This window comes from Telmatherina bonti (assembly GCF_933228915.1).
Source record: "Telmatherina bonti genome assembly, chromosome: 8".
In the NCBI taxonomy this organism is placed as follows: domain Eukaryota; kingdom Metazoa; phylum Chordata; class Actinopteri; order Atheriniformes; family Telmatherinidae; genus Telmatherina; species Telmatherina bonti.
The window spans coordinates 6,562,933-6,627,026 of record NC_136626.1 but is presented as its reverse complement, the minus strand read 5'-3'; the positions used below and the strand labels follow the sequence as shown (position 1 = coordinate 6,627,026).

Below are 64,094 nucleotides of genomic sequence, written 5' to 3'. Positions count from 1 at the left end.
GTGTTCCATTTGGCAAGAAGTCATGCACACACACACACACACACACCTGTTCAGGTGTTCAGGTGCACGCAGCTGCGACACAACAGCTCAACAGAAGACTCGGGTTTTAATCTGGAGGTTTAAAAAGGAACCAAACCACAGAAAAGTCGCTATGTTATCTGTCTGGAACAGCAACAACTATGTGGGCGTGGCCTGCATGATTGACAGGCCCAACAGCCATTCAGAGGAGAGTCAAATATTTGAGCTGGTAGCTGTTTTTTTGTTGTTGTTGTTGCTATGGTAATAGCGGTAACATGTTAAATCTTTCTTTGGAAGAGGGTTTGTAATTCAGTTTTGTTGTATTTTATCATTACATTTTCTTTTTTCTTGTCTTGTTTGTTTTATTTTGTTGCTTTTTTTTCACTTGTCTTGATTTGATATATACATATATACATATATATATATATATATATATATATATATATATATATATATATTTGTATGTATCAGTTCTTCAGGGGTTCTTTGAGCCTTGAAGTTTGGTTCCTCTTTAAAGTGAAAAGCCCTTTAGGGACCACTGGCATTCCCTTGACAACCCAGGGTTTTGTACGGTGGCCCAGACAGGCAAAAATGCAGCAAGAGGAGAAAACTGAGATAACTGTAACAACTAGACCAGTAGTAATTCAGCCTCAGAGCGTTTCAAAGCATTTGCTGTCTTAGTGATGAGGGTTTGTTTTTAGATGATGCGCTCCAGAGGTTTTAGTTTGGACTGAACTGGAAATCTGGTCAAACAGCCCTTTAAATTTCAGGGGATCAAAACAAAAACTTTAATCAGCTGCTACAGTTTTTAACGAAACATTCCTGTTAGCTTTAGCTTCATGTTGTCATGATTCGTTTCTGCAGATGCTCCCATCGCGCCACATCGCTGAGCGGTCTGCTGGGTTAGTCGCAGGTCGAGTTTTGTACCTCTAATGAACACGGTGGTGATTAAACAAACCAAAAGAGCTCAAGTGTGTGAAATGCAAGCTGTTGTCTGAGTAATTTCACAGTTTACATGTGAGTTAATGCTCCAGATATTTTTAAAACATTGATCTATGTGAAGTAATAGATCCAACTAGCCGTCAGTTCAGTTCCTGCTATCTGGACGTATCAACCAAGCAGATGGAAACATAGAACATCTTGGAAGTCTAGAACTTCCTGAAGGATGAAGGTTGTTGTGATAGACTCTTCATGATTAATCCTGTATTGTTTCTGCTCCAGGAAGTAAAACTTCTGTCGTTTTTATAGCATTGATGCTACATGTAGATGTTTCACTCCGTCGTGGCCGTCGTCTTCACCAGAAGGTTTGCTAGCTCATCCTGGTGGATGCAGCTGAAACATTAGCTCTAGGTAAGTTTACATGTTGTTGCTTGGCAACCAAAATGTTGAGGATTTACAAAAGAAAGCAGCTGCAGCTTTGATTTAGCCACAACATAGCTAACAAGCTAACAGAAAAGGAAGCTAACCAACTGCAGTAAAGCGACATTCACCAAGCTATCGCTGATAACTCCGCCAGCTTTGACTCAGTCCCGCCTGCTCTACGTTGGGGAATCTTTGGGAAGATTATGACTGAATTCAGTCAGTTCCAGGAGGAAAATCACGAAACGATAATTAAAGCTGCTGTGTGTCGACTTTTCTGAGAGGAAAAGTGTGAGGTGGTTTTTCATGTTTGCCGTGACGAACAGCGAGGAAGGAAGCTGGTTCCTCTGAAGGTTCCTGCAGGACTGTGACAAAGTGGGTGAGACTGTAACTGTTCACTTGTCCCTAACATTTACCTTTTCTCATATTTGTCCCTTTAACTTTATTCTGTTATTTCTGTTGCCAGGTAACCGTGCTGCACTTACTATCCCGGGCTGTTAGTGTTTGCATTGTGTTGCATTGTGTTACCATTTAACATTAATCTTTGTTTAACTCCACCTGGTAGGATAAGTTGGGGAGTGGCCAACCCAACACTTACTCATTGCAGGTGTGAGTGACTTCCTAGATGAATTGATTGGGAGAAACCAAGTGGAGGATTTCCTCTTCTGTAGTTTCTCTTCCTCTTCTGTAAGTCTGGGCTTATTAGAAATAATGTATTAGAACTGGTATTCCTGTTGTGTATTTTTGTTTGTTTAGGAATTTGTTTATTCATGTTGGTTTAGAATAGGTTGCTCGGTATGGTGATATGGGGAAATGGTTTAAGCTAAATCAGGTGTGTGCGTGATGGGGTATATAAGTAATCAGTTTCGGGCGCTCGCGAGGAGAGAGAAGGAAAAGGATGTCAAACTGGTGACGGATTGCCTCCCGATCTTTGAAACTGTGTGATTCAAACAACTTTTGGAAAATAAAATGCTCATCTTTAAGGAAATTCCAGGACTGCTGATTCTGTCTACGTCTGATCTTCTTCAACCTTGGACACACTACCTCATAAGGACAGTTTGTGTTTCACACCAAGCTCCGTCACATTCATTATTATTTTATCAGAACTTTTCCACCACAGGTGTCAAACTCCAGTCCTGGAGGTCCGCTATCCTGCAGGGTTTTGTTGTCTCCAAGCTCCGACCCGCCTGACTGAAACTTGTCTGACAAGAAGCTGCTGGATCCAGTTGATTTGAATCAGCTGTGTTGGAGCAGGGAAACAACAGAAACCTGCCAGATACCGACCCTCCAGGACGGGAGTTAGACACCCCTGTTTTACACGTTTTCTGCATCTGCAGGAGACGTTTCTCCCGGTTAAACGCGCCAATGCTTTGGTTGTTTTCAGTTTCGTCCACTTCCTGTATGTACTGACGTTTACGTTGTTTGTTTTAGACGGAGCAGAGTTCACACCTCTCCAAACGAACCGGACTGAACCTGCAGTACGTCCAGATGCCAGCTACCGGTCAGGTAAGCCGCCATGTCACGTGCACGGCACAGACGTTAGCATGCTGTGTGCCTCCAGAACCGTCCACGTTTAAACGCTCATGCATGTAAAACTTTTTCTCCCACCTCGATCAGCTGCGTGATCTGATCAGCCAAACACAACTCAAACTTTGGGACTTTTGCGTGAATCCGGAACACATTTGCTTCACACCGACACGAGCTGGACGACCGGCAGGACTGATGAGGAGGATGTGATGAAGCAGTTCCAGCAGGATTTTATCACCAGGTGTTGGAAACCAGTCTGAACCTCATTTTGCACCTGTTGTAAACCACTTCTGGCCTTTTAGATATGTTTTATCAATGTTTCTTTTTTATTTTAGTGTATTTATTTCATTAAAATGATAAGAAATGTCGGCATTTTAAACCAGGTGTCCAGCTGAAGGTTACATCTGTTTTCTCAAACTGCAGTGTCCAGGCCACCGTACATCAGAGAAAAATGTGTTACTTTAGGTCTGTTTATCCCGTCTCATCATTTTCTCTCCAGCATGATCTGCATGAATTTATGTTATTTTGGAAGCCCCTGTACAAAAAGAGGTAGAGCGTGTGGTTTCAGATCAGATGAAAGGGTTCGATTTCCAAAAAAGGTCTAAATTTTGTATTTTTTTAGGGTCTCAGATACTGAACGTGTGTGTGGTCGAGCTGAGCATAAAGATGTTGGTAGTAACGTGTCTAAAACCAAACTAGTATGTACAGTGCAAACAGAGCATCATCACTGCTGATAAAGTGTAAACAACACAACATTTTACAAAGCTCACAAACACAAGTTACTTACCTGAACGCTACAAATCGGAGCTACACGACCTATAGCTGCAGAAGCAACTCAGCAGCGTCGACAGTAGAGAGTAGAAAGGATTACAAAAGAAATCTCTGGATTCTCCTCTGAGTTTCCAGCAACGTTAAAGTCTGAAGCGTCTGAATGCACATGCTCCGACAAAAACAGGGATGCAGAAGAAGAAGAAGAAAAGCCAGAGGGATGATGATGATGATGATGATGATGCTCTCTCCTCGTCCTTAACAACCAGCGCTGCATTACAAAAGTTTAAGATTCAATCAGTCAGCTCCATCTGAGCATTTGAGGAAGAGTTCACCTTCTGCTTGGAGAATAGGAGGAAGATGCAGAGGAAAAGGAAGAAGTCTCTGTATGTCCATAAGCAGGACAGATGGGAAAAGTTTAGCATTTTGAAAAAAAAAATACACAGATTTCAGTCTCATGTTTGTTCAGTTAAAAAAATAACAAAACAGTTGTCATCGCATCGGACATGTATTGAGATATGACAAAGTCAAGCCACGCCCACCAACGATTTAACCGCTCGGACTGGTTGTGGGCAAAGATGGACATGAGTGAACTGGATTTATTTGTTAAAGGAACAATGGGAGACAATTACTGACATCTAGTGGTCAGATTAGGATTTACAGACATCTCTTTCCAGCGTTTCTATCCGTCCAGGAGGTTTACAATCCAGACACAACATGTAGTGTTTATTCAGAGACTCTAGATGGTAAATCCACCATTATTTATCACATCTTCATCACCATCACTACCATGTTGCTAAGAGACCTCTATTTTCACCTGGACATGATGATGAAGACACTTCCTGTCAGACTTTCCACCAATCAGAGAGCTTAAACTGACGGTAACGTCCAATCAGGAGCAGCCAAAGATCAACAAGTGATGAGAAAAGCAGGAAAATAATGATCCTCTATGGCTGGAATAAAGCCAAGAAGACGTTTGGGATGCAGCTGAGGTGGAGGTGCTGCAGTGAGGATAGCAGGTAGATAGTAGCAGGAAGACGTGTGGAAACATGGAAACTGTGTGTGTGTGTGTGTGTGTTTCAGATGTGAGAGAATGATGTGCAGATGAGAAAAGGCTTGGTCACTGCTGATCTGTGTGTGTTTTTTTCTACAAACTTCTGGTTGCTCTTTATGCTGCTTTATCTGTTCATACATTCATTTTACATCATTTTAGCCTCAGAATCTGACAGCTGAGGCTGAAACATCTCGTCTGCATGGAAACATCACGTCTCCATGGAAACATCACGTCTGCATGGAAACATCACGTCTGCATGGAAACACCACGTCTCCATGGAAACATCATGTCTGCGTGGAAACATCATGTCTGCATGGAAACATCATGTCTGCATGGAAACATCATGTCTACATGGAAACATCACGTCTGCATGGAAACATCATGTCTACATGGAAACATCACGTCTGCAAGGAAACATCTCGTCTGCATGGAAACATCACGTCTGCATGGAAACATCACGTCTGCATGGAAACATCTCGTCTGCATGGAAACATCACGTCTGCATGGGAACATCCCGTCTGCATGGAAACATCACGTCCGCAAACTGACTGAGATTTAAAGACTTCAGCTTCTTTGTGTAATTTTCATGTTAAATAAACAAGATGGATGAAAAATATCAACAATGGCTTGTAGCTTTAACAGTTAGGAAAACATTTAATGTACAAATGTCTTAAATTTATACGATTAAATGCCCCCAAATAGCATCTACAACCTCTGCTTCCTTCACTCTCCTCTTCTCTCCATCCACCCTCTGAACACATCTCCTCTATGTTCCTCTTATGGTGCTAAAGTGACCATTCTGCAGTGTGGACCAACAACAAATATACATTTGTTATTGGTTCACACTGTGGGAATTAACTGAATGATTGTCAGTGTTGGATTTTAACAGGATTGTTGGATGGATTTGTGTGGGTGTGTGTGTGTGTGTGTGTGTGTAATCCATGTCCACTGTGGCCCAGTTGACCAGCATGTTCGGTCAGATCCTTTGGCCAGCTGTTGAGCTCTCTACTGAACACACATGAGAATGAAAATCTCTAATAACTAGAAAACATGGAACTTTCCCTTTAGGTTGGCAGTAAACAGCAGGCGGAGGTGAAAGCGGCCTGGTTTAGAGCTGAAAAGCTGCATATTCACGCTTCATGGCCTCTTCACAGCGACCAATCACCCCCAGAGATGGATCCAATCAAAGCAGGTGTGGAAGGGTTAGCGAGGCGTAAATAACTTCCAGGCATGATCCACCGGACTTCAACAGGACGAGCCAAAAATGAAAAGTTTGGTTGAATAAATCCCGAGGTCTGCGCTCAGTTATCTCTGTTTAAGCAAAATATACTCTGAAAGCTGTCATCGCTGCATGCTGCGATAGATACAGTTTGACAGGCGCTTCCTGGTCACCCCGATATGAGGCGAAGATCCAGAACCTAAACTTCCTGTTTCCGAACCCGATCTGCTCATTTCCAGTACGTTAAATTACCTTCATGTGATTTACAGCTCAGAAAATCCTTGTTTACATTGAACCGTCCTCTGCGCTGCAGCTCCAGCGCCTGGGAGCAGCCGTTGGCATGGTGATGGCGGGGATGCTTCTGCCTCTGGCAGGAAAATTCAGGGGTTTGAAACGAGCTGATGGAAGGCTGAATGGTGTGATCAGTTTTTGGTGGTTAAGTACAAGATCTCAGCTGTGTTAGATGGTTACTGGTCTAACTGCTTGGCTCCGCCCCCGCCTTGAAGCCGTTGCTGAGATTGTTGGGACTTGGAGGGGAGCCCAATGGGGGCGTGGCCTCAACTCTGGGGGCGGGATCAATTCCAGAGCTGCTTTTCTGCGGTACCCGCGGTTGGACCAGCATTGTTTTGGGGATGACGGATGCTTGTCGGAGCCCGTCAGCACGCAGAGGTGGTCGCACGAGGGCGGGGGCTGTGGGCATGGCATCAGAAGTGGGCGGGTTGGGGCTGCGAGGAGGGGAGGGGCTGATGGCACTTTGGTCGGCGAGCTTGGGTTCAGCTTTCTGCGGTACCTGCTGGTCCTGGGGGGAGTCGTCTTTGTTGCTTGTGGTGGGGTCTGAGGACTCAGCAGGGGGGTCCTGCTGCATGCTGCTCTGCCTGGAAGTCCCTGACCCGGGAATCTCGCAGCTGTCGGTGCGACGCCGCGAGCCCTCGTGCATCCTGCTGGTGGCCACAACAGCCTTCATGGCTGCCTGTTGACACAACGATCAAGCAGTTTAGTTAACACACCAAAGTACTAACTAGTACCAACTCATTTCTATGTTCATTCATCTTAATCTATTTATTTCTATTAATTTATTATTATTTTATCCCTTTATTTTATAATTAAGTTAATTCAGGCATCAAGGGGTTTTATAAGACTACTTCCTTTTTATTTTCAATAATTTAGTTTGTTTTAAACTAAAATTTCAAACAAATAAAGTTAATGTTTTAACGGACAGTTAAAAATCAGCGTAGGATGTAGTAATACATGTATTCATTCTTATTTTGTCCAAAATAACTTAAATATTAAAACTTTGACATTATTTCATCAGGATATTTAATACAATTTAAACCATAACACACAACAACAACAATAATCACAAAAATAACAATAATAATCTATGAATAATGTTTCACAAAATACAGTTTTACCTCCGCCAACAGCGTACGTCTGTCTGTTATTAACATAACTCAACAAGTTATGGATGAAATTTTCAGGAAATATAATATAAATGGAATAATAACCAAGTGATGACATTTTGTGGGTATTCGGATCACCATATGCAAGTAGCTGGGTAGCTGGTGGACGTGGCCACCCCCTTCGCTAAATCCTGGCCACTTTAGTGGCTTCTGCTGGTTGACTCTATTCTTTATTCTGGATTCTTTATCCTGATTCCTGCAGGTGATAAAATGAGTTAGTTGTGTCGGAGTCCGTTGTTGGGACTGTGAGCTGGTCTGTTGTCGGTTCCACGTCGCTCTTTTTATATCCAAACTGCATCCAGACAGAAATTTCCCTCTTTTAGGAACAAACTCATCAGTTTGGGTTGGCTGCTCATCTTTTAGTGAATTATCCTCTGAAACACGTCTGCTACCGTCTTCCTCCATGTTTATATGTTGCAGCGTGCCGTAAAGCGCATCTTGACGTAAAATACTGCAGTAAAGCACCTTATTGTGGTGTAAACGATAGCGCCTCATATGAAACAACATACATTTTCTATCATCCAGAGGATATATATCATCATATCGCCCAGCCCTACCTGGCAGCATCCAGAAGCTGAGAAACTGCACCTCACAACTTTTCCTTTGGGATGCTGCGTGATGTTGCAGCTGGGTTTTGCTTTTAACACCACATTAACCGTGTAGGATACATGTATACCACCCCGAAAATGATCGTAAATCCATCCTGGCCACCCCGCTGGAAATTCCCTGGCTCCGCTACTGACCTTATGGATCCAGGATTTTCCTGAAGGACTTGTCATTATGGGGAGCTGGGAATAATTTTGTCATTACGGTTTCTAACTCCGCAGAGAAAGCCTGTGATTTTCAGGTGGTTGTAAACTTTATGGCGGTGCATCGTCGCCACCAACTGGTGTCAAAACGCTGAAATGAAGTTTGAATTCAGCACTGCCTCCTATGATGCATGACGACGTTGGAAACAGATATCTCCATTTATCTATGTAAATGGAACATGAACGGACATAAAGGATGAGTTTTCAAGGACTCTAAATAGGATGTGGAATCTATCCTGATGATGGAAATGTTGTCAGCTAATGTAGCTAATAATTCTAATGTCTTGTTATCGTTTAGCTGATATTATCTCAGGGTATAAAGTGTTTGCATTGGGTTGGTACCTGGATGGACTGGGACTCGGGGAGTGACTCTGGCTTGGCTGAAGTCTGCACTGATTGCTTCTACTTGTCAATAGGCCTCATTGATTGTTTCATGTCTTTGAAATATTTTTATATATGATTTGCTTAAATCAAACTATTGTTTGACAAGTTTTTATGTCCTCTGGTTTATCATTGGTTCACACAGCTTTTTTTTTTCTTCTGATTTTTTCCTTTCTATTTGGAAAAAACTTTGGATTTTGTTTGACAATTGATCATTTTAAACTAAATGATTTGAGTAATTTTAAAGTTGTTCAAATCTTTAACAATTCATCCATCCATTCATCCATCCATGTATATGTTCATCCATCCATGTATCTGTTCATCCATCCATCCATCCATCCATCCATCCATGTATCTCTTTGTTCATCCATCCATCCATCCATCCATGTATCTCTTTGTTCATCCATCCATCCATCCATCCATGTATCTCTTTGTTCATCCATCCATCCATCCATCCATCCATGTATCTCTTTGTTCATCCATCCATCCATCCATGTATATGTTCATCCATCCATCCATCCATCCATCCATGTATATGTTCATCCATCCATCCATCCATCCATGTATATGTTCATCCATCCATCCATCCATCCATGTTTCTCTTTGTTCATCCATCCATCCATCCATGTATATGTTCATCCATCCATCCATCCATGTATATGTTCATCCATCCATCCATCCATGTATCTCTTTGTTCATCCATCCATCCATCCATGTATATGTTCATCCATCCATCCATGCATCTCTTTGTTCATCCATCCATCCATGTATATGTTCATCCATCCATCCATCATCCATGTATCTCTTTGTTCATCCATCCATCCATCCATGTATATGTTCATCCATCCATCCATCATCCATGTATCTCTTTGTTCATCCATCCATCCATCCATCCATGCATCTCTTTGTTCATCCATCCATCCATCCTTGTATCTGTTCATCCATCCATCCATGTATCTCTTCATCCATCCATCCATCCATCCATGTAGCTCTTCATTCATTCATCCATCCATCCATGTAGCTCTTCATTCATTCATCCATCCATCCATGTAGCTCTTTGTTCATCCATCCATGCGTCTGTTCATCCATCCATCCATCCATCCCTCCATCTCTGTAACTGTGTAGTCCAGTTGAGGGTCATAGAGTCTATACCAGTAATCACTGGGCGACAGGCGCGGTATTTCTACAACTAAAACTGTTTTTAACACCATAAATTTCTCTGAACTACAAACCTTAAGTTTGCGTCGAGCGTTGAATTCTTGCAGTTTTCTCTGCGTTGTGTCCATGTGGGAGAAGCGGGCCGCTTTACCCAACACCCAGGGATGCTGCAGCGCTTCTCGGACACTGAGGCGCTTGTGAGGGTCCAGAACGATCAGCTTACTGACCTGCAGGTGGACCAAAAGGAACCAAAGTCCGAATCCTGATCAGGATTATTGGCAACGTCCAAGAACAGTTGATATGATCAGCAGTAAAGTCAAGTACATGTTGTTTACAATCCAGCTCTGTGTTCCAGTACCAGTCCAGATCAGACATTTACAACTGAGGGGAACATCAGGATGGTCCTGATCTCCGGGTTCAGAAAGTCTCGATTCAGTATTTATGTCATTTCACAGAAAATATCAGGGATGAATCAACGTTAATGTTTCTGTTTATCTGAAACAAGTCATCACTGAAGCCATGAAGTCTGGCTCCACCAGCTGGGTCCACGTGGACTTAAAGATCACATAGTTTCATCAAATATAAAGAATCTGCAAATAATTCACATCAAATCTTTTTCTAAACTGGTCTTTAAGTGGTTTCCAGTAAAATAGTGGGCTGGACCAGTAAAATAACAGCAAAATAAACCTATAAATAATAAACGCTCTAAATGTTTCAATTATTTTTAGTACAAAGGGAAACAAAAACATTATCATGATGTTTCTGTTTAATGAACCGTCCTATAAAAAAAAAACAAATTATGTATTATGTTTCATTGATATATTTTATTTAATCTATGTTTACTTGTGTTATTTATTTAAATGATTATATTAATATTATATTTAATTATATTATTATAACATATAATATATATTAGCCTAATTTATTATATTTATATTATATCTAAACAAAAAAGATATTGATATAAAAGTATAGATTAATTAATCATATTATTCATAAATGTTGCTTTTTTAGAATCTGTCCTTTTTATTATTTATCAAAAAAATATTTTGATTTATAAATTCATCAATTATTTTTATTATTGCTTTTATATGCATTATATTATTTCTATAATATTGCATTGTATTGTTAACAACTGATATTGTATGTAGATCTTAATTTCATATTTATGTATATGCTTTAAAAACCATTTAAAAATCACACTGGATTAAAAAACATTATTTAATCACAGGTATCTGAAACTGAAAAATACATATTTCATGTTAAAAAAAAAGAAAAAAAAGAAGTTGTATTTTAAAACTACTGTTAATATCTTGCATGTCATTTTCATGTTTGCCAGATTGGGGTCAGTGGGATCCCAATCTAGGTCGCAATGACCCCTAATTTACAACTTTATTGTGATTTTGCTATTTGTATTTTCTTTTATGCTTTTTTACTGTAATGCTTTTAATGTTTCATGTAAAGCACTTTAAACTGTCTTGTACATGAAAGGTGCTGTATGAATAAACTCGCCTTGCCTCAGGTGGGCGGTTTCAGCCAAATGTTCGACATCAACATATCAGACCCCACTCCCCTCCTGACGCCAGTAAAAACCAGGATGTGACCAGGAACGTGATCACATTGGCACAGGTTAAAGAGAAAAACGTCATCATGTTTATGATGTAGTCCAGGTCAAAGTCCAGGTCTCGGAGGGGTCAGCAGAGACCAGAAACTTCCAGACTCTCTCAGATGGATCAGCTGCTGCGTCCCACTAGAGTCCTCTTACCAGATCCTTGGCATTGAGGGAGACCTCGTCCCACCACGGAGACACAAACTCATAGTCGCAGTTGAGGATGCGGCTGTACATGTACTGATCCCCCCTCGGGTCAAAGAAGGGCTCGAACCCGCAGAGCCTGCAGAACCGGAAGCAGAACCCATCAGTGACACAAATGATCCCAACCTCGCTGACGATCAATAATCATTCTGAGTCTTGAGACGAGATTAAGGAAAACAAAGGAAATGTCGAGGAGTGAGACCAGCATCGTGTCGTTATCGAAGGGAGCCATTAAGACCCGTTAACGTCTGCGAGCAGACGGCGACAGGATGCAGCGGTTCGCTCTGTCACCGCCTCTAATGGCCGTTACCGGGCAGATGGAAGAGCAGAAAACTTAGATGTGAAATCTGCGCTGACGGGAATGAGTCAATTATGAATCACTGTGTGTGTGTGTGTGTGTGTGTGTGTGTGTGTGTGTGTGTGTGTGTGTGTGTGTGTGTGTGTGTGTGTGTGTGTGTGGACTCACAGGATGTAGAGGATGACGCCCACCGACCACATGTCCACCTCGGGGCCGTAGGCATTTCCCCGCAGGATCTCTGGAGCTGCAGGCAGACGAGTCGGTTAGCAGCCAGATGGCCGACAGAAGCTCTGACTGAGAGCTCTGAGAAATCCCACAGAGCAGCGGTGGCAGCGAACGCATCGCTGCACGCCTCCACATCACACAGGTGAATAAATACACATGATGTTCACCGCTTCTGACCTGCAGATACTTCACTAGTTCACACTGACATTACACCTTTTACTACTGGTTCTACTCATACTACGTCCTCACACCGTGTACTACCACTGCACCGCATGCTGCTGGTACTACGCAGAGTACTACTGGTGTTGCTTCTGGTACTACATCTACTACTAACACTGCTAGCATTACTGATGTTCATCAGCATGGTCTTCTGACTGTATCAGAACTTTATTCGTCTTGTTGGTGACAGACATACAGATCTGATCTCAGTCCAGGAAACTGAAACGATAACAGAACAACTGAACAGCTGTTTGTTGACATTCGGTTGTCATAGATACCTGGCTGTCTCCTGATCTCATGGACAACCAGGGACGACTTCTGACTACTGACGGGCGATACCTGAATATTTCCTGCTAACACGATACTGTGAGTTTATAGTATTTTCTTTGATATCAATACAGATATCAATACTTTAGAAGGACCATAAAGATAAAACTCATCATCGGTACGTGAAAGAAATGCTTTTAAAACTGATTAAACTACAGATTAATATAAGATTGTTGCCAAATATATGTAAAAGTAAAATTATAAATGTAATAAAATCTGCATTAAACCAGTAAAATATCAAAGCTTTATCATCACAAAGAGCATCATCATCTTGACATCTGATAGGCTACCGTGATCATGTGACACAGAAGGAACACACCTGGGCTTTTTTTTTTATCTCAAACTCTCAGAAGTGAAAACAAATGACATGTTTTGTTTCAGCAGAGTATTAAATCTGATATTTTTACTGGCAGATATTGAATTAAAGTCTACGTAGCTTTATTTGTACACCGCCACTTTAACAACGACGTCATCTCAGGTCGATTCAAGACAATTCCAAACAAGCAGCCTAACTAGGAGGAACCAACAGATTGCATCAAATCGAAGAATCGACTGCAGAGTATCAATACACCCACCCTTCTTCTGAGGAAGTATAATGGTAAAGAAGGGGAAGATTTCACTCCGTACAGACTCACATGGTCAGGTGAACATCTACACATGAACTGCTAGCTTCACTCCACTTACCGCAGTAGCCTGGAGTACCGCAGACCGTCTTCATGGTCACCTGGTCGTCAATGATTTTGGAGAGACCAAAGTCGGCTGTGAGAGAAGAAGAGACTTTAAACGTGATGAATTTCTGCCGTTTCTGTTTGAAGAGGAGCGAGTGGGTGAGGCTGTGGAGGGGGAGGACAATGTGTTTCTCTGCAGGAGGCTCTGAACTCCAGGAAGGTGTTGGCGGAGAGGACTCGCACTCCTCCATCTGTAGCGGTTAGCCGGGGGCTCTCCGACCATCTGGACGCAGAGAGGCTTCTCCAGAAATAATGAGGCAGCAAGGGGTCGATGCCCCGGAACTAGAAATGTGACCACAGGCGAGTTTCTGCTTGTCGTATGGATTAAAGTGAAACACATCAGATGATGTTTTTACAAGAAATTTGCTTAAAATTTCACGTAAAGTTTGAAGCTGAAGACAGTTTAATCTTTGAAGTTTGTTAGGAGCCCTTAAAGCACCTGCTTTGCCATGATTGGTCACCTCCACAGGCCTGATTATCTGCCTATCAGCAGCTGTTATTCTGCCTCTAAACGCAGGATGAGTCAACATTTTAGGAGGAAACACAAGCAAAAAAACTGAAATATTTTCCTCCCTAAAATCCCTCTCAGCTTCAGGTTTAATTGCAGGAAAAGTTGTTTATGTTCGTCACGTTGAGTCATTTCTGCTTTCAGCTAAATTTAGACCAGAAAGCAGAAATTCTGATGGTGTCATTAAAGAAAAGCTATAAAATATGCATAGTGGTCAGTATGCAGCTGAACTGCCTTGTTACGACTGAAGCTGCATGCCAAGCAGTGGGGGGGTTGTTACCTATCTTCAGCGGAGCGTCCAGCGACAGTTCGGCGTAAAGCAGGTTCTCTGGTTTGAGGTCGCGATGGACAACGCCGTTCTCGTGTAAATACTGAAACACATAAAAACATGAGAAAAAGTGTAAGAGCTGCCGATATTCAGGACTTTAAAAGTTAAGAGTTTCACGTTGGAAAATTTTAAAGAACAAACAGGTCGCATTTCTACGGCAGGAACTCCTGAAAGCTGCATGAATGCACCTTTAATCTCTGCTTTTGCTATTAGAAAATGTAGAACTGTAACAGTCAGCATGCAGACATGATGTTTCCATGGCGACGTGACGTTTCCATGGAGACGTGATGTTTCCATGCAGACGTGGTGTCTCCATGGAAACATGATGTTTTCAGCCTCAGCTGTCAGATTCTGAGGATAAAATGATGTAAAGCTCTCTGATTGGTGGAAAGTCTGACAGGAAGTGTCTTCATCATCATGTCCAGGTGAAAACAGAGGTCTCTTAGCAACATGGTAGTGATGGTGATGAAGATGTGATAAATAATGGTGGATTTACCATCTAGAGTCTCTGAATAAACACTACATGTTGTGTCTGGATTGTAAACCTCCTGGACGGAGAGAAACGCTGGAAAACCTCCGTAGACCAGCTGGAGGGTCACATGACCATCCCAGTTACACACTGCTGGTCCTGAGATGACGATGATGATGAAGCGATGGCGCTTTGGAAGATCTGATGGAGTGTTTAGGATTAATAACCTCATGCCAGTGGTTCTTTGTTCTGTGTTGGTAATTATGTACGATTAACTCTGAATATAAAAGCTTCATGTTGGTATGTAATTATCCTGGTTTGGATCTTGACCGCTGTTTGTGTCATTTGCATGTTATGTCAATGTCTACATGATTTATCTAATTACTCTGCTGTCATCAGCAGAAAACATCAATATCCGCCTTACTATTGTACTTTACAACATAAAGTTACTCTTTCTGTCTCTGAAGGAGCAGAATTGTTCTTTTTAGGACATGAGAGGAAGGTCGAAGTCAGCAAAGACACATGGTTGCATCCAGGCTATCTAATTACATTGCTTTCCTTGTATTTAATCAAGGGAAGGGGATTGATTTATTGATCATGTTAGTCAGATATTTGAGACATGTCCTGATAGAGCTTGTTGGTAACTGGCTTTTTCTGCATAACCAGTCTAATCACAAAATCAAACAACAAATAAACCATGTGGAGAAAAGCGTTAACATCTTCACACCTCCTCGTAGTTCTCATGTTTCTCCTTACAGATGAGATGCATTTTAAGCCTTCTGCACATCCGCTGTTGCTGGTTTCATCTCCTCTTACTTCCAGTCCCGGTTCTGACACCGCAGAACCTGCTCAGACTGCGTCTAACCCGCAGGAGAAACATGACTCCCTCGTGTTGTTTTACTGTCACAATAAGAGCGAACAAAGTGCAGAAGGTGGGGTGCAGACAAAAAGCTTCAGGTGATATGAAGGCGGGGGTTGGAGGGTCTGTGGAGGATTTGGCAGGATGAAGTCAGACGCAGAGAGAAGCTCGGAACTGACAGATGGCCGATTCCCCATGCAGGGTGGAGTGGTGAGAGGAGGAAACCAAGGCCAGTTCACGAGCACCAGACTCAGACTGCCTGAAATTAAAAGTTTTATCAGATTTGTTTATTTTTTTGCATTTTATTTACAAACTAAAACTAAAACAAATTCCGACAGTCCCGTTGCCATGGTTACGTCCTTCGCTACAAGCTCAACGTCACAAAACGTTATTGAAACAGAACAATGAACATTTAACCCCTGTGTTGGACTGAATAACAGTGAAACGTGATGCTTTAGGGAGCTGAGCAGAAGTTCAACAGTCCAGACGATGTGGTTTTTCCTGCAGAGGAACTCGGCAGCTTCCAGGTCTGCACGTATTGTTCTGCATTAATGGAGCCTTCACAGATGCAGAGATTACTCATGCCATGTGCACTAATGGACTCCCATGCCATCACAGATGCTGTTGAGCTGTGAGCTGGTAAAAAGCTGGACACTTTCTCTGCTCGTCATCTCTTGGTTTATTTTAAAATGATTTATTTGTACACTCCTCTGTATGTTTTGGTTCATGTCCTCTTTTCCTCTGCACCTGTGTTCGGTAACGTAGCCTTGTTTTCTCTTCTCCTTGTCTAGAAAATCATCTTTGTGCTTTTTAGATGAGTTTTCCTTTAAATTTGTGGTGGTTGTTGTTAAACATCAGGTCACGTTTCCCGGTGTTGCTGTTTCTGTGATACGGCTGTTTGGCTGATGCTGACGGCCTGCCCGTGTTTGACCTCTGGTTTGGACTTTACGGACCGAACTCTGTTGATGTCCTGACTCTGGGTCTGGGATCATGAGCTGACTGGGATGATCCATTTAACTCAGCCAAGGCGATGCAGCATTCATGAGTTCAAGAAGAAATCAAAGCAGGGGCGGCGCTAGAGGGGTGTTCAGGGTGGCACCGACCCCCTGTGAAATCTGACTGGACTGCCGACATGCCACCTCAGGTGGTTGACAGGTAATTAGAGGAGGACCAAAACCAGTGGTTTGCGATGCCACTGATTTTCTTCCAATATCATACTTCAAAAATTCAAACTCATACCAGCAATACGAATCTGATATTGATACCTGGAATAAAATAATAATGTGTTTGGAAAACCCTTTTAAAGCTGGATAAAAATAACAAATAGATAAAATAAATGAATAAAAATATTATTAATATTAATAATAATAAAAGAATAACAAATAGAAATAAATTGGATCAAATTTAGACAAGATCATGTGATAAAATGCATATTTACACAAAATTACTAAAATATTGATTCTGGAAGAGCTAGTGTCAGATGTGTTGATATTTTAGTATCAGTCCACATTTCACTAACAGAAACGTCTTTCCAAACCGTGAAGGCACCACTACAACAATTTCCTAACTAGGAACATTCACGTGTTTGCACATTTCTAGAACAAATTTAGTCCCTGTTTGAGTACAGCTACTAATATGAGATAAAGCTGTTAAGCTTACGTTAGCATGACGCTACGTTAGCATGACTCTACGTTAGCATGATGCTACATTAGCATGACGCTACGCATGAAGCTAGCACTAGATTGGTATTAAGCTAATTTGGGAAAACCATGGCTGTTGGGGCTGGGACAATATGCTTTCATCTCGATTCTATTTCAAATCTTTTTGCGTACCAATTCAGTTTAAGTTGCGATTCTCACGATTCTTCAATGTTGCTGATTTTTGTAGATTAAAAACAAAAAAAAAGTACTAAACTTTTTTTGCTTGTCATTTTTCTTAATTTCACTTAGGAAAAATCAACACAGTAGCCAGACTATCATTCTGCTGTTGTAATGCCCAAGAAGACAAGTAAAAAGACCAATCAAAAAAATAATTACATTTCATGACATTCAATTTTATAATGGTTTCTTTTTTAATTGATTTTTTTTCTTTTAAAAAAAAATCACTTTTTAAATTCTGATGCAATCACAATATTGGATTTTTTTCAGTTCAATTTCCCACCCCTTATGGCTGTCCGAACGTCACACCGTAACCCCATATAGTGAACTCATTCTGTTGCCCATTCTGACACGAAGCTGGCGCTGGTGTCCTCACCGCAGACCATATAACCACCAGCTGTGATCACAGCACCATGACACCCATAGAGATGTTGTTCCAAATCCTGGTCCAAACTTGTGTGAACATGTTTCATTTACTTCTAGTTTTACATGTCTATTAAATAAAAATTTATTATCTGTAGTTGTTTTACCAGCTTTGATGTTTGCATCATTTACGCCACTTCAAGCTCCTGCCTGCAATGCATTGTGGTCTATATTGATCCATCCAGTGATCATCGATGCTCACTACTTGTCAAGATGCATTGTGGGTAAATTGGAGTCTGCTACTCTTTTCTCTCTGGACATTTGGACAACCCTAGAAAATGGCGTGAAAACAGAGCTAAGTGTGGACATTCGGACACGAATTTTGTCCCAATTCGATTCGATTCCGATTTTTTTTGGGTGCCAATTTGATTTAAATTGCGATTCTCACAAGTCTTTAATATGGATGATTTTTGTAGATTAAAAACAAAATAAATGTATGAAACATTTTTTTTCACTCACCATTTTCCTTCATTTCAATGAGGAAAAAACAACATAGTAGCCAGACCATCATTCTGCTGCTACAAAGCCCAAGAAGACAATTAAAAAGATAAATAAAAACAATAAAAATGGCAACAAAAAAAAAATATATTGAATTATTTTTATTTATTTGAAAAAAAAGAGATTTTTTTAAACAAAAAATTTATGTTAAAATTGTGAAGCAAAAAAAATCCAGATTTTTGATTTTTTGATTTGATTTTCCCACCACTAGTGTTCAGTGAGTGTATGTGTTGAGTGTATAGGTTATAGTTGGAGTTAACCCAGTATAACCAAAGTTAACCAATTTTCACATTGGAGCTGAAAACAAACAATAAAGATGCTTAAAGTACCTCAGGATCTACATAAGGTAGCACTGAGTAAGGCCCCGTTCACATGACTCGACACGGCAAAGTGAATCCTGTCCGTGTGAACTGGAGCTGGAATCTTTACGTGACGTCATTTTGCTGTTTACGCCCTCGAAGATCGCGATGAAACAACGTTTCGTGTTTGCACGCTCGGACCCTGTTTACGCCCTCGAAGATCGCGATGAAACAACATTTTGTGTTTGCACGCTCGGACCCTGTTTACGCCCTCGAAGATCGCGATGAAACAACGTTTTGTGTTTGCACGCTCTGACCCTGTTTACGCCCTCGAAGATCGCGATGAAACAACGTTTTGTGTTTGCACGCTCGGACCCTGTTTACGCCCTCGAAGATCGCGATGAAACAACGTTTTGTGTTTGCACGCTCGGACCCTTTTTACGCCCTCGAAGATCGCGATGAAACAACGTTTCGTGTTTGCACGCTCTGACCCTGTTTACGCCCTCGAAGATCGCGATGAAACGTTTTGTGTTTGCACGCTCTGACCCTGTTTACGCCCTCGAAGATCGCGATGAAACAACGTTTTGTGTTTGCACGCTCTGACCCTGTTTACGCCCTCGAAGATCGCGATGAAACAACGTTTTGTGTTTGCACGCTCGGACCCTGTTTACGCCCTCGAAGATCGCGATTAAACAACGTTTTGTGTTTGCACGCTCTGACCCTGTTTACGCCCTCGAAGATCGCGATGAAACAACGTTTTGTGTTTGCACGCTCGGACCCTGTTTACGCCCTCGAAGATCGCGATGAAACAACGTTTTGTGTTTGCACGCTCGGACCCTTTTTACGCCCTCGAAGATCGCGATGAAACAACGTTTCGTGTTTGCACGCTCTGACCCTGTTTACGCCCTCGAAGATCGCGATGAAACAACGTTTCGTGTTTGCACGCTCTGACCCTGTTTACGCCCTCGAAGATCGCGATGAAACAACGTTTTGTGTTTGCACGCTCTGACCCTGTTTACGCCCTCGAAGATCGCGATGAAACAACGTTTTGTGTTTGCACGCTCGGACCCTGTTTACGCCCTCGAAGATCGCGATGAAACAACGTTTCGTGTTTGCACGCTCGGACCCTGTTTACGCCCTCGAAGATCGCGATGAAACAACGTTTCGTGTTTGCACGCTCGGACCCTGTTTACGCCCTCGAAGATCGCGATGCAACAACGTTTTGTGTTTGCACGCTCTGACCCTGTTCACGCCCTCGAAGATCGCGATGAAACAACGTTTTGTGTTTGCACGCTCGGACCCTGTTTACGCCCTCGAAGATCGCGATGAAACAACATTTCGTGTTTGCACGCTCGGACCCTGTTTACGCCCTCGAAGATCGCGATGAAACAACGTTTCGTGTTTGCACGCTCGGACCCTGTTTACGCCCTCGAAGATCGCGATGCAACAACGTTTTGTGTTTGCACGCTCGGACCCTGTTTACGCCCTCGAAGATCGCGATGAAACAACGTTTTGTGTTTGCACGCTCGGACCCTGTTTACGCCCTCGAAGATCGCGATGAAACAACGTTTTGTGTTTGCACGCTCGGACCCTGTTTACGCCCTCGAAGATCGCGATGAAACAACGTTTTGTGTTTGCACGCTCTGACCCTGTTTACGCCCTCGAAGATCGCGATGAAACAACGTTTCGTGTTTGCACGCTCGGACCCTGTTTACGCCCGCGAAGATCGCGATGAAACAACGTTTTGTGTTTGCACGCTCGGACCCTGTTCACGCCCTCGAAGATCGCGATGAAACAACGTATCGTGTTTGCACGCTCGGACCCTGTTTACGCCCTCGAAGATCGCGATGAAACAACGTTTTGTGTTTGCACGCTCGGACCCTGTTTACGCCCTCGAAGATCGCGATGAAACAACGTTTTGTGTTTGCACGCTCTGACCCTGTTTACGCCCTCGAAGATCGCGATGAAACAACGTTTTGTGTTTGCACGCTCGGACCCTGTTCACGCCCTCGAAGATCGCGATGAAACAACGTTTTGTGTTTGCACGCTCGGACCCTGTTTACGCCCTCGAAGATCGCGATGAAACAACGTTTCGTGTTTGCACGCTCGGACCCTGTTTACGCCCTCGAAGATCGCGATGAAACAACGTTTTGTGTTTGCACGCTCTGACCCTGTTTACGCCCTCGAAGATCGCGATGAAACAACGTTTCGTGTTTGCACGCTCGGACCCTGTTTACGCCCTCGAAGATCGCGATGAAACAACGTTTCGTGTTTGCACGCTCGGACCCTGTTTACGCCCTCGAAGATCGCGATGAAACAACGTTTTGTGTTTGCACGCTCTGACCCTGTTTACGCCCTCGAAGATCGCGATGAAACAACGTTTCGTGTTTGCACGCTCGGACCCTGTTTACGCCCTCGAAGATCGCGATGAAACAACGTTTTGTGTTTGCACGCTCTGACCCTGTTTACGCCCTCGAAGATCGCGATGAAACAACGTTTCGTGTTTGCACGCTCTGACCCTGTTTACGCCCTCGAAGATCGCGATGAAACAACGTTTTGTGTTTGCACGCTCTGACCCTGTTTACGCCCTCGAAGATCGCGATGAAACAACGTTTTGTGTTTGCACGCTCGGACCCTGTTTACGCCCTCGAAGATCGCGATGAAACAACGTTTTGTGTTTGCACGCTCGGACCCTTTTTACGCCCTCGAAGATCGCGATGAAACAACGTTTTGTGTTTGCACGCTCTGACCCTGTTTACGCCCTCGAAGATCGCGATGAAACGTTTTGTGTTTGCACGCTCTGACCCTGTTTACGCCCTCGAAGATCGCGATGAAACAACGTTTCGTGTTTGCACGCTCGGACCCTGTTTACGCCCTCGAAGATCGCGATGCAACAACGTTTTGTGTTTGCACGCTCGGACCCTTTTTACGCCCTCGAAGATCGCGATGAAATAACGTTTCGTGTTTGCACGCTCTGACCCTGTTTACGCCCTCGAAGATCGCGATGAAACAACGTTTCGTGTTTGCACGCTCTGACCCTGTTTACGCCCTCGAAGATCGCGATGAAACAACGTTTCGTGTTTGCACGCTCTGACCCTGTTTACGCCCTCGAAGATCGCGATGAAACAACGTTTCGTGTTTGCACGCTCGGACCCTGTTTACGCCCTCGAAGATCGCGATGAAACAACGTTTCGTGTTTGCACGCTCTGACCCTGTTTACGCCCTCGAAGATCGCGATGAAATAACGTTTCGTGTTTGCACGCTCTGACCCTGTTTACGCCCTCGAAGATCGCGATGAAATAACGTTTCGTGTTTGCACGCTCGGACCCTGTTTACGCCCTCGAAGATCGCGATGCAACAACGTTTCGTGTTTGCACGCTCGGACCCTGTTTACGCCCTCGAAGATCGCGATGAAACAACGTTTTCGTGTTCTTTAATCACAGACATATAAACTGCTTCTCTTTTGTCAGCATCCCCTTTAAACGTTGGATATCTGCAGCATGTTTCTTTGCTGCAGATTAACATCGCACACACATAGAAAACAACAAGTACAATCACTCTGTAATCCTAACACACACACACACACACACACACACACATTACCACAAATGTACATACACATAAACATGCATACATAAAGAGGCGTATGTTTTTCCTTCTTGTTAAATGTAGGTCAGCTGTGGTCAGTGTGTGTGCTGTGTGCGTGTCTGTGTTATGTGTGTGTGTCTGTGTGTGTGTGTGTGTCTGTGTGTGTGTGTGTGTGTGTGTGTGTTAATCCTCTCTGGTTTTAATCTGTTCAGAAGCAGGATGGAAGCTGCTGTTACATAAGAGACCTGCAGCCGCCGCACGCTGCTGCCATGTGGAACAACTCTGCTTCCAGCGAATACACAAACCGTCTGCATACATCCCTCTGCCGTTCATTCAGTGTTTACGTTTTAATTATTCGGGTTTTTTTGCATTTAATTATGTTCCTTATTTAGCTTTTATTCGTTTTAAGAGCTTGTCATTTTTCACACCTGGTATCTGTTGCTGATTGCCACACACCTGTTTTATGTCATCATTTCCACCAGTATTTAGACCTGCTGCTTCTCTTTGTTCCTTCTAGCCTTTGTGTCTGATGTTTCTCTGTACTGTTGGAAACCATTTTTCACCGGCTGCGAGCCACACTCCTGTTGAACTTTTCTATTTTCTCTGAGTTGACAGTTAAAGTTCATTTCAGCTGAGATTTCTGCTTTTTTGCAGATCCAACTAAAAGAAAAAAAAAAACGACTGTTGATTTTCACAGGAAGTCCAGACCAGTGCATATTATTAAAAAAAACCCCTAATTCTACATCTCAGACTCTCCAGGCCTCAGTCAGCACATTCAGTGTTCTAACAATCCAGCAAGGAAAAAGACTGAATCCGTGCGGCTTGTTTGGAAGGGCTGCGGGAGAAAGTCTCTTTGCTCAGAGAAACATGGCAGCACAAGGTTTGCAAAGCTGCATCTGAACACACCACTAGATTTCTAGAACGATGTCCGTTAGACACACCAGACCAGCGTGGAGATGTTAAAACTAAAATGCAACTTAAAAAGCAAAAATAAACATTGAGATTATAACATCCAGTCTCACATACATACAGACTCCTCACAAGCATTCACACACAGCGCTTCATGAGTTTATTTGGATAGGAGACACGTTTTGGTCAGACGTGAGAACATTTTAAAGTGTGTGCGTGATTAATTCGGCTGGAAGAGTTTTCCACAGACTTATGGTTCTATAAGAGGAGTAAAATTGGCCAAATGAGTTTTTACATCTGGGAACCGTTTCCTCCTGCCACTGACCACGTCATCCTCCAGCTTTCTCAGATGAAGAGTTATAAATTACTTTAAATACAAGAAAAATGTTGGAATATCTGATGTTCTTTTAAAGTTAAGATGCTGTAATTTTTTGAGGATGTTACTGTGATAAATATACCTTTATCTTGAACGCTGAAAATGCTCTTCTAGAACAATTCCAGGGTGTTAGAGATGTTTTACATTCATGATACCAACTTGTTATAAAAGACATGAAAGGTGCAGAACAATCATGGTGTTCAGATGTTATTAAAAAGTAAAAAAATCTGTAAAATATTTTTAAGTTTCTAAATTTTCTGAATTTTAGTACATTGACATGGTTTTAATATAACTAATGGAACAAAAGTTTGAGTCAAACAAGATGCTGAAGTTTTTCATTTCAGCAAGATTTTTAATGCTTGTTGAGTTTGTATTTATTGGAGAAGATAAGTTTTGTCCATATTTAAGTTGAAATTGGAATTTTGCAGCCATTAAACAATTTTTTACAATTAATTTGTTAATTTCATGACAACTTCTTTTAATTTTTTCTTTGAATGAAGAGCAAAGTATCATCAGCGTATATGTAAACCTCACTACCTGATGAGGGCATGACATGATAAATATAGAAGAATTTTACTCAGTCTCCCTTCAAAGTACCTGCACATGTTATACACCATTGGAAAGTTAAATTTCTTGAAATGTGAATGATCTATACCGCTCCAGGGTACAATCATAAATGTAGTTCAGTAAACAGTTACTTCAGACCAGGAACGTATCTCTGAGCCCATATTGAACTCCAGTAGCAGATGATGCTGTAACAAATAAACTCCTGTTACATCAGCAAGTGTCCAGTAAAAACAGACCAATACAATAGAAAATAAGTCATTTTTATCATATATAAAATCCTGTCGGATGATAAAATGGCAGGATTTTATTTCAGCATAAGTGCACACAGATAGGAAGTTATTCATATAGATACTTTAAAACAGGAGTCCTAAAAAAACAGCCCTGATAGACTGTCATTGTCGTCTCTGTAAATGTAGATTTAGTACGGGGGGGACCACAAAGCAAGCCACCCAGATGGCTAGAATCATGGTGTTCAGATGTTATTAAAAAGTCAAAGAATCTGTAAAATGTTTTTAAGTTTCTAAATTTTCCCTGTTTACAGAGCATATTAAAAATGGACGGCTTCTCCTTATGAAATGATGCCGTTAAATTAGAACGAGCAAACAGAGAGGACACTCAAAGCAGAGAAAATATGTGAATCTGATCAAATTCACAAGGATAAAAACACTTGTTTTGTTTGTTTATCTGAAATACAACAACTACAAAACTACAGACTGGGATTTATAACAGGGCAAATGTGAGAGCTCTCTTAATATTATGAACCTAAATCCCGTAAAAATCTGTCCGCTGAGTGTCGTCATGGTTGCATAACAGGGAGAGAAAGAGAATCAGAGGACTCAGACTGTTCACTCTGATCAACACTTCATTATTTAAGTCACTCCAGAGCTCACAACATCACAGATATCCGGCTGACCGGCCTGCCGAGCGCACACATGCGGGTGTTGGGATTGTGATAAGAAACTAGGACCAAAGTCTGAAGGGTAATTTGTTTCCAATCTGAATGTGTAAACATGGGTGTTTGTTTTCCCTCTGCTCATCTTTAATCATCCCTGAACATCAGCGTCTGATCTCCCTTCATCCTTACTGTGACTGTTATTAACCGTCTTCAGTCAGGTTTTTTTTTCTGTTTTTTAGCTGTGAGAAATTTAATCCTGCATAAAATATGAGTGAATGCCTGGTTTTTATTAGCGCTTACATGATAAGCTTGAAATATGATTTTGTGCCACTTTAACGTTTCATTAAACGTGTGGAAACTGGAGACGTGTGACTAATCAGCTGACTCCTACACGAAGAGAAGTGTGCAGGAAGAGCTGCTGAAAACGAAACGTCAGAGCCTTTTTCTCTCAGATGGATATCAGTTCATGTTTATCACAAAAATATGACCTAAAATGTGATAATCTGGCTTCATCAGAGGGAGCAAAAATCCTTCGTTGACACCTCTGAAAGTGATGACAAAGTTTTTATTCACACTCACTGACAAGTTGACAACCAGCAGGCGTTATGACACCTACCGAATCCAAATACAGCCAGTTTAAAGCTGAGGTTTGCTGTGTGAGGCTGCAGAGACCGAACGGATTTGGCAGGAGGAGGGGGGGCGGTAATCCAATAAGCAGAGATGGAGCAGCTGATTGATCCAAAGCAGAAAAACCAAGCTAAACTCTAATGATGCGGTCATGTTCCCAAACTGCTGCTTTCCTGGACCCCAGTCTGAAAAACAGCAGCTAAATAAATAAATCTGAATAAAAGCAACACATGCTACTAAATCTGATCAGAACGTCAACCATAGCAACTTCTGCAGCCAATCACGGCAACTTCTGCTCTGAAAACATACATCTGCATCTTCAGCAGCATCTGGAACTGGACTAAACAACTCCAGCAGCATAAACTAATCACAGCAGTACCTGTTCCAACTAAACTCATCCCAATGAACTGTTCCAACTAAACTCATCCCAATGAACTGTTCCAACTAAACTCATCCCAATGAACTGTTCCAACTAAACTCATCCCAACGAACTGTTCCAACTAAACTCATCCCAACGAACTGTTCCAACTAAACTCATCCCAATGAACTGTTCCAACTAAACTCATCCCAACGAACTGTTCCAACTAAACTCATCCCAATGAACTGTTCCAACTAAACTCATCCCAATGAACTGTTCCAACTAAACTCATCCCAACGAACTGTTCCAACTAAACTCATCCCAATGAACTGTTCCAACTAAACTCATCCCAATGAACTGTTCCAACTAAACTCATCCCAACGAACTGTTCCAACTAAACTCATCCCAACGAACTGTTCCAACTAAACTCATCCCAATGAACTGTTCCAACTAAACTCATCCCAACGAACTGTTCCAACTAAACTCATCCCAATGAACTGTTCCAACTAAACTCATCCCAACGAACTGTTCCAACTAAACTCATCCCAACGAACTGTTCCAACTAAACTCATCCCAATGAACTGTTCCAACTAAACTCATCCCAATGAACTGTTCCAACTAAACTCATCCCAATGAACTGTTCCAACTAAACTCATCCCAACGAACTGTTCCAACTAAACTCATCCCAATGAACTGTTCCAACTAAACTCATCCCAATGAACTGTTCCAACTAAACTCATCCCAACGAACTGTTCCAACTAAACTCATCCCAACGAACTGTTCCAACTAAACTCATCCCAATGAACTGTTCCAACTAAACTCATCCCAACGAACTGTTCCAACTAAACTCATCCCAACGAACTGTTCCAACTAAACTCATCCCAATGAACTGTTCCAACTAAACTCATCCCAACGAACTGTTCCAACTAAACTCATCCCAATGAACTGTTCCAACTAAACTCATCCCAACGAACTGTTCCAACTAAACTCATCCCAATGAACTGTTCCAACTAAACTCATCCCAATGAACTGTTCCAACTAAACTCATCCCAATGAACTGTTCCAACTAAACTCATCCCAATGAACTGTTCCAACTAAACTCATCCCAATGAACTGTTCCAACTAAACTCATCCCAACGAACTGTTCCAACTAAACTCATCCCAACGAACTGTTCCAACTAAACTCATCCCAACGAACTGTTCCAACTAAACTCATCCTAATGAACTGTTCCAACTAAACTCATCCTAATGAACTGTTCCAACTAAACTCATCCTAATGAACTGTTCCAACTAAACTCATCCCAACGAACTGTTCCAACTAAACTCATCCCAATGAACTGTTCCAACGAAACTCATCCTAATGAACTGTTTCAACTAAACTCATCCTAATGAACTGTTCCAACTAAACTCATCCCAATGAACTGTTCCAACTAAACTCATCCCAATGAACTGTTCCAACTAAACTCATCCCAATGAACTGTTCCAACTAAACTCATCCCAACGAACTTTTCCAACTAAACTCATCCCAACGAACTGTTCCAACTAAACTCATCCCAATGAACTGTTCCAACTAAACTCATCCCAACGAACTGTTCCAACTAAACTCATCCCAACGAACTGTTCCAACTAAACTCATCCCAATGAACTGTTCCAACTAAACTCATCCCAATGAACTGTTCCAACTAAACTCATCCCAACGAACTGTTCCAACTAAACTCATCCCAATGAACTGTTCCAACTACTCATCCTAATGAACTGTTCCAACTAAACTCATCCTAACGAACTGTTCCAACTAAACTCATCCCAATGAACTGTTCCAACTAAACTCATCCCAATGAACTGTTCCAACTAAACTCATCCTAATGAACTGTTTCAACTAAACTCATCCTAATGAACTGTTCCAACTAAACTCATCCTAATGAACTGTTCCAACTAAACTCATCCCAATGAACTGTTCCAACTAAACTCATCCCAACGAACTGTTCCAACTAAACTCATCCCAACGAACTGTTCCAACTAAACTCATCCTAATGAACTGTTCCAACTAAACTCATCCCAATGAACTGTTCCAACTAAACTCATCCTAATGACACCAGAACATGCTAATAATTATGGCTAGAGCTGGGCGATATGACGATATACATCGTTTGAACGATGGAAAATGTCTATATGAGGCTCCATAGACATCACATAGACGTCGCATCGTATCACGCTGCCTATATCAGCTGACGTCTCATCACGCCTACATCTGAGATGAGTCTCCTATGCGCCTCCAATGCATTTATCTGTAAGGTGTAGGCCCAACCACAACAGCAATTTCACCAGTTTTGACCTGATTTTTCTTCAATTTGGTTTGTTACAAAGTGCAGAGATTTTGTTATGATACAGATCACTGTTAAACATTAAAACGACTTGTTTTTATGCTAAAATATTTCTATAATGCCATTTAACTAAGACATATGGTAGCGACAATATAAATAAATGTATAAATGAATTTGACACATATGTTTGGATGTATCTGTTTTTGACTGGTCAAATAACAAATTATTATTCAACCTTGTGAAATGTAATTCCACACGATCTGCTTTCAATATTTCGCCAGTTATTGCAACTGTATTCTGAACAAAATACAGGAAGAGTTTCTGGCTTTTTCTTCACTACGGTTGACTCTTTCTTTTATTTACATTTATAAAACCTCCACCAAGGTCTTTAAAAGGTTCCTGGATCCAAACTGTGATCCGGATCACCACCAAGATTAAATCAGTTCTTCCTTTTCACATTTCCAACAAGTCCTGAAAATTTCATCAAAATCCATCCATAACTTTTTTAAGTTATGTTGAACACAAACAGATAAAGCCGGTAAAAACATAACCTCCTTGGCAGAGGTAATCATGCTACCATGTAAAACTTTCTTTGTGAAACATCAATATATTTTTCCATAAACACCTCATAGGAGTAAAATCTATAATTTGCATTTAGTAGATTATTCAATGTGTTAACATTATTTATAAACCAGTTATGTAGAAAAGTGTTTTGTTTGTAATATATACGTGTTGTTCCACAGAAAACAGTTATGTGTGGGAACTACGTTGATTCTGCAGCAAGACTTGAAAGCAGAGACCCATCCAATATGGCGGCAACGCTGGTTCATTCTGCAGTGAACAATGAGGCGTCTACGTATATATGATATCTATGTGAGGCTCTATCGTTTACATCACAATAAGGTGCTTTACTGCAGTATTTTACGTCAAGATGCGCTTTACGGCACGCTGCAACATATAAACAAACATGGAGGAAGACGGTAGCAGACGTGTTTCAGAGGATCATTCACTAAAAGATGAGCAGCCAACCCAAACTGATGAGTTTGTTCCAAAAAGAGGGAAATTTCTGTGGCATGGATGCACTTTGGATATAAAAGACCAACGTGGAACCGACAACAGACTAGCTCACAGTCCCAACAACAGACTCCGACACAACTAACTCATTTTATCACCTGCAGGAATCAGGATAAAAAATACAGAATAAAGAATAGAGTTAACCAGCAAAAGCAGCGTCAAGTGGAGACGAAAGCTCGTAATAAACTCCAGACGCTGCAGCAGGTATTTACCTGTGGAACGTCATACAGCCATAGTTCCCCCAGATGGAAGGAGATCACTGCTGCCGTTGCCTAGCAACATCTGATACATAACTGATGACTGACACAACATTACACAGTTTTATATGGTTATGTATATTGTTATGGGGATATAAAATGAGCTTTATCCGGATATGAGGTTTTGGTCGTATCGCCCAGCCCTAGTTATGGAAACCACAGCAACTAAAGCAGTTGCAGGTAAACAAGGCAGCTGCTGCGATCAAACAAACTGCTGCAATCACAGCCAAACCAGCAGCAGAATCTGACAAAAACCGCAACTAAATGCTTCATATCACAACGTGAGAAGCACTAAACATCACAACCACTGCCATGAAACCGACAACAACCAGAACTAAACTGAATATGGCAATCAGCAACTCATCCAGCCAGTGCAACAGCACCGGCAACTACAGCTGGCAACTGCTGCGATGCAACCAGCCACTGCAATCATTGGAAGTTCAGCAACTAAACCAAACACTGCAGCTACATGGCAGCAAACATGGTAACTAAAGCAATGCCTGCAACCAAACATGCACTTCACCAATTCAGGTGTTGATCAAACATGATCAACTCCTGAAATGGGCAACTTTATCCCTGTAGTTCCTGTTTCTGCCTGTGGGGGCAGTATATTTATCCAGGACCTAAATCAACAGTGTTTTTAAGTTTATTCACAGCTGACTTTTCCCATTATTTACTCATTTTTTCACATTCAACTCAGTTTTAAAGATTTTTTGCATCAAATCACAAACCACCAAATCTGAAGTAAGAGTTTTATTTAGTCATATGTATATTTTTACCTTATGTTGAGCTAGTCCTTTTGGGGAAAATGGTTATCTTAGATGTGTTTAATCATCTACATGCATCTTACCGCCACGGCTTCCAGGATCTGTTTGATGACATGAGCAGCATCTCTTTCGCTGTAGTAACCGCGCTCCACGATCCTGAAACCAAAAGCAGGATAAGTATGTTGAAAAGGTGCAAATGCAGAGACCAAAATAACACTTGAATATTTATACCGGTGGTTTCATCTTCGTTACGTTCAGCAGAGATTTAAGCAAATCTGAAACTTACAGCTGCAGCAGCAAAAATACACAACACGCATGCGTCTACAACAAGACGTGTTGATTTCCGTTAGCGAACTGACCACAAGGCCGAGAGAGCATCTGGAACTGAGCAGCAGAAAACATCATCAGGGTGCAGTCCGAGGGGTTTGGTTTGATTAGAGAGGAACTCTTCCTTCCATTTGTTGCTTTGGTTTGCCTTCATGTTGCACAGGATTCAAATGAACCAACCACTCGCCTTCATGCAGTTACAACGACTGCCCACTAGGGCAATATTCTGAAAATCCTTCAGAGAATTTTTCTGCTTTTTCCTCTTTTCATCCAAGCGATATTGTCCAATCCAGGCTTTTCTTTATGATTGCGATAAGGAGTCTGCTGCGGATCTGTAACTCGTTTGGCTTCATGCTGTCAGGTACTAATATGTTAAGATGTACGACACAACGTGGTCTCTATTACCCAACATAGACCGTTACCTGGTCATGACCTGGGTAACGTTAAAGGGCTTTGGATGAAAAGCTTTTCAATCAATTAGATTTTCCTCCAATATTTTTCTTTTGAGTGCCGGTTATATTTAAATTGCGATTCCTAAGTATTGCCGATAGTTTGCTTTTTAATCAGCCGACAATGTGAAAAAGTTGCATGATGACCAAGTTTACACACTTTACCACGAGCCAGATTTCCCCAATAAAAGAATTAACCGTGTGTCAGTTTTTAAGATTTAATATATTTAAACCAGCTGAGTGAACTTCTACTCTTGTTTCAAAAGCTTGAACTGCATATAAAAGTGCTGGTTTGAGTGTCTGCTGTCTTCCTGCTGCGCTACATTTGGCTGTTAGCTCTGCATTTACCCCAGGATGGCGTGTTGCTCGGTGGCAGTAACGTTAGTCGTGACGCCGCAGTACGCCACATGTGCTTCACAGAGTTTACAAACAGATTTCCACATGTCCAGCTCTGCTTCTCCATCAACAAATGTGAATCAGCAACATTACAGTTTTTAACATCAGGTCTCCATAAAAAAAAAAAAAAGTGATTGCAGATGATATTTTAAAAATCTGAAATTGAAATTATTTCCATAAGACAAGCTGATCTGAACATAACCATAAAAAAAAACACTTTATTCTCCTTATCTGTTGAGATTCTGACCGTTTTCAAGCTTTATATTTAAAGGATGGCCAGAGGTTGACCTATTAGCTGAGCCCCACCCCCCAGTTTGGGGACCACTGAACTACACCAGCACCACCTACGTCCAAACCGTGTGGAGGCTTACCGGTCGAACAGCTCTCCTCCGGTCACTAGCTCCAACACCAAAGCGATGTCGGTGTCCGTCTCAAAGATCTCCTTCAGTTGAATCTGAAAGAGCACAACAAGCATGTCTCATTATTTGTCTTGTGTGTGATGTGTGTGTGTTTGCGTCATTTTTCTCGTGCACCATGGTCGTTATATTCCCCTTAAAAGTCCTTCTTATCACATAAGTCCTTCATGAAAAGCCTGCTGCCTCACGTGATGTAATCATTTCCACCACAACCATAACGGCTCCCTAATCCAGACATAAAAACTGCATCTTAGCTGAGTATCTTTTTATCAGCTTTCATTGGAAGTTGCAGCTCAGGTTGGAATGACTTCTTAGAAACCGACGCAAAGACGGAAAAAAGCCTTGAAGGGAAAATGTGCATTTCAGAATGAGTCCAGTGAAAATACTTGAGGGTAGTTCATGATGTCTGATAGAGGAAATGGACCATCTGCCGACCCATCCGTCCATTAACTGTATGAGCTGAAGCCTGTCCCAGCTGGCTTTGGGTCAGACGGGTGGATACAGGCCGGAAAAGTCGCTTCATTACAGACCAGCAGACATGTTCATGTTCAGCAGAACGGCTAGTCATTGTGACCAGCGGTGAAACCAGCAAATTACCAGCAGATAGTCGTCACAATAAAAACAAAAATATGTCATTTAAAAGAGAGATTTTAAAAACCAGCCATGAATTTTCTCCCGTGAAAACCAGCAGTTATTAATGCTTTGCTCTGACTTGCTCCAACAATGAGTCACTGTGGGAGTAATGAAGAAACTAAAACTGCAGGAACCAGAAATAACTCCTCACATCTCACAGCTCTGCTGCAACCACAAAGCAACACCTCTGAAACAATCCAGAGCAACCTTAACAGCTCTTTGTTAGCATGGCCATATGGTGTTAGCTGAGCATTTCCACCTCAGATCTGCACATACAACACATCTAAAGGTACCGGTCCTGGGCAGTTGCTGATTTAAAGCACGATCAAGCTGAGAGCTTGTTTATGCATCAGTTTCACTAGTTCCTGGTTCAAACAGGAGTTTAAGCTACAGAGTAGCTTCACAGTGTTTGAACAGAGCCAAGCTGCACTGACAGATGCAGCTCATTAAGCCAGGTAGGGTTACACGGCTGGTATCTTTAGGTTTGGATGGATTATTTTCACTCTCAATGTGGAACTTTGCTGAATTTGTAGAAGTTATATTATATTATATTATATTATATTATATTATATTATATTATATTATATTATATTATATTATATTATATTATATTACAGTATGGCGTTGTCATAAAGTGACTTGGATTCCTCAGTTTGTCGAGAGACGACTTGGACTAGAGCTTCTGCGGACTTGGCCGACGAGTCTTGGACTTTGCCGATGCATGCATCTCTGCTTTTTTAAAGAGTGTTGGTGAAGATGGTAATTTGGATACTTACAATGTTTGGATGGGAAAGACGCAGCAGGACACCGATTTCAGTGCGAACGATTTTCTTGTCAATCTGCGACAGAAAACAGGACATCAGGAAAAACTGGAGACGAAAAGAAAAGCCTACAGCTAGACGTGCTGCTCTCATGAGCACTCCCAACTGTTAATCTACCAAATGACAACTTAATTAGCATATTAGCTAACTTAATTAGCATGTTAGCTAACTTAATTAGCATGTTAGCAAGCAGAATTAGCATGTTAGCTAACTTAATTAGCATGTTAGCAAACAGAATTAGCATGTTAGCGAACAGAATAAGCATATTAGCTAACTTAATTAGCATGTTAGCAAACAGAATTAGCATATTAGCTAACTTAGCATATTCTAAGTTTTAATGTAAGTATATGTTATTAGTTATGATAGAATTATCTTATGGGATCACTGACCGTCTTCTTGAGAACCTTGACGGCGTACGGTTTCTGGGCCTGTTTCTCTTCACAGCGATACACGATGGATGTCGCTCCTCTGAAACGTAAAACAAGCAGAGTTTATCTCTGCCAGAACATGGGAGCATGGATGTCAGGAATATAAAGCAAAGGACTTTACAAACCAAATATTGGGCAAATCATTTTGTACTGATAGAAAACAGGTTTCTGTGATCACTACATTGATTTACCAGGATGAGCAATTTCATCATCAGGTACCAATTCAACACCTTCTGGTTCCTCCTGATACTAGAAGAAACGTGAGTTTATGTTTGTTCCAACTGCAGGAAATCTACCTGCTGAAAACAAACATTTAGTAGTTTGTTTGCATCATCAAAGATCTGCCATGTTGCCATTGGAGGAACCTGATTTGACTTAAATGTCTACAGAACTGGACTCCTCGTGAATTTTCTCAGGGAATCCGCATGTGGTTTAGATGGTCTTATAGGGGTTCTGCTGGTCACGCAGTAATACTAACGAGAACAGACCCCAGCTTATTGGGCGATGGAGAACTTTTAGGGTGAAGCAGTTAAAATTTATGACTGATTCAAAGATGATGAAGGTGTTTGTGTCAAAAAGGTGCTAAAAGAACTGCGTTTTCAATAAAACTTTTTTTTTTTTTTTTTTTCACTGAATCCACAGTCTGCTGATGAACCATGGGTCACAGCAGACTAGAGGATGTTTCACACCAGATGTTTCACACCTTTACGGGTGCATTCACACACAGGAGTCTGGCAGACTCGATTCAGTTGAGCTGGAATTGCCACAGCTTGGTTCAGTTTGCTTTCACACTGCGCTTTCTGAAGTGAACCAAACAGCCTAAACAACAGCTCGCCGACTCGGTGGAGGTCATGACCACTGAGTCACAGGTTTATATAATAGATTTTATTCTATTCTATTCTACAGTCATTTCGCAAACACTTTTATCCAAAGCGACTTAAATATGAGAGAAAACAACACAAGCACGAAATTAAACAGTAGAGGACATCGTAGGAAGCAGTTAGTTGTTTTTTTACCATTTATGATTCTTATATATTGTAAGTTTTCTGCTCTTGTGTGGAAAATTCTGGAGTAAAATTGTAGCCTGTTTAGTTTTTTATGTGGCAAAACCATAACCTTTATTTAGATTTTTATTTTTATTCTTTATACTTATTTAGTTTTCTGCAGCAGCCTTTCTGCTAACATGAGGACAATAGAAGAGACAGAACTTAATCTGGTTTAGATCAGGATCACATGACGTCATATGTCAGTTCTCCATGTTTTCCACATATCTGCTGCGTTTTCACCTCCGGTAACTCCTATGAAGTGCTTCAGCCTCTCCGATTCACCACAATGAGAGCTTTTTTATTCTCCATCACACACAATTACACACCAACGAGCAGGCTTCAGAGCGTCGCACAAGGACGTTCTGACTCACGGAGGGGAGAATTCCTCTGTAAATCAGACTAATTTTAAGTAAATTTGCTTGAGTTATCAAAACGTGACTTCCAGGGTGAGATGCAGGAGAGTTTTAGGGGGATCTGGTCTTCAGCTGGGACAGATGGAGGAAACAGATCCCTCTGAAAAGCAAGGACACACACACACACACACACACACACACAAGTCCGAGCTGGTCTCCATGGCAACAAGACACCTGGTAACAGAGCTGGTAGTGATGGGCTCACAAGTCAGAACTCACTGTTGACATCAGTTTACTGTTCTTGTTTACTGAGATGCCTTTCGTGTTTACACCACAAACAAACAGGAGTTTTCTCAGCTTTTCCTGAGGAGAGAAACTCTGCGGCTCGTTTTAACCCGAGACTTTCAGTCCCGCGGTGCGTTCATGAACGCCGTTTCATCTGGAAAAGCAGCAAAGACCAGACAAGAACCGGGAATCTAGCAGCAACAAGGTGATTCCCGAACAGCTGGAAACATCTGGAAACATCTGGAAACATCAGCATGGAGGCCGAAACTCGACACGAAGAGTCGGGACTGAAAACTCTCTACAGGGTCGGAAGTCCAGTAGAGACCAGAACCAGGACCTGAGAGATGCTTCTGGACCTGCAGCTGATCCGTTCTGGCCGAAGCCTCATCAGACATGGTTTCCATGGAAACGTGGCATCAAAGAAGCCAGAAAAGGCTGAGGTCACATGACCCGAGAACTGGAGTCAAGGTCAGTGGAAACAGGTCCGATGGAGGGACAAAACCTCTCCAGAACCAGGACCTGAACAGGTCCGATGGAGGGACAAAACCTCTCCAGAACCAGGACCTGAACAGGTCCGATGGAGGGACAAAACCTCTCCAGAACCAGGACCTGAACAGGTCCGATGGAGGGACAAAACCTCTCCAGAACCAGGACCTGAACAGGTCCGATGGAGGGACAAAACCTCTCCAGAACCAGGACCTGAACAGGTCCGATGGAGGGACAAAACCTCTCCAGAACCAGGACCTGAACAGGTCCGATGGAGGGACAAAACCTCTCCAGAACCAGGACCTGAACAGGTTCGATGGAGGGACAAAACCTCTCCAGAACCAGGACCTGAACAGGTCCGATGGACGGACAAAACCTCTCCAGAACCAGGACCTGAACAGGTTCGATGGAGGGACAAAACCTCTCCAGAACCAGGACCTGAACAGGTCCGATGGAGGGACAAAACCTCTCCAGAACCAGGACCTGAACAGGTCCGATGGAGGGACAAAACCTCTCCAGAACCAGGACCTGAACAGGTCCGATGGAGGGACAAAACCTCTCCAGAACCAGGACCTGAACAGGTCCGATGGAGGAACAAAACCTCTCCAGAACCAGGACCTGAACAGGTCCGATGGAGGGACAAAACCTCTCCAGAACCAGGACCTGAACAGGTCCGATGGAGGGACAGAAACTCCCCAGAACCGGACCTTGACACTGCAACAATATGAATCATCTGGAGAGAAAAGGGAACAAGGAGAACTTTGGAAAGTCCTTGGAGGATCCTGGAGACCTGTTCAGGGTTCAGACTGATGAAGAATAAAGCTGCTCGGTCTTCTTTAACCCTAAACGCCTCATTTCAGTTTGTAGGAGATGAAATCAGATAAAAATCTAAAAGCTGAGAGGAGATTAGAGAGTTTTCCATCTTCTCTTTCTCTTTAATAATCTCACAGATCTTTATGTTGATCCCATGAAGAGCCCCGGGCCCGGGAACCACTGCGCTGAACTACCCAAATGACTCACCGTGAAGCTGCTGAAGTATCAGAAAACACTTAAAACTCCGCCTGTTTAATGGTTTATTTCAGGACTTTCTCTCTAACAGAGTTTAACGCCTCGATCAGAAACAGAACGCAGCAGAATTTCTCTGTTTAGTAACAAAACCGCTTTATAAAATGTTATAAATGATTTCAAATATACTGAAATGCAAAAAAATATTGTTTAAAAATATATTTTACTGGAAATAAATTCTAAATTCTGTAGATGCTAATAAAATCCTACAGCATCGTCAGCTGCATCGACTCATTTTCTGTTTCATCCTAAACTTATTCGGATCAAAACGAGACAAGAATATTACGTTTTATGTCTCGTTTTAGAAAATTTGCGCCGCTCCTGTCTTAAATATTAGGAGTAGAAAATCATAACAAGTGAAAAAATATGGATATTATTTTTAAAATGAACCATTACAATTCAAAACCCTGTAAAATGTGTAAATATTTTCAATGTTATCAATATTACAAAAATATCCAACATCATTTTAATATTCTTGCAGACAAACAGATAGATAGATAGATAGATAGATAGATAGATAGATAGATAATCAAATTATTACTGTAATTCTTATTATTAAAATATTTTACAAGCATCAGGCAATAACTTCTAAATAAATCAACATCTAAAAAGATCAAATAAATGCTGATTTGATTATTTATCAAACAAATAAAATTATTAGGACTCATTAATGAAAGAATAAAAAAGATATTTTTACACAGAAAGGTGCATTAAATTTGTATAATTATAAACTAAGCTCTGAATTCATGAGAGAAAGTCAAATATGTGAATTATTTGTCAAATAATAAGGATAATTAAATAAAAACCAAAACACTGATAGATCAAATTGATTATAAAATAGATGAATTCTAAACTAAACAAAAAGATCTGGAAGGAGATGACTGTAAATGTGATTTATATGAGGAGAAATTAAATAAAATCTGAATAAAGACACAGAAATGTTTTATTTTCAGGGTTCTGTGTCTCCATCATCATGTTTGGCTCCACTGATGGCGGCGCGAGGAGCTGCAGCAACAAACACATGAATTCAGCTTCAGTTCTGCCTCCTGCTCAGAAAACTTACTGCCTGTTTCCGATAATTATGCAGAATAAATCTATTTATTCTGCTTAATAACTGTATATGCATGAAGTTTAACCCTGACGAGCCGCGCGCGGCGCCAGCCCTCAATGCGCGCGCAGAAAGCTGGTTTCTGGCACCAAAGTCCTGAATCCTGCAGCATAAAACCATTTATCTTTAATTCCCTCTAAAAGCAGCGCGAGCAGTTTGGATCTGGGTGGTACTGATCCAGATGGGTTACTGAAAACCTGCAGGAGCGGAACCAGAGTTAATCCTGGATCACATGGACCCCCAGCTCCTCAATCACCCCGTTTCACCCCGAATAACGTGGTCCAGACCTGCCCAGCTCGGAGCTCAAGGTGTAGAAGTCCTCCACGGTCCCGTCCCGCCTCGACCCGTCCACCCAGAACTCCACCGGCTCCGAACCAGGCCGGGACGTCGGCATGTTGACAGCAGGACTGGACTCCCCCCACCCAGGCACCGACAGGGACCAGGACCAACTTCAAGATGACACCAGAGCCGGTTCAGAACGGGTTCCGACCCGATCGGAACCAGGAGTAATCCAGATCAGATCTCAGATCGATAAAACCCAGATTAGAGCAGCGGAGGGAGGGGGGTTCATGATCCTGATGGGCTGTAATCCAGACCAGCAGGGGAGGAGGGGGTCCGCCTGCTCCCTCAAACTCCCGACCAGGACCCGTCCAGGTGTCCGCGAGGAAAAGATCCCAAAAAAAAACTGCCTGAAGAGAAAAAACACCGAACCTCCGGAGATAAACGCGGTTTTTATTCCGGTCTGACGCCCGAACCGGAACCTAGACGCTCCAAGTCCAGATGTGTCGCAGCTTCCATCGGGCCTCAGAACCCGTCAGACCTCAGACCAGTTCCGTCCATCACCTCCTGAGATTCCAGTCTGATTATTTCCGTGTTTTCACCGGTAGAAACGGAGCATCTGTCTCCCCGGAGCGCAGCAGCCTCCCGGTGGAGATCCGAACCCCGCAGCGAGGCTGCGCTTCAGCCGGGAACAGACGGCCAGCCCCGGGCTGAGGCGGTGCGGGATGTCGGCGGTGGTTGCTGGAGGGTTTGATTCCCAGGCAGGGCTGCTCCAGATGTCCGCTGGATCTGCGGGGAGAGGGATGCTGCGGTTACCTCACAGCCCCGCCCCTCGTCTCCCTCTCAGCCAATCGCGTGTCAGATGGAGAGCTGATCTGCGCTCCCATTGGTCCGCCGCTCCGTCAGGCAGCGAAGCTCCTGTCAGGAGTCTAAATACAGAAATAACCCAAATACATAAAATGTACATCAGCGTGACATCTGGGGGCTTTGATCCTGCGGGAATCAAACCAGCAACTCTCGCTCAGTTATATGAACAATTCGCCACAGATCGGCTCGTGCGTTTCGTCCTGAAACGGAGGGTTTCTTTTTATTCACTCCCTTTTTTTCAGACACATATCTTTAAAATGACCCAGTATTCTTCCATCCACGCTAAAATTTCTTATTAGCCTAAATTTAAGCAAATATTTTTTCCCATATTTATCATAAATCACACCGTTTAACTTAATTCTGAATTTTAACGAAAGCAAATACATTCCAGCTGTAGCTGTGATTAAAATGGCCAATGATTGGAATGACTGAAGTTAAAGAGAGCAGATAAATCAGGTGATTAGGAATTCATGTCAGGAACTGTCAGAACAGGCAGCTAAAACCAAACACAACACGTCACAATCTCAACACATCAACAAAGTGCAAAAACAACCTTTGTAACTAGACAAAAAACAAAGATCAACTTATTTACAACTAAAGAAAGCGCAATCTGTTGACATTATCCTGGATCCAAAGAAAACAGGCTTCATAACTAAACAACAGAACCTAAGTTACCGGGTAGCATCACCTTAGCAACAACATATCATCTCCATAGTAACTGCAGATAGAAACAGCTGAGCAACACTTAACCAGTGATAGAGATAAACTTTTATACATGTGGGGGAAAATTACATAATAATATGATAAAACATGCATATTTAATAATAAATCGCTTAATTAAAACCAACTAGTAGCCTTGCTAGTGCTACTTAAATGAAACTGGATGGCGCATCGCAGGCTTAGTTACCGCTAAGCTAATCTTGAGTATTTGACGTATACTCCTGCAGTTCCTCCTCTGACCTCAACAATCACAAAACTGCAATCAACCTTTAATAACCTGAGGAATACCTCAGCAACCACAAGGCTGCAGGTAATAGCCACAGAGCAACACCATGGCAACCGTAGTGCAGCGCTATTGCAACCAGTGAGCAGTACCTCAGAAGGATCTGTCTTCACCTTAGCAACAACCAAACAACACCGTAGCAACCACTGTACACAGCAAAGCATCGGCAATGATCGAGCAATGCCGTGGCAACCATGAAGGAAAACAGCAACACCTAAACATCTGCATGGCAACAACTTAGTCACCACGGATCCGAGTTACACCTGGTAGCTTCATAGCAGCATGGCAGTAATTCCAGAAGAGCACGTAAACAGCCTCGAAGCGTCAGGTTAGTAGCTGCAGAGGTGGAAATCAGAGCCTACGTAGCTGGTTTGTGGTCGATTTGATTGGTTGATACTGAGGAGCGTCACAAACACATTTCATCACAGAGACAAAGGAAAATCTGAGTGATACCATAGACTGTATATAGAGATGGGCGGAGCCTCCGTGACGTTACTGAAGAGCTGAATTGAAGCTTGGTGGGCGGTTTCTACCATTGCCATCTTGGCAGGGGCATGCGCCCAGAAAATACAAATATGGGCAAAGAGGCGGAGCTGAGAGGGGGGCTGTGAGCGTCATGGTGGATGATTGACATCTAGTGAACTCCGAGCTTTCTGTAGCTAAGAGCTAACCGAGCTAACCCAGAGATAACAAGAGCTAACCAGCTAACGGAGGTAAGCAGGCTAAAGCTAAGTCACATTGTTAACCAGCTAAAAACCGCGGTTGTTCTACGTTCTTCTGACTTGAAGCGGGAGATCGGTTACCTGTCAGTCAAAAGGACACGCCCCTAAATATGCCAAACTTTGAGATTAAATTACTTTTAAATGGATGAGTTAGAAAAAAATTCACTCCCCCCACAGTTGTCATGAAGGTAAACCTGAACTATTAAACCTAAAATGTTTTTGTACCAGGCTGTAAACATGTTTATTTCTGCTGTAAACATGTTTATTTCTGCTGTAAACATGTTTATTTCTGCTGTAAAGTTGGTCTTTTTAACATGGGAGTCTATGGGGATTTGCTCTGTTTTGCAGCCCCTAGTGGATGAAGGGGGAACTGCAGTTTCATGCACTTCTGCATAGGCTTCACTTTAATCGCCGGAGGTTGCCGCTTGGGGTGAAACACACAGAAAGCAGCTTCACTGGACAAAGCTGAAGCACCAGATCGCGCATACTCAGATAACACCATGTGTTTCTGAAACTGCCCCCTGGTGGCAGTAACCTGCTCCAACAGGTAGACAAACCGAACCGGTACAGAAGGACCGCAATACGAAGCACGACATATTAGTCTGACAAGCACCGGCAGACTTTGACCTGTGTATAATAATAAGAATACATCATAGCTTTAATTCTTTTTTTTTTTTTTTTAATTTATATTCACAAAAGTTAGTTTTTTGTTGTTGTTTTTTTTTTTCACAATAACAGAACTCTAAATAAATCTTCTGAGTTTGAGAAATGATCCTGGTTCAAAACTGGAATTCCAAGATGTTTTACACATTGACAGAATTTGACAATAATTGACAATAATAGAAAAAATAAAATTAACAAGTGACATAATATGCCCTGAAATCTGACTCAGCACATATAGAAGCTAATAAACTCCATTTAAACAGTTGTAAATATTTGTTAAAACGCAACAACAGATCATTGAAATATCTAAAGATTGGTACATATTTATGACATAAAGCGGTAGAAAGTTCTGGCTCAGAAGTCGGGACAGCAGGTGAGACTGGGTTCAGTCCCGGTGATGATGTCAGCTGTCCAGATGTGAGCGCGCTCAGTGATGCAGGCAGGTAAACAGCTGCAGAAAACAAGCAGGATTAAAACTGACACCTAAATCCTTCACAGTCTGAAGTTTATTTTGGTCTGCTGCTTCCCACAGAGGGGTCGAGGAAAGAGACGAGTGTCACCATGACAACACAGCAGATGCAGGTTCTGCTGTTTAACGTCTTGTCATCATTGGGTCATACCTTAACTTTATATTTATTTGTTCAAAACCTAATTTTTAATTGAATTTGGAGAAAAATCTGAGTTTAAACGAGTTTAAGGCCTTTGTGTCCTGCTAATTAAGGCAGACACCCACCCTGACTCCGACTCTGCCCATCAGTTCACATGTAACTGTGTGAATTATGATAATTTCATTATTTCATTTTATTTAATTTTTGTTTTTTGTCTCTTTAAAGTCTCTTACAGATTATTTTATCTTTCTCAGAGTTTTGTTTTGTTTTGTTTTTTTCGTGTTTGTTGGTCCTCTTGGTGTCATTGTTAATGCAGTTTAATGCTCTGACCACAAGGGGCAGTAAAAGGCCACAATCACAACAGTCACCATCTTCTCTTCGTGTCTTTGTCCTGTTCTGATGAACATTAACGGTGTGAATATGTCAGTGTGTTTATTTACATGTATTGAAAGTATGATAGATGCATCATACACCTGAGCACCTCCTTCCAGCAAACTCCTCCTAGACTCTCCTCCAGGTGCGTTTCAGGAACTGGGTTAGGGTCAGGCTGGTTTCTGGGTTACAGGTGCAAAGATGAAGAAGACAAAAAGGCCAGAGTGGGAGTAATGATGCGTTCGGTGCACCTCGGAAGTAAACGGCTGGAAGTGAAATCTAGTCCTTTGCAGCCTTTGTCATGATGATGCGCAGTGGAGGGTAAAAGCTTTACCTTTTATTTCACTGTCACTGAACTGAGACAGAAAAATGCACAATGCTCTGAAAAATGAAAAAGAGGAAGAAGTTGTTGAAAAAAACTTTACTCTGATATTTTTTAGCTTTGTTTATATATTTAATTAGAAATTCATTGTATTCCCTCGGATGGATTTACAAGCATAATGCCTTGCCCCCCCCCCCCCCCCCCCCCCCCCCCCCCCCCCCCCCATGTCAAACAGCCCCCACCCTGGACTGTTTTAAGTCTCGTCTTCAGACTCACTTTTATTCTCTGGCTTTTAACACTGCGTGAGTTCTGTGGTCCTCTGTGTCTTTTTATTTATTTATTTTTTTTATTTCATTTTTATTAAATCATTTATTGGTTTTTACTTGTTTATTGGGCTTGATTTTAAGTTTATTACTTTGCATTTATTGATATTTTTAGTGATATAAACTAGGAATGATGTTGTTAGTACTGTAACATTGTTATATACATTATAAAACATTGAGTTTTCCTCTGTGCAGCACTTTGGAAACTGTTTACGTTTATAAAATGTGCTGTATAAATAAAGCAGATTGGATCATTTTCATTTTGGGACCAGAAACATCAAATTTGGCATTTTCTAATCGTAATGAATCTCAGATGTAGAACAAACATATAAGTTCCCAGGTGTCATCAAAGGCAGCATGGCTTCTCAATATGTGATTTCATCTAGGGCTGTGATGATGTGCTGTTGTCCTGATTCGATTTATATTGCAATTCTCACCATTTTTAGACATTGCTGATTTTTGTAGATTAAAAACAAAATAAATGTATAAAACTTCTTTTTTGCTAGTCAGTTTTCTTGATTTCGATGAGGGGAAAAAAAACCAACACAGCATCCAGACCATCATTCTGCTGCTATGCCCAAGAAGACAAGTAAAAAGATCAATAAAAACAATAAAAAGGACAAAAATTCATAATGGATTATTTTTATTTGTTTGAAAAAAAAATCTTTTTTTCACAAAAAAAATTCGATTTCAAAATTATGAAGCAAAAAACGAAAAAAAAAAAAAAAATCCAGATTTTCGATTTTTTATTTGATTTTCCCACCCTATAATATAGTATGGATAAAGTTGCACATTTAGGTGTTTTAACATTATTATTATTATTATTATTATTATTATTATTATTATTAGACAGAAAAAGAAGGAATTGAAGGTGTTTTGCGCTTCTTTAACTTCCGAGGTAGAGTGAATGCATCACGCTCTACGTCCTGACGTCACACGCTCTAACAGGAACTTCCTCGTCGGGACTTTCACGTTTTGTCAACAAAGCCGCGTCAGACCTGAACCGTCAGACGTGTCGTGTCTTTGCGAAAATCTCTGGAACTTTCTGCCGGGATTTCCTCCTCTCTTCACGCCGACTCTTTCCACTCTTCCCGCGTGGAAAATGACTTTTTACGGGTTTCTTTCATCGCTTCTCGTGCCATTGTGTTGGATGTTCGCGTCAGCGGCGGAGAATCTGACCACCACCACGCCGCCGCGGATCACCGCGACCACCAGACCCGCCTCGGCGAGCTCCAGCGGGGGGAAAGCCACGACCCGCGGGACCACCGTGGGGCTGTTCAACGGCCTCGGCGTGGACAGCTCCATGATCCAGAGGGCCCTTTACGTCCTCATCGCCATCACCGCCGTGGGAGTCCTTTACTTCCTCATCCGAGCTGTGCGGTGAGACTTGTCCTTTCAGCTCCAGAGAAAATAAATGTTGTCCTGCAGATTTCAGCTCCAGAATCTCCAGAGAAAATAAATCCTCCTGGTGGGAAGGAAGCTGAAGGAAAACTTCTACTAAGTTCAGATTTAAATCAGATAAACAGGGTTTAAAATTTTAGATTTAAATCAGTTAAACAGGGTTTTAAAAGTTTAGATTTAGATCAGATAAATGGGGTTTCATGGCTGAAAGAAGCTGCAGCCACTTTTATTCACATGTGTACAAACAGTCCAGTTCTACGGACCTTACTGTGAATGTTTGGTCTGGGCCGCTGATTGGGTCTAATTGGGTTTTCTAATTAGAGAAGACTCTCTAATTGGGTCCAGATCCCAGTCTGGACCCAATTAGGGAGTCTTCATGTAGTCCTCAGGAGAAGTTCTCCAGGATGCTTCAAGGACTTTCCAAACCCCTTCTGTGGATGTCATTAGATCCCTCCATCCCTCCTGTTCAGATCCTGGTTCTGGAGAGGATCCGTTCCTCCAGCAGATCTGTTCAGGTCCTGGTTCTGGAGAGGATCCGTTCCTCCAGCAGATCTGTACAGGTCCTGGTTCTGGAGAGGATCCGTTCCTCCAGCAGATCTGTACAGGTCCTGGTTCTGAGGAGGATCCTTCCTTCCATCAGACCTGTTTCTGTTTCCTTCAGGTCCAGGTTTTCAGCCTTTTCCGACCACGTTTCCATGGCAACCACATCTGCCATCTTCAGCCAACAGTAGCTGGATCAACCAAAGGTCCACATGGACCTCTCCGGTCCTGGTTCTGGTCTGTGGCCCACTTTGAGAGATTCAGACTGCTGGAAGAGAAATAAAATTTAATAAAAACCTGTTTTTCTTCCTGGAGACGTTTGAAGAGAGAAAGTTCTTAAAACGATGTTTTAAAGTCAGGCGAAGTTAAAGCTGACGTTTTCCCTCGCCGGCGCCGCTCAGACTGGCTGGGAGTCTCCCAGACCCTCCTCATGGTGGTCTCCTCTGCTTCTCCACATTAATCCCTCTCTTTATGTGATGATGATGATGATGCAGGCTGAAGAAGCCGGCCCAGAGGAAGAAATACGGCCTGCTGTCCAACTACGACGACTCTCTGGAGATGGAGGCGGTGGAGAGCGAGGAAGACGACACGCTGTATGAAGCTCGCAGCCTGCGCAGGTCAGAGGTCACCACGCCGCACCAGCAGCCCAGATCAGGGTCTGGATTCTGGATCAGAGAGTTTTATCTGCAGCAGACGTAGATTAACTCACCAAACGGAGCGTTTATTGAACAGGTTTCCTCCTGTTTCACGTCCTCGTCTCAGGTAAACGATGCGTCAGGTGATCCTCCTGCAGAGGAAGCGTCACGTGATGCATGAAATGCAGATTATCAGCAAACGGCGAGCGTCTGTGTTAAGAAGCCTCACAGCCACCGCGGTCGTTTCGCTCATCTCAGAGTTACGTGGCTAAAGTCTGAGTCTGTTTTGAAACGGCAAAACGTGGAAAAATCCAGAAAATATCTGCATGTATCGCATCTGTTTTACTGCGTTTCACTCTTTATTTATTCTGCTTGATATTTTATGCAAAAAGAATTAAAACTAAAAGGAATTTTTATTCCTTTTAGTTTTAATTCTTTTTGCATAAAATATCCTCTAAAATATCAAACATAATTTAATTAAATATAAAAACTCATTTTTAGAAATAACTGCAATGTAAAATAATAGAAAATATGAAAAAATATTGAAAAAAAATGGTTTCTTGAATAAATATATAAATATATATATAAAATTAACGCAATTTTATAGTTATATAAAGGATAAAGTAATAATTTAATTTTTAGAAATTACAAAATAAAACTACTTAATTATGATATAGATCTACGTGTAATCAGTTAATATATTTATTTATTTATAAGGAATAAATATAAATACATTTAAACAGAATAACTTTAAAGTTAGCAGTGATTAATGTGGAAAAAGAAACTTAAAATGTCGGACAAAAAATCAAAAATATGTAAAGAAATTGTAAAATTTTTTCTAGATTTGAACAGAGAAGCAGGAATAAAACATTAATTGCAGACCGATGAGTTTAATATCACTGATGGGACGACTTCATCCAACGCGTCACAGAGTGTTCGTACGTCATCCAACGCATCACGTAGTGTTCGTACGTCATCCCACGCATCACGTAGTGTTTGTACGTCATCCAACGCGTCACGTAGTGTTCGTACGTCATCCAACGCGTCACGGAGTGTTCGTACGTCATCCAACGCATCACGGAGTGTTCGTACGTCATCCAACGCGTCACGTAGTGTTCGTACGTCATCCAACGCATCACGTAGTGTTCGTACGTCATCTAACGCATCACGTAGTGTTCGTACGTCATCTAACGCATCGCATAGTGTTCGTACATCATCCAAATCTTCGCGTAGTGTTAATACGTCATCCAACGCATCGCGTAGTGTTCGTATGTCATCCAAATCTTCGCGTGGTGTTAATACGTCATCCAACGTGTCACGGAGTGTTCGTACGTCATCTAACGCGTCACGGAGTGTTCGTACGTCATCCAACGCGTCACGGAGTGTTCGTACGTCATCCAACGCGTCACGGAGTGTTCGTACGTCATCCAACGCGTCACGTAGTGTTCGTACGTCATCCGACGCGTCACGTAGTGTTCGTACGTCATCCGACGCGTCACGTAGTGTTCGTACGTCATCCGACGCGTCACGTAGTGTTCGTACGTCATCCGACGCGTCACGTAGTGTTCGTACGTCATCCGACGCGTCACGTAGTGTTCGTACGTCATCTAACGCGTCACGGAGTGTTCGTACGTCATCCGACGCGTCACGTAGTGTTCGTACGTCATCCGACGCGTCACGTAGTGTTCGTACGTCATCCGACGCGTCACGTAGTGTTCGTACGTCATCCGACGCGTCACGTAGTGTTCGTACGTCATCCGACGCGTCACGTAGTGTTCGTACGTCATCCGACGCGTCACGTAGTGTTCGTACGTCATCCGACGCGTCACGTAGTGTTCGTACGTCATCTAACGCGTCACGTAGTGTTCGTACGTCATCTAACGCGTCACGTAGTGTTCGTACGTCATCCCACGCATCACGTAGTGTTTGTACGTCATCCAACGCATCACGTAGTGTTCGTACGTCATCCCACGCATCACGTAGTGTTTGTACGTCATCCAACGTGTCACGTAGTGTTCGTACGTCATCCAACGCGTCACGGAGTGTTCGTACGTCATCCAACGCGTCACGTAGTGTTCGTACGTCATCCAACGCATCACGTAGTGTTCGTACGTCATCTAACGCATCACGTAGTGTTCGTACGTCATCTAACGCATCGCATAGTGTTCGTACATCATCCAAATCTTCGCGTAGTGTTAATACGTCATCCAACGCATCGCGTAGTGTTCGTATGTCATCCAAATCTTCGCGTGGTGTTAATACGTCATCCAACGTGTCACGGAGTGTTCGTACGTCATCTAACGCGTCACGGAGTGTTCGTACGTCATCCAACGCGTCACGGAGTGTTCGTACGTCATCCAACGCGTCACGGAGTGTTCGTACGTCATCCAACGCGTCACGTAGTGTTCGTACGTCATCCGACGCGTCACGTAGTGTTCGTACGTCATCCGACGCGTCACGTAGTGTTCGTACGTCATCCGACGCGTCACGTAGTGTTCGTACGTCATCTAACGCGTCACGTAGTGTTCGTACGTCATCTAACGCGTCACGGAGTGTTCGTACGTCATCCGACGCGTCACGTAGTGTTCGTACGTCATCCGACGCGTCACGTAGTGTTCGTACGTCATCCGACGCGTCACGTAGTGTTCGTACGTCATCCGACGCGTCACGTAGTGTTCGTACGTCATCCGACGCGTCACGTAGTGTTCGTACGTCATCCGACGCGTCACGTAGTGTTCGTACGTCATCCGACGCGTCACGTAGTGTTCGTACGTCATCCGACGCGTCACGTAGTGTTCGTACGTCATCTAACGCGTCACGTAGTGTTCGTACGTCATCTAACGCGTCACGTAGTGTTCGTACGTCATCTAACGCGTCACGGAGTGTTCGTACGTCATCTAACGCGTCACGGAGTGTTCGTACGTCATCCAACGCGTCACGGAGTGTTCGTACGTCATCCAGCGCGTCTTGAGGCGTTTGCTCAGGTGAAGCGGTTTAAACGGCGGGTTTCAGAGGCTGTAAAGTTAAGCTAGAAGCGGTGGGAAGCTACATAAGCTGCGTTTACTGTGACTTCGAACGCCACTGAAACCACATAAACGTAAACGATGCTGCTATGCTAACTATGCTAACGAGCAACATTGTAATAAACCCGGTGACAACAGTTAGCTCCCAGGTAGCTTCCAGTTAGCCTCAGGCTAATTCAGGCAGAAAATCCAACTGAACTTCTGCGTCTCCTCCTGCTCCTTCCTGGGGAGGAGCTCTTTGATGCTCCGGTCACGCTGCCTTTAACTTCCTCTTCCTCTCTCCTGCGTAAGCCTTTCTTGCCGATCTTGGTGCTACTTGTCCCTTACCGGCAGCTGTAGTTTCAGACCTGTCGTACATTTTCTCGGCGTATCAGTGGATGTGATAACCTGCATTAATGCAGATGTTGCGCATTGTCCCTTTCATCGAGGTCAGACGTTACAGAAAGCCAGAATGTTGCTTTAACTGAACTTTGTCCTGCGTGATGGAGGCGTTGAGCAGCTGATTGATCTGTGTGTCTCTGTCCAGATGAGTCGTGCTGTTTCTTATCTGGTGGACTGGACCTTCTTCCGCCTGGACATCGGCTGATGTTGACGGAAGACCAACAGCTGCTGCAGGATGACGTGGAAAAGGACCAAACAGACTGAAAAAAACTCTGAAAAATGCCAAAACTACTAGCTGCTGGAAGACGCAGAGCGGGATCATCTTTTTGTTTTAAATGTGGTGTTGGATGCTAGAGCTGCTGCTTAGAAGCAGAAGAGACATGAACAGATCCTCCTGAGGCCAAAAACTCCTCTTTTCACTAATATTCTCACTATTATTATTATTGCAACCTTTTTCTAATGATTTCCTTCGTTGTTTGTCTTTCTGAGCCTTTCTGTTTTGTGCTTTAAACTACTGAAGGCCGACCACGTTCAGGTCTGAGAGCAGCCAGGGGCTTCGGCCAGGACTTCCATCCTGCACACATAACAAAGTGTTTGCAAACCCCGGTGGTGTTGACTCCAGGTTACTTTCTCACTATGAAGATTTAAAGGATGGAAATGCAGCTTTGTGCAGAAATGTCTTTTTTCTAATGATTTCTGGAGAGTTTGTGGTTTTTGCAACTTTCTCTACCAAACAGACAAAAGACACAAAAATCCATTTTGATTAAAAAAAAACAAACAAAGCAAACTGACGACGCTGTTTTCAGTCTCTGAATCTGTGTTTTTATTTCCAGCCAGAGCAAAGGCTGTCATGCATCTGTCAGGAGGGTTAAAAGCAGCTGCTGACTCAGTGAAGAGGTTTTTCATCTTAGAAAAGTTTGTGGAAAATGCAGGACGAAAGCTGCAGCTGCAGAAAGTCACCAGCAGATGTCACCAGAGTTCCACTCCACGCAGAAACACGCCGCCGTCCACGTGAGGCGGGTTAAACAGTTTACCTGATCTAGATCTAAAAGAATATTTCAGAAATAAATAAAAACACCCAAAGAAAACATTAACAGGATAACGTGCAACACAAATTAATTGCACTGTTTTTATGTTGGTACAGACTATTATTTAATTTATTTTCATTTTGTTATATACTTATTAAACCCAGCCGGGGTAACTCCGTGTCTGCAGCTATACTGGGAGCACTGGGTATCAGACAGAAAACCAGTATGTGATTTGATCAATTTCCATCTTTTGTATTTTTAATTCTCATAGCAGCGAGTTGCTGAAAAGCACGAAAATTCCAAAAGACTGTTATAAAAAATGACCCTGCAGCTGTGTGCAAGAGCTAAATATTATACTGAATATATAGTTTAATATATTTTATATAAATGTTTCTGGAGTTAAGCGGACCTGAAGTTTTTTTTTTCTTTTTTCTTTTCTTCATTGAAACAAGAAAAAAGGCTTAGTACATGACTAATTCAAAGACATTTTGATATAATAAAAACTGAGCTTAATGGACATCCAAAAATTAAGGGCTTAGATTTGAAAATAATGCATAAATTGAATCAATAAACAGTATAAGGCCAAAAACCTGTGTAGACAAAAGATAAATAAAATACATGAAATAAAATGAACAAAGGACAACGAGGTCTAATAAAAATTCCAAATGCAGAAGCAATAATAAATGTACAAAGCATTGTTTGAATCAATTCATTTCACAGCTTTTGTAAAATACAATAACTCATTCCTAAACGTAACAAACGGTGGTTTCACATTTAAAAAGCAGCACTGGTGTTTAATTAGCTAACAAAATTAAAGAATTATACAAGAGTTCAGGTTTTGTGTCCTCTTATACAAGTCCAAAATTAATTGATGTAAAATTTAAAACAAGAATATAACTTTCATTTTTAAAAATAAAATTCTGAAAATTACAAAAACATAAAAAAAACCAAAACAAAAAACAGGTTGATCAGAGTTTCCATCTCCGTTTCACATAAAGAACAGCTGTTCTTGTTTATATTCAATCTTTGTTTTAAAAGCTCGTTACAAGCATAGATGCCATTCACACATTTACAATGAGTTTCTTTGACTTTTGGTAAAACCGGAAGAGAAAGTTTACCTGCTTCTCAGTGCGGAATTAGTCCCGCCCTGTAATCCATGTCAGCTGTTCTGATTGGCTGTACTGTTTTGCTTCTTGCCAACATGATTGGTTGTTTCCGCTGCCACTCACTCGCTCTCCAACACGATGGCGCCTGATGCTGCGGACGGTTTTACATCAAAACTTCAGGAAAACTGGAGTTTTAAATCTAAACAGCGTGTAAGTTTAACACACAGAGAAAATATGATTTTACAGCTGAATATAATGGTAAAAAATAACCGTCACTGAGTCAAATAAATCTACTTTCTTTAGCATGTATAAATGAGTTATTTTGCCAGGTGACGCAACACTGCAGGTCATTCAGAGAAGAGATGATGAGGAAGATGAGCTGTAGTACTCAGAAAACTATTTAAATAATCGTTTGTTTAAATTCATTATCACATATCATACTGAAGTGCTTACATAACCTTTTATACCTTTTATAAAAATGAAAATGTGAAATTCTTCTCTTTAGTGACGAATTCTGTGATGATCGCATCGTTGTGCAGTTTGCTCTCCTGTCTTGTCTGGACAATATGAAACAAATATGTTTCATATCCATGAAACATATTTGTTTCCAGCCTGAAACATATTTGTTTCATGGATATCAATTTGCTGTAACTGTATAACAAACAGCTATCTGCAAATTAATTAAATTACAGAAATCATGAAGTAAAAAAATCCCGAACAAACAAGACAGTCTTAAAGTCTGAATAAAATAGTTTACATAAATTTTTATACAAACAAACATCTGTCATTGACTCAACTAAACACTTTGATGCACCAACAATGTCAGACAACCACCTTAGCTTTAGCCTGCCTAGCTCCTTAGCTCCTGTTAGCTCTGGGTTAGCTTCGATAGCGCTTAGCTATAGGCAGAGAGGGGTTTAATAGATGTCAATCATCCCCCCCATGCTCAGTCGCCTTCTCAGCTCCACCTTGTTGCCCAATTTTGCATTATCCGGGAATGACGGGACGTGTGACGCTGCCAAGATGGCGACAGAGGCCCAATACGCTTCACTTAAGCTTTTTTAGAAACAAACATCATGGATGCTTCGCCCATCTTTTATTTACAGTCTGTTTCCGCTCCGGCTGTATATTGATTGATATTTATATGTATATTGATTTGTGTATTGATACAAACGATGCAAGCATGCTGCAGCCAAAATGTTCAATACTGGATGTCACCGCTAGGGGGCAGCATGCAGCAATAAGACTCAACTAGATCAATCAAAAAGATCAATCCACTGAAAACGTTGTATTTTTGCTTAATTTCCACAAACAACAGTTTGTCAGTCTGTTGCTAACTGGGAGGTACGATTATTTTTCAATGTGCACCGGGAAGGAACCTCCAACAAGGTCCGAAAAGCGCTCTGCAAAACTGTCCGCCGCCGTCAATCTCTTGTACACATGAACGCCTCTAGTGTTCAAGTCAGTATCACGTATGGCACACGCAACATGTTACCTCACATCAACGCTCGCAGCCTATGTGCCAAACGTCCGCTGAGAATTTGTGGGCGCTGTGATACGTACGTGGACGCGTTGCTGCCAGCCAGCATATCGTCATACCGCCACTCAGTCCGCAGGATCCGTAGTGTGTGTTCTGTAAATTGTGACACAGATAAACTATCTTTGCTGATCCGATGGTGAAAAGGTTTAAACAACGTCTCGATGGGATTAAAGTTATTCCTGTTGAGGCCGATCGGATCAGCTGAGGAGGTTACGTGTCGCGATTGAAAGTTCAAGAAAGCTCTGCTTGTAAACGAGGCCAAACAAAAAAAACTGTTGATGTAAAATATCAAAATAAAGCTGATTTTTGCATTTAATGACCATTGTAGTTTTAATAATCAGTTAATAATTTCCTAAAATATTAGGGCTGTGATGATATGATTTCGTCCCGATTTGATTTGATTCCAAGTTTTTTTGGGTGCCGATTCCATTTAAATTGCGATTCTCACAATTCTTCGATATTTCTGATGAACAGCACAGTAGCAAGACCATCGTTCTGCTGCTTTAACACCCAAGAAGACAAGTAAAAAGATCAATAAAAACAATAAAGATGACAAACATTTTATAAATGATTTTTTTTTTAATTTGAAAAACAAAAAATATTTTTTAACAAGAAAAAATCTATCTTAAAATTGTGAAGCAAAAAAATCCCAATATTTGATTTTTCGATTAGATTTTTCCACCCTTATAAAATATACATCCATTTTATTATTTATGTAAAAGAAAAGGCCTTTTTTTCTGTGCCTCCATCACTGCCCTGGCTGGACTCATGAAATATTTTATAGACCCGCCCCTGCAGAGAACCGTCCTCCCACAGGGTCGTCTCAGATCAATAAACCAAGTGAACATGGTGAATTATTATTCTTATCTTTGCATCTTCGCTGTCAGTCACCTTCATCACCATCGCTGAGAGCATCAGGAGGGTGTTTTTCCCACAGTACGGTCTGTTAGGATCACACCCAACTGGACTGCTGATGGGAGGTCACAGTATGTGTTGGTGTGTGTGTTGGTGGGAGTGTCTCTGTAACAAGGCCATGATGAGTGGGCGTGGCGCTAATGACTGATAAACATCTCACTCTCTCAGCCAGCCTGGAGAGAGACGATAACAACAACAACACAACGGGTCCCCGAGGAGCTGAGGGGCGGGTTTCAATTAGAGCGAGCTGGTAGAGGGACTGTGTGATGCTCGCTCGTCCTCAGTTCCCACCTCATCAGGTGTTTCACATCCACAGAGGAGGTGGAGGCTCGTCTCCATCGGAGACGTGGTTTTCTCCGGTCTGAGGTGGTCGTTTGCCTCTTCTGCTGCTTTTCTTCAAAGTTTTTAACTTTCATTATGAGCTTTAATTAAAAGCAGACTGACAACATCCTGAATGAATTTCAACTAAATTCAAACATGACTTTATTCATCTCACAGAATCTGAACAAATCAGGAAACCGTCTACATGGAGGAGATGAAGATGAGCTTCATGTCTACGAGGGCTTGACGATATGCTTATGTCCCGATTCGATTAGACTTTTTGGGTGCTGAATCAATTTAAATTGAGATTCTCACAGTTTTTCAATACTGCTGATTTTTGTAGATTTTAAAAAAAAAACAAAAAAAACTTAAAACTTTTTTTTTCTCATCATTTTTATTGATTTCAATGAAGAAAAAACAACACAGCAGCCAGACCATCATTCTACTGCTGTAATGCCCAAGAAGACAAGTAAAAAGATCAATAAAAACAATGAAAATGACAAAATTTCAAAATGTATTTTTTTTATTTGTTTGAAAAAAATCGATTTTTTAACAACAAAAATCTATTTTTAAATTGTGAAGCAAAAAATCCAGATTTTCAATTTTTCAATTCAATTTTCCCACCTGTCTATATGGTGCGTTTAAGTGCTGATGGACATCTGGATGGACGGATGGATGGATAGAAAGACAGAGGGATGGATAGACGGATGGATGGATAGAGGATGGATGGATGAATGGATGGATGTATAGATGGGTGGACTGACTGACAGATGGAGGGATGGATGGATGGATGGATGGATGGATGGATGGATGGATGGATGGATGGATGGATGGATGAGCTAACACCTGCACTGAGCTGACCTGGAAGTCCCAGGATCCAGGCCCTCTGAGGAGTGAAGAGGCAGAGATCCTGCAGGACTTCCAGACGGAACATCTGGTGAAGAATGACCAAGCAGACGTGGTGACGGCAGACATGTTGGATGTAGAGACTGAATGATGGAACGCTTGTTGATTGATTGACGAGAGAAATGGCCAGTTAACCAAGTGAAGCAAGACGTGTTTTCTCACTTTGATGAAGCTGCTTTGACGACATTTCTTCAAGTTCAGGCAGAAATGTTGGAAATCGTCCCAGAGGAGACGAACTGCAGGCAGAGATGGGGAACTGAGGACGAGCGAGCATCACACCGTCCCTCTAGCAGCTCGCTCTAATTAAAACCCGCCCCTCCAGCCCCTCAGGGACCCCTTGTGTTGTTCTCTTCGTCTCTCTCAGGGCCGTCTGATTGGATGAGATGTTTATCAGTCATTAGCTCCACGCCCACTCATCATTGGCTTGTTAGGAAGCCCCCCCCCAACACACACACACACACACACACATTTATCCCTTTTCGTCCAGCCCCCAGCTGAAACACCAGCTTTTCCTCCATCTCTTTCATTCCAGTTAGTGTTGTCTGTCTTTCTCAGCTCTGCGTGTTTGATCCAGTTCAGGTGAATTTTTGGAAGGAAAAAATGAGCCGATGTGGAAGATCCGAAGATCCACAAACCGGCAGAGCCGCCGGGTTCAGACCCGTCCTCGGACCCGAGCGCATCTGGGACGACCTGTTCAGTCGTTTCTGCTTTCTCCTCCAGCACAGCTGTGTGAAAGCTGGGTGTTATTTTCAGCCAGAATGTGAATTTCCTCCCATATAAAGACGTTATTTAGCTAAAGTCTGGAAGATTTAGTCTCACAGAAAAATGAATCCTCTCCTTACTGGTACCCCTAAGCTTCTCCAAACAGCTTCCAGCTGGTCCAAATGATGACTTCTGATGACTTCCCTTCCTGGACCTGCATATAAAGTCAGACATGTCCAAAGTCTGTCCGATAGGCCGATATCCTGCAGGTTTTACCAACACAGTCAGGTGTGTTGGAGCAGGGATACATGGAAAACGTGCAGGATTGTGGTCCACCAGAGGTGGACTCCCCTGATCTAGGTGATCTTCTCCCATCGCCTCTGAAAACACTCCTGGTTCCATACTGTCTCATAACAGCAGTCTGCAGCTGCAGGACAACGTTCGGTTCCTGGAGTCTCGGAGCAAACGGGACGTTTGGCCTTCAGGTATTGGGCCCCTCCCTGGTTGGAGCCTGATACCTGAAGGATACCTGTGTTCAGGACTCCATCTCCACTTTTCAGATCAGGTTTAAAGCCAAGTCTTACAGTCAGGCTGAGCTTTATTCACATTGGGATAGTCTGCTAAACTCAGTTCACGCTGCACTTTGGTCAAACCAGTCAAACCATTAGAATAATATCTCCCCATTCCCACCAGAGGTGGCGCTGCACTAGTATTTATCAGAAGAGAGGACCAGACCGGCGTGAAGAAGAAAACTGTTTCCTCCACCTGCCAGTTAAACATGGAACAATGGACGCAGTATGAACACCAGACGAGGTAGAGGACCCTTAACGCCATCGCTATGGGTTTACCCACAATGCAATGCTACACCACATGCAGGAAGGGACTGGTTTTGTGGTCCGCTTCCTGTATTTGGTCCGCTTGAAACGGATGAAGACCTGCGTTTGTAGGCGGACCGAGTCCACTTCTTTGGTCCGATTCAGAAATCTCATTTCCCCAAAAGAAGCGACTTTCCGAGCAAATGGACTCGGATTCGGATCAGAAACGTGGACGTGTCCTTAAATCAGTGTTCCTCTGTTTGGGTCTTCAGGCCTCCTGCCCTGCATGTTTTAGACATGATTCTCCTCCAAAGCACCTGAGTCAGATTATTGAACTTCATCATAAAGTTCTTTGCAGCCTGTCAGCGAGCCTTCATTTCATCCAGGTGTGTTAAAGTCGGGTTGCCTATAAAACATGCAGGGCAGGGGGACCAGGGCCTAAGGACCGGAACTGAGAAACACTGCCTTAAATGGAGACTCACAGATTTGTCAGAGTTGAGTCCGTCCCACACAGCAGGAACTGTTTGGACCTAAACTGGGCCATTATCCAGTACTTACGGCTCCTTTACAGCTCTGCCAGGTGTGGATTCGCCTGATCAGCTCCAGATGACAGTTACCGGCCTGATCATGGACTTCAGCTCGAAGTTGTCCACATGTGAGGACAATATATGTCTATATCTATATAGATCATGTCCTCGCGGGCTACACGTGGTGGTCGTTGGGCAGTTCTGCCAGTCGAAGCCAAATGAAACCTCTGATGCTGTCTGGGGTTGGTTCCCAGATCTCCTCGACCATTTCCAGACAGCTGATTCTGCGACGGACTCATGTTGGACCTGCGGTTCTCCAGGTGCTAACAAACTGCCAGCGACGAGTTCTGACTCTGCCGACGGAGTTCAGATCATGTGACTGGAAGAACAAGACTCTTCCTCGCTGGGCAATGCAGAGATGTGGACATGAGATTCTGCAACCAGTCCCTGCTAGCAGGAACATTTGGGCCAGATCCGGGCCACTCGTGGCTCACTTACGGCGCCAGTGGGTGTTATTTGATCATGTGAGCTGTGGGATTATGGCAAATTAGGAATTATTTAGTCTGTGACGACTGTCACTGAATCTTGACAGTCCTGCATGGTACATCCAGCCCTACCTGACGTCTACGTTACGTTTCCTAAACAAAAGCCGATTTTACCTGCATTTGCTGTAAAGAAGAAGCTTAGAAGGAAATCCAGGTGTGGAACAAACATCATCTTTATTCTTCTCCAGAAAACAGCATCAAATCAGCATCACAGAAGTTTCTAACATCACAAACAACCAAAAGTTTTTCATTCATGGATTAAATCACCACAGTTTCCTTTAATATGAAGGAAACCGAATCTGGTTACGGATTCTTCAGAACTTCACAGCCTGAAAGTATAAAAACACAACTTCTGCTCACATAAGGTCCATAAATGTGAATATCACATGAAGCGGTCTGCAGCCCTTCTGAGTCCCGGAGAACCTGCAGGATCCTAGAGGAACCCGCAGGATCCGAGAGGAACCCGCAGGATCTGAGAGGAACCAGCAGGATCCGAGAGGAACCTGCGGATCCACCTGCTGCATGGAGCTTCCAGCTCAGATCTTTGATCAGTTCAGTCTGTCGAAGGACAGAAAAGCTAAATATCATGAAGGAATCTTTGTTTTCCTCTCGCCGCCATTTAAATCCAACAAAAACCACCAGAACGTGGATCTGCGTCGCAGGGAAAGCATCTCCAACATGACTTTCCAGCTGCAGGTGGGTCAATGTGGCTCCGCCTCCTGGTTCCAGATGTACCTGGTCTGCAGGTGGAGGAGCTGCAGCTGCACCTCCGTCAGGCCATCGGAGTCTCCCTCCTCTGAACTATGCCAGCTGCAGTTTGGTGACGGCACCTCCTCCTCCTCCTCCACCAGGCTCCTGTGCCGGCTCTGCGGGGCCCCCCTCAGGTCCTGGTCTGACAGGAGCCGGTCCAGGAAGTTGATGTACCGGAGCGCGAGGCGCAGGATCTCGTTCTTGCTGAGCTTCCTGTCGGGGGGGTGGGTGGGGATGAGGCGCCTCAGCTCGGCGAATGCTCCGTTGACGTTCTGCTGCCGCCATCGCTCCCGACTGTTGGTGAAGATCCGACGCACGGACCCAGGATGGGAACCTGAGGGCGGGGGGCGGTAAACAAAGGGGGGGTCAGACCTGAGCTTAGAATTCTATTTTCTGGTTAAAAACACAACAAATCTCCACAGTAATCACCAATAATATTCTAATTTAATCGCACAAAGTAAAGCAGACGAACGGATAAATGCCGTTTTACACCCAAGCAGCAAGTTTGTGTCGTTAAACTGCAGATTCAACGAATCAATCAGCTGGTTTAAAATAAAAAATGGAAATTATTTATGAAGAATGCAAGTAAAGTATATTTTACCGTTTAAAACTGCATGTTTTATGAGACATTTTAATCATTTTATGGTAAAAACTGCTCAAAACGTTGTTGAACACAACGTGATTCTTGTCTTCTGCCCCCTGGTGGACGCACACATGCACTGCAACCATTTTTACATCACAAGGTAATTTTTTTTATAAAAAAAATTAAAGTATTGAATTAAAGAACTTTGTATTTCTCTACATTTTTGGGTCTGACTGTAAATGATCAGCTGATTACGGATCATTGATAACTTGATTACCTAGTAAATGTGATACATGTGTGTATGGATCTATTTTTGCAGATATCTGCATATTTAAACTCCAGTAGTGGTGACGTTTGGTTCATCCAGCAGGGAGCTGAGTGACTGACTGGACATAAACTGTGTTGATGTTGAAATGAATAAATCGGAACGTCTTCTCAGCGTTAATCGAACCTGAAATGGAATTACTTGTCACACAAAGCTCTTACATTATTATAATCAGATATTTGGATCATTTATCACAGTTTCATACAATTACACACTTTTAGTGTTTCCCTTCTTCAGGCCTTATATGTGTGTGAGTTGTGTAAAACTTATTTTTTAAAGATAAAGTTTAGTGAAATTTATATTCTGTCAGTTTAATTAGTAAAATGATCATTTATCAGTAAATCTCAGTAAAAGGAGCCAATAAATTCAGTTTCTAGTTCCTTTAATGTGTATTTTTACTACTTTCTCCATGATGATCTATTAGACCTACAACATGTTAAAATAATAATCAGGTTTTTGCATTTAGTCATTCATCTCTTTAATGGCAGATTAAGTTGTGCTGATGTGTTTTTAATTTCTTTTTATGGATTTTTTTTAAAACTTTTTTTCCTGTAAAACATAATTTTGTTTTTTTTTTCTCTGTGGGGGTTTTTCATCTCATGACTTCATGCAACTTTGTCAAATAAAAGCTGTAGAAGTTGATTAAATTTATTTCTATCCAATAAAGGACATGCCACAAAGAAAATGTGATTTAAAAACAAAACAAAACCAGACATACTCAAAAAGGAGTGGGTTGAAGTAAATAAAACTATTAAACCCCTCGCCATCAGTTCATGATACTAATACTCTTCCTTTGTTCAACTAATTCAATATTATTCTAAAGAATACATATATTTATATTTATAACGTTTCAGAAGTGTTTATTTATATTTATATTTATATTTATATAGACACATAATTGGACTAAAGCTGCTCACCTTCACTGAGGCTTCTTTCATACGGAGTCCTCATCCCGGAGCTGGACTCTGGACTCTGGACTGGACTCAGGTCTCTGGACTTTGGATTCTGGACTCAGGTCTCTGGACTCTGGACTCTGGACTCAGGTCTCTGGACTTTGGATTCTGGACTCTGGACTCAGGTCTCTGGACTCTGGACTCTGGACTCACGTCTCTGGACTTTGGATTCTGGACTCTGGACTTTGGACTCAGGTCTCTGGACTTTGGATTCTGGACTCTGGACTTTGGACTCAGGTCTCTGGACTCTGGACTCTGGACTCAGGTCTCTGGACTTTGGATTCTGGACTCTGGACTTTGGACTCAGGTCTCTGCACTCTGGACTCTGGACTCAGGTCTCTGGACTTTGGATTCTGGACTCTGGACTTTGGACTCAGGTCTCTGGACTCTGGACTCTGGACTCTGGACCAGGTGAAATCCTGCAGGAAAACCTCTGGAATGTTCCTGGAATCCTCCAGAAGAACAAGTCTGGCTTCAAGGATCAGTTTTCTGTCCGCAGGAACCTGTTCAGGTGGAAACACCACGCTGCAGATGAAACCACGTGAAACTGACAGAAAAGGCGCGTTTTTAGCGCGTGGAAAGACGCTTCTTACCTGTTCAGCGCGCGCAGGTGACGCTCGGCCTCGTGCAGCTCGTCTCGCGCTCCGTCCTGGTTCTGATGAACTGCGGGTCTCCGGATCCATCCTCCTTTATACCGACCTGCGTCCCCCTCCGCGTGTCGTGACGCGTCGTTTCCATGGAGACCAGCTGCCCCATTAAAAGACTCATTAAAGTCTGGGTCCCAGGAAGAGGCTCCCCGGGGACCTGCGGGGTCCAGGGATCCGCCCCCCCTCCCTGTAAGGAGTCGTGTTTTCCGGTCTCTTCCTCTGTCACGACCCGGAGCGCCCCAACCAGTCGGTCCGGTCCGGTCCGGTCCGGTCTGGTCTGGTCCGGTCCGGTCCGGTCCGGTCCGGTCTGGTCTGCTCCGGGAGAACTCAGCGGAAGCAGCAAAATGACTTCACTCTGTTTGTCTCCAGCAGAGTTTGGTCTTCATGAACAGTTCTCAGGTTTTTCATCCTCAGTCCAGTCCTGCGGACCATCAGAGGACCGGTCGTACTGGTCATACTGGTCATACTGGTCACCAGTCCAGGCACGTGCGCGTCAGGTTAAATGATGACTAAGTCGCTTTGGGTGAAAGTAATAAAAATCCAAACAAAAACCACAAACAGCTGAGATGTTTATTCTAGTTATTCTAGTTTTATCTGTTTGTAGATGAAACGAGAATCTGGTCTATAAAGACGCTTTAAACAGCGTCCTCCAGAACCAGGACCTCTCCAGGTCCGATGGAGGGACGGGTCCTCCGGAACCAGGACCTATCAAGGTCCGATGGAGGGACGGGTCCTCCGGAACCAGGACCTCTACAGGTCCGATGGAGGGACGGGTCCTCCGGAACCAGGACCTCTCCAGGTCCGATGGAGGGACGGGTCCTCCGGAACCAGGACCTCTCCAGGTCCGATGGAGGGACGGGTCCTCCGGAACCAGGACCTCTACAGGTCCGATGGAGGGACGGGTCCTCCGGAACCAGGACCTCTCCAGGTCCGATGGAGGGACGGGTCCTCCGGAACCAGGACCTCTCCAGGTCCGATGGAGGGACGGGTCCTCCGGAACCAGGACCTCTACAGGTCCGATGGAGGGACGGATCCTCCGGAACCAGGACCTCTACAGGTCCGATGGAGGGACGGGTCCTCCGGAACCAGGACCTCTACAGGTCCGATGGAGGGACGGGTCCTCCGGAACCAGGACCTCTACAGGTCCGATGGAGGGACGGGTCCTCCGGAACCAGGACCTCTCCAGGTCCGATGGAGGGACGGGTCCTCCGGAACCAGGACCTCTCCAGGTCCGATGGAGGAACGGGTCCTCCGGAACCAGGACCTCTCCAGGTCCGATGGAGGGACGGGTCCTCCGGAACCAGGACCTCTCCAGGTCCGATGGAGGGACGGGTCCTCCGGAACCAGGACCTCTCCAGGTCCGATGGAGGGACGGGTCCTCCGGAACCAGGACCTCTACAGGTCCGATGGAGGAACGGATCCTCCGGAACCAGGACCTCTACAGGTCCGATGGAGGAACGGATCCTCCGGAACCAGGACCTCTACAGGTCCGATGGAGGAACGGATCCTCCGGAACCAGGACCTCTACAGGTCCGATGGAGGAACGGATCCTCCGGAACCAGGACCTCTACAGGTCCGATGGAGGAACAAACTCGAGACAATAATCTTTGTTAAAATGTTTGATTACTTTTAATACATAAAAAAATCCGGTATTTTAGTATTTTATATAAAATTAGACATTTTTGTGTTTTTTTTTTACACATAAAAAGGATCAATAAATCAGTTTCTAACTTTTCACTCATCTAATAAAGTTCTGAAATTGTAGACCTGATGATCAGGTGATCAGGATGTTTTAAAGGAGTAATAGCTCCGCCCACCCAGTTCTCTGCCGGGTCACTTATTTAGAAATGGAGCGGACCCAGTGAAACGTCTGCGTGTTTCCGCGCGCCACTGCGGCTGCGCAGAAGTGTAGGTGAGCAGGTGTGCATCATTTGTCTCGGTGAAGAACTGAACTCTGACGGAGTTTTTTTGATGTTTGTTGTTTTTATTTGCTTTAGTCGCGTTTCTGCCTCTTTTGTCTCCGCGCGACTCAGTTCCTCCATGGCGGAGGTGGTGACACCTGCAGGAGTCCGGACAGGTGAGGTCCCAGTTTCTGTCCTGGTTTTAGACTCCAGGTTTATCTCTGTACCGACCTGTTTGTGTGTTTTATTCTGCAGAATGACGGGTTTTAACCTCGTAAATCACTTTGTTTCGCAGTTTGGTGTGAAAAACTTTATTAAATAAAACTATTTGATTTGGGATGGCGTTGTACGGAAGCCTGCAGGGAAAATGATGGACAAGAAGCGCAAATCTGTCCAGTTTTAACAATGTAGACATAATTCATGCAGACAAGCAGGTGGAAAGAGGAAATAAATCTGGTTTTCAGCCTGAAAGGAAACAAATTTACCTTGTTGAAGGAAAATGTGCTGAAAGCCGTAGAAAAGTCCATCCAGGAGACGTGTGAGTGTGTGTGTGTCTGTTTTTGTTTGTATGTGTGTGTGGCTTTCTTTTCCTCTTTCCTGTTAGAATTCAGGAGAAGGTGGTCTGGTACTCAGTAGGTGGTTTACTCTGAGTTCTGCAGCACCAGCCTGAACCTGCAGCATGTGGACCAGGTCCCAGCCAGGGCGTCCGCCTCTCAGACATCTACCGTCCGGATAAACTTGTTGGGAAAATCTTTCCCGACATCCTGAAGCTCCTAGAACCCCTGGATCCAGATCAGAGCTGCACCACATCAGGAAAACTTTACAGAACCCGGTCAGACGGACCTGAAGGTTCTGATCTCAGCTCTGCAGGTTGATCCAGACTTATTTTCAGATTGCATGAACATCATGGATCTGCTGCGTTTTCTCTGATCTCTGCAGCAGAACTGGACAAAGCGAAGCTGCAACCTGCATCTTAACATCTGCTGCTCTGGTTTTCATCCGGTTCTGGTTCTGAAACCTGCACAGTTTGATGCTTTTTGTTCTGCTTGGATTTGTTCCTGCTTGGTCACGTCCTGCCGTTCTGGAAGTGAGGGCTGCAGTCAGTCTGCAGGACTGTACAGACACGATGTTTCTGGCTTATTTCATGCTTTTAAAACCACCTGCAGTCCTCACACTGAGGATCTGTTCTGTTTTATCAGCATGAATTTTTGGCAG

At 42.8% G+C, this 64,094-nt stretch overlaps 2 protein-coding genes across 2 annotated transcripts; one reads left to right on the top strand and one right to left on the bottom strand.

The window, feature by feature from the left end:
* Nucleotides 1–6,420: 6,420 nt before the first annotated feature.
* Nucleotides 6,421–38,570, bottom strand: LOC306759505 (calcium/calmodulin-dependent protein kinase type IV; the record flags this gene model as incomplete). The annotated part of the gene is made up of 11 exons (XM_079245174.1): nucleotides 6,421–6,915; nucleotides 9,828–9,980; nucleotides 11,519–11,645; nucleotides 12,033–12,108; nucleotides 13,320–13,394; nucleotides 14,152–14,242; nucleotides 30,447–30,519; nucleotides 31,907–31,989; nucleotides 33,361–33,423; nucleotides 33,795–33,873; nucleotides 38,464–38,570. The coding sequence occupies 11 exons, from the start codon at nucleotides 38,568–38,570 to the stop codon at nucleotides 6,421–6,423; spliced, it is 1,422 nt and encodes a 473-aa protein (XP_079101300.1).
* Nucleotides 38,571–44,366: 5,796 nt separating this feature from the next.
* On the top strand, nucleotides 44,367–49,871 carry fam174c (family with sequence similarity 174 member C). The gene is made up of 3 exons (XM_079244631.1): nucleotides 44,367–44,715; nucleotides 45,771–45,893; nucleotides 49,461–49,871. The coding sequence occupies exons 1-3, from the start codon at nucleotides 44,438–44,440 to the stop codon at nucleotides 49,462–49,464; spliced, it is 405 nt and encodes a 134-aa protein (XP_079100757.1). The 5' UTR covers nucleotides 44,367–44,437; the 3' UTR covers nucleotides 49,465–49,871.
* Nucleotides 49,872–64,094: the final 14,223 nt, after the last annotated feature.

What these genes read in the sequence shown, in the direction of transcription:
- fam174c (XM_079244631.1), top strand. Translation starts at nt 44,438, where the DNA reads ATGACTTTTTACGGGTTTCTTTCATCGCTTCTCGTGCCATTGTGTTGG. An exon ending in TTCCTCATCCGAGCTGTGCG is followed by an intron (nt 44,716 to 45,770) that starts GTGAGACTTGTC and finishes ATGATGATGCAG; the next exon opens with GCTGAAGAAGCCGGCCCAGA.